The 71,827-nt window shown below is 37.2% G+C and overlaps 4 protein-coding genes across 6 annotated transcripts; all 4 read left to right on the top strand.

The window, feature by feature from the left end:
* The first annotated feature begins 1,542 nt into the window (after window positions 1-1,542).
* Window positions 1,543-2,553, top strand: LOC137957210 (adenylate isopentenyltransferase 3, chloroplastic-like). Its single transcript, XM_068804956.1, has one exon. The coding sequence runs from the start codon at window positions 1,543-1,545 to the stop codon at window positions 2,551-2,553; it is 1,011 nt and encodes a 336-aa protein (XP_068661057.1).
* Window positions 2,554-13,806: 11,253 nt separating this feature from the next.
* On the top strand, window positions 13,807-25,546 carry LOC137956479 (UPF0613 protein PB24D3.06c-like). 2 transcript variants are annotated; one of them, XM_068803999.1, is made up of 10 exons: window positions 13,807-14,085; window positions 14,184-14,663; window positions 16,037-16,113; window positions 16,717-16,822; window positions 23,533-23,625; window positions 23,721-23,786; window positions 23,942-24,087; window positions 24,225-24,333; window positions 24,824-24,888; window positions 24,977-25,546. In XM_068803999.1, the coding sequence occupies exons 2-10, from the start codon at window positions 14,463-14,465 to the stop codon at window positions 25,122-25,124; spliced, it is 1,011 nt and encodes a 336-aa protein (XP_068660100.1). In that variant the 5' UTR covers window positions 13,807-14,085; window positions 14,184-14,462; the 3' UTR covers window positions 25,125-25,546. The 2 variants fall into 2 exon arrangements, with proteins under 2 accessions (XP_068660100.1, XP_068660101.1); XM_068804000.1 differs by lacking the exon at window positions 13,807-14,085 and having other exon boundaries at window positions 14,156-14,663.
* A 3,265-nt stretch (window positions 25,547-28,811) lies between these two features.
* On the top strand, window positions 28,812-35,672 carry LOC137955281 (DUF21 domain-containing protein At4g14240-like). The gene is made up of 13 exons (XM_068802150.1): window positions 28,812-29,364; window positions 30,546-30,622; window positions 30,911-30,994; window positions 31,117-31,230; window positions 32,399-32,485; window positions 32,564-32,635; window positions 33,209-33,276; window positions 33,964-34,051; window positions 34,300-34,373; window positions 34,454-34,829; window positions 34,921-34,967; window positions 35,140-35,215; window positions 35,364-35,672. Exons 1-13 carry the CDS (start codon window positions 29,118-29,120, stop codon window positions 35,472-35,474), a joined length of 1,521 nt encoding a protein of 506 aa, XP_068658251.1. The 5' UTR covers window positions 28,812-29,117; the 3' UTR covers window positions 35,475-35,672.
* Window positions 35,673-36,483: 811 nt separating this feature from the next.
* LOC137956029 (uncharacterized) lies at window positions 36,484-43,879 on the top strand. 2 transcript variants are annotated; one of them, XM_068803324.1, is made up of 9 exons: window positions 36,484-36,587; window positions 36,996-37,057; window positions 39,530-39,695; window positions 39,767-40,470; window positions 40,557-40,655; window positions 40,831-40,947; window positions 42,851-43,030; window positions 43,147-43,193; window positions 43,266-43,879. In XM_068803324.1, exons 2-9 carry the CDS (start codon window positions 37,010-37,012, stop codon window positions 43,558-43,560), a joined length of 1,656 nt encoding a protein of 551 aa, XP_068659425.1. In that variant the 5' UTR covers window positions 36,484-36,587; window positions 36,996-37,009; the 3' UTR covers window positions 43,561-43,879. The 2 variants fall into 2 exon arrangements, with proteins under 2 accessions (XP_068659425.1, XP_068659424.1); XM_068803323.1 differs by having other exon boundaries at window positions 40,557-40,730.
* Window positions 43,880-71,827: the final 27,948 nt, after the last annotated feature.

Raw genomic sequence — 71,827 nt, 5'->3', positions numbered from 1 at the left:
TCATATGGAACCAATGAGGACAAAATTAAGGCTGTCTATTCATGCGGGACCAACATGAGATGGTCTAGTCATAGTCCCCGTTCTTTCATGTAGGAGTGATTCACTTGAATTAACGTTCTTTATTGAATCGTATTACCTTGATTCCAATCTCATTAGAGAAGCAAATCCAACGTGCATGAATTCAATCTACAGTGGTAACAAGTCTTATTTGGTACTCGTTACAGAGCCATTTTTCTTCTCTGCGTTTTTTTTCTTCTTTGATTCCTGAATTTGGACTTTGCAAATCGTTTCTTCTTCTCCGCCAGAATTGTCTCGAGGACGATGACTGCTTTATACAAAATTTTCAACTCCCGGAATAAGCATAGTCAAATGAAAGCAAGACTGGACCGAACCCATTAAAAGATACCAGCGCCGTGACTGGCTCATCGTTTTTCCCCCTGTTGAACAGGACTGGTAGGTCGGTCGTCCCCAACTCTTCCTGGTTCAGACTCGGTAGTCTTTTGAAACATTGACGTGAACCTACTGATAGCAAGTGACAGTAACAATCAGCAGGGTGGGCAAAGGTTGTCCTTGCTGAAAACTGAAAACCCTCTGTGCCTATCTTCAATCATTTCCTCTTCACTACATATGACTGCCGACCTGTCCTACCCTCTCAGAATCTTGATTCAAGGAGCCTCATCTGTTAACCGACAATAATTTCCTATATACCACATGAGTATTTTGGTATATGATCAGATTGGCTTCATCAGTAACGTCTAATTCAATCCGGGCTACTGTTCTCGATAGGGAAGAATGGGTATGCAAGAACAGTAATGATCTTCACTGTTGTGGCACTATGGTTTCTTTCCGCTAAATTCGTCTTTCTCGTCGAGCTCGTTGTAGACGGAGCTCTAATGCAGTTCGCCGCGTAAAGGTAAAAGGGGGCGGCTTCTAGGTGGGGAAATCAATCTCCGTCGTCGCCGCAGGTTCCAGGCCCCGCCCGACTCGGAGGATCCTCTACGCTTCTGTCAATTCTGACACTCACGTAGCAATCATCAGAGGGACTGTAGCAATCGGACGGTAATGATTGCACACATTTTCAACACTTACACTAGCCTAGTAGCGAGGGTGTGATGGGAGGATTAGGATGGTGGGACCTCGGAGCTGATGTACGGCTGTAGATTCATTGATGCAAACGTACGGGCTCAGAAGTGCATAATCAAAGATGAAAAAAGAGGAGAAAAAAGGTTCTTCGGAGAATCCATCCAGTCGACTTGCCAGCAGCCAGCAGGTATATAAAGGGGGCTCCCCTCCCGTGTTCCTTCAAAGTACTAAACTCAACGAGCCACTACTGGTTTCCATTTCTGGTTTCCATTTCATGCATTTCTCTGGATAATCTTCTCATCTGCTTCAGCTACTATCTGTTTCTTTCATTTTTTCTTTGTCGGTCCGTCTCCCCTTCAATTATCCCAAGCAAGCATTTGGAGTTTTGCTGAGTTGTTTGTTTTTATTTGGAGAAAAAACATAACCAGGAATCGTCCTCTTCAAAACAGAGAATTTATAATGAGACTATCGCTTGTTGGGCTGAAGCAGGCTCAACCTCTCTTCAAATTCAGGGTCAACATGGACTCTCTCGGTCAGCTGGGGTTCCTAGGTCGGAGCCACCGCCGAAGAGAAAAAGAGAAGGTGGTGTTCGTTATAGGCGCGACAGGCACCGGTAAGTCGAAGCTCTCCATCGACCTCGCCACCCGTTTCGCCGCCGAGATTGTTAACTCCGACAAAATGCAAGTCTATGAAGGCCTTGATATAGCCACCAACAAGGTCACCGAGGAGGAACGCAGTCTGGTCCGACACCACCTCCTTGGCGTCGTCGACCCGGATTCCGACTTCACCGCTGTCGACTTCCGGAGGGAAGCCACCCGCGCCCTAGACTCCGTCCTTAGCCAAGGGAAGCTCCCCATCGTCGCCGGTGGATCCAACTCCTACATTGAGGCGCTCGTCGACGACGAAAAGCACGAGTTCCGGTCCAGGTACCAGTGTTGCTTCCTCTGGGTCGACGTCTCCCTGCCTGTGCTGCACTCCTTCGTCTCCAATCGGGTGGACCAGATGGTGAAGGGCGGCCTGGTGGAAGAGGTCAGGAGAATGTTCGACCCCGAAGCCGACTACAGTCGGGGGATTAGACGCGCCATTGGGGTGCGGGAGATGGACAGGTATTTTCGGGAGGAAAACAAGCTGGACCAGGCCGCCCGCGAGAGAGTGCTAGCGGAGGCCATTGACGAGATTAAGTCCAATACCATCAAGCTTTCGTACCGTCAGCTCAACAAAATTCTCCGGCTCCAGCGACTCTCCGGGTTGAATATACAACGACTGGACGCCACGGCAGTGTTTCTAAAGCAGGGGAGGGAGGCGGAGGAAGCCTGGGAGGACCACGTCATTGGCCCCGCCGCAGCGATTGTCAACAACTTCCTGATCAACAACGCGGTGGCCCGAGCAACGTTAGGATTCGCGACCAAAGCTCCCGCAGCGGCGATGGCGGCAGCTGCCACCACCATCATGGCCGGGGCCACCCAGTAGACTCATTGGGTTCTACCTAGAGTTGACTGACACAAAAAAAGGGGGCGGGGGGAGCAGTGTACCATCCAAAACCCAAGACCGTACGTGCAATGATCGGATTCCCCCACGTGTGAATGTAGCGTAGCTGCTACTTTCCTTCTTTTTTCAAAAAAAAAAAAAAAAATCCTTACCTTTGGATGAGAGAGAAGCATATTTACACCATGCGTACAGTGTATTTTTGGCTGTTATTTAATCATATTATAATGATATAAAGTCATATTTAAATACATAATTACTTTTCTGTAAATATTAATGGGACGTCAGGATAGGCAGTTCAGGCGCAAAAAGGCTTTATTCTATTCCACCGTGTACACGAGTATGATAAGAGTTCAGCTCCCATCATTGGGAATTTGTGAGTGCCCTGGAAAGGTGTGGGCTGTGGCGTCTCCACTAGGCAGATGAAAAAACGGAAAATACTCCTAAAATGGCAAAAACAAAGTTGTTTTTGTTCTCTGCGCATCGGAGTACATGGTACAAAAAGGAGGAAAAAGGAAGACGAGGAAGATAAGAGAGAGAGAGTGAGAGAGAGAGAGTGTGAGAAAGAGAGGATGGGTTCATTATTCCCAGTTCCCTCCACCTGGAAAAGTAGGACATGATTCCAAATTCTCGCTACCGTTACGAGGCCGTCTCCATTGGACCTTAGTCGTCTTCCTGCGGGATATCGACGGTGTTAACGCCCAAGCAGCCGCTCTCTTCCTTCGCCTCCGCTGACCGACGAGTGAGGCGTGGGTTATAACTCTGATTTAACACCTCACCGCAATGTACGACTGAAATAGCTACATGCTACTGATAAGTAGGTTTAGAATCGATGGCCGCCTTACGACTACTTGATTCCTTGAACGGGACGGCTTTTTGTCCTCTTCCTCCCATGAGGACACGACGAAGATAGGAAATGAGCTCCGTTTGTTGTCGTTATTGTGAGAAAATTTTTGATTTGTTTCGTTTGAACACAACCAATATTCATGAAATTGAGATAATCTCCCTTTACTCTTGTCGACAGCAACATAAGGTGAATAAGGATTGATACAACGTCCTGGAGTCTCTTCCAACTTTTTTCCACGTCCTGGAGAACCAAGAACTTGATTCTCAGTAACTATTTTACTTTGGACCAATAATTAAGCTTGGCTCTAGCAAATAGCTGTGGACGGTGTGATTGATTTCGAGATGATGATCAGTACAGAGAAAGGGATAAAAGACAAAAAGTTGCAGTGGCCTAGTGAATTGATTTCCCCACATTGCTCCACTCAATTGGTCGCCTTCCTTACTAATCAGTAATGGCTATCTCTGGTTCTACGATCATGACAGATGGCCACAGATTGGTGGAGATTCAGATTCAGTGGGCGAGCAAGTGCAAATTTAAGACCTATACAATGTCCCCATTACCTAATGCCGTATTAGTTCCGAGAGAATAATACGTATTCATTGTTTCAAGTTCAATCAATCACAGTGACAAAAATCTAGATTCCTCCGTAGCTAGTTAAGGAAAGGAGGCCGTACCGATGGAGGATGGTCGCCGGTGGCCATTCTGAAAGCGTCTCCAGTTTCCCTGTTTCAAGCCGGGAACAAATATCGTCGTTGCCAACCCCCAATGAATTGTGGCAGTGACTGGAAGGAAGAAAAATCTCATCAAGAGAAAACACGTACGTGTGGCGAGCAGCACCCGACGGTCCAATTCAGGATGGTCGTTTTCGTTTCCTGGGAATCCAGCGGAATTCACTTGTGTGTGTTTTTCTTTTTGAGTAGGGGGGAATTATTTGCTTTTCCATTGGCGACCAGTGGGAGTAGCGGTGGAGGTGACAAAGTTGTCCGTTGCAGAGTTCGCAGCCCCTACCGAGACGAGAATCAAAGCATAAAGATGAAAGACAGAAAGGTCAGTCACTCGGCCTTTCCCCGTACAAAGGACCAGAAGAATATTGTTCGTGACGATATTTGGGTCTCTTTGCTCCTTGCCGCCAGAAAGAGACGCCGGTGAAGGCTACAGGCGATGGATGGCCGATGCCTTAGGTATCGTTATAGGTCGAGAGGTGGGGTGGGTAGGGGCCTGGACAGTGCTGGACTAGCCTGGCTTATGCAAATTGCGATGGATTGGTTATTGCATCCACATCTGTCCTCTGGTACTCTGACAAGCTGGGAGGGGAGGCAATAGGACGTCTGTCTACGAAAGCCTCCTCTTTTTTTCTTGTTTTTTCAGATGTGAGGAATTCGGCTTCGACATTGCGCTTGCGCGTGGACCCTCGAGGGCGGTGGCATACTGGCATCTTCTTCCACCCGCCTGGGATTTGAAGCTCTGTACTTGGCTCCTGTTTGCTTAGAAGACTGTAGCGACGATGCAGAGAGGCCTATCTCTGCCCATGATCCGTTCTGTTCCACTCAGTCGGGAATAGGTTCCATTCCGCACCCAAGACGAACCACAGAGACGGGCTCTGGAATGGCATTTTTCCCTCCACTGTCTCGTATCCTCTGCAATCACCTCATCTTTGAGGACAACTTCCTTCAATTCCTTCTTTCCTAACTAGCAATCTGTTTAATCAAATATAGATGAATGCATCATAGAACAATTGTAAATAGGGGAGGGAGAGGGGTGGTTAAACATTGAAGTTGAAGTTGAAGTTAGACTTCAAATTCAAGGCAATGATTTGATTTAACTTTAACTATTCCTTGGTTGTTAGTGTACATGAGTTCAAGTGCACTCAAAAACAGATTCCAATGCTAGTGCCCAAAAATGAAAAATATGAAGTAAACAAGAGAATGAGTAATTTTTTATAATATATTTAAATAGAACATATACCTACATAGATAATTAAACAAAATAAACATGGTTATTACACTAATAAGTGATTTAATGTAGTATTAAAATATATTAATATACTAATTAATAAAAATTATGTTATATTAATTAATGATTACAGTTTATTATAAAATAATATAATAATTACGTGTAACTATAATAAATTATAAAAATAAATAAATAAAGTAAAAATAAAAAAATATGGATTTTATGTAGTATTAATTAATAATATATTTTTTAAAAATTAAAAATGATTAGTTTATTTAATTAAAAAAATGGGATAATTAAACCAAAATAATTGATCAAATGCTTTCTTTAACAATATTTTAATTACCAGTCTTAAATTTCTAATTTAATATAGTAATACAATTAATGAATATAATAAATAAATAAATAAATAAATTATTTTATTAATAACCTAGGATAGATAATTAATAACATATTTATATAATTAAAACTTAAAAAACATGCTTGAAAATGAACCGAGTTACTCGTAATAGTCCACAATTTACAGTATATAAGCAAACATTTATGCCTTGGAATATAACAATGAGTTCGTGCCTTTAATATTAAAATCATCAACTTTAATAGCTAAAAAATAGGTTAATTAAGCCAAAATAATTGATCAAATGCATGATGTAATGATATTTTCCCATTATTAAATCACTAATATAATACAATAATTAAAAAATAAATATAATGAATAAATAACGTTGGTTTAATTTTTCCTAACTTACGAAAAATTAAATCAACAACATTGTCTTCTTCACGGTGTCGATAATGGCAGGGAGACAACGGCAGGCCAGCAAGCAATGGCGATTGAGGCAGCGCTCCGAGGGTACACCAAGAGGGTGAAGAGAGGGAGGCCAAGAGGCTCTGCGATGAAGCGGCAGCAGGCAACTATGGCGGAGGCTCGGCGATGGTGAAGGAGGCCGAGAGGGAGAAAACAAAATTTAGGGGAAGAAGGCCGAGAGGGAGAAGAGACGAAGGGAGAAGAAGCCAAAGGGAGTGCGAAGACAAGAGGAAGAAGAGAGCAGGAGGAAAAAATAATTCGGGAGAGGAAGGCCGAGAGGGAGAAGAAAGCGCGAGAGAGATAGAGAGAAAAATCGACGGGGGAGGAAAGACGCGTCCCAAAAATTTGGTTCAAGTGAATAATTCAAAATTTTGAGCTGAATCATGATTCCATGATTTTAGCCTAAGACGATTACCTACATGTTTTAGATGATGTTGGCGTTGGTGTACCACTAAAGGCCTAATTGAATAAACTACATAATGCACATAAACTTCATTTCAACTTCATTATTGACTAACCCCCCCTACAGAACATGTGGTATACACACCAGCTCTGGATCTTTACCTACGTCCAAAAATGAATTCCCAGTACAATTTACCATTAAGAGTTCTTTCTAGAAAAAAATGGTCATACTGATTGAATGGCCTCTCCATCTAAGGTAAGTGATAAAATATGTAAAAATGAAGAAAACATGAAGGTAGAAGATGAGGAGAAGTAAAAAGGAAGAGAGGTTTTGAGAAGCAACAAAGGATGTTGCATTAATCTGTCTAAAAAATTGATCCCTCTTTATAACATCTTAAGTGAGTTTTTTAAGTAAAAAGATAAAAATGCCCTTAAGTACAAATTACCCTATATCTCTCTCTATACAAATCTGATTCTAACACAAATTGAAACACAAACATATGAAATGAAAATTATCTTGCTAGTATAATATGACACTTATTAGTCAAGCACAAATGACTAAAATACCTCTATCTTTGTAATTAAACACTCCCCCTCAAGTTATAGTAGATATCAAATATTCCCAGTTAATCACAAAATCCCAAGTGTTCTTTCTTACCACAACCTTGGTTCTCAACTTTATTATATGATGGATGTAGGTTGAGGGTTGTTGCATCTACTGGTGGGGTATTTTTCTTACCCTTGCCTACCACTACACCTTCTGCTCATATAACATTGTTAAAGGCACGTTCAAGAGTAGTTGTGTTATCATTTGCTAGTAATTGAGCATTTATAGCATCATATCTTGATTTCGAACCATCAATGAACTGAGTAACATGCATTTGATTTTCCTTCTTGCGAATTTCTTCAACATTCATAGTGAATGGATGAAAAGTACTAATCTCCTATAGTACACCTCCCATCTCAGTGAAATAGTATGTCATTGTTTAATCACCCCTTTTAATATTGAAATATTGGGCATATAAGCTCCAACATGGGAGATAAGTTGCCCTCTTGAAATTAATCGAGGCCAGAGTGTGCTACATTTTTTTAGTGTCTTACAGCTCAAAATCTAGTCACTAAATCAAGCTTCTATGCTATTGACCAACCAAGTGATGAATTGGTTATCTTTAACTTCCCAATTATTAGTGATACCTATAGGATGATTGCCTTTGAAGTATTTCACTTTTATTTTGGCCTTCAGGTACATCAACACAGATCAAGGCCAAGTCAAAAAATTCGAACTACTCAACTTGATTGAAGCAATTTCAATAGAACACGAATCATTACCCTCAAAGACTTCAAAATGCCTAAATGAAGCAACTTAAGTGCTTAGTTCTACCATTTAGAGTCTTAAAAATACTCCAACAAGCTTACATAACTTACTAAGAGAAGCACCAAACTCAATTTGAAGACACTTCAAATTTTCCAAAATCAGAATATGTGGGTCCCACACTTCCAATTAGGCCATACCTTTCTCAAGTCTTGCATAAATATCTCAATTAATCCAAAATATAGCCAACAAATGTCTCAACATACTATATTAAACACATTCAGCATGATGATGTAGATATTGATATGATGATGTAGGCACAATAATGACTTTGCAGGCAACTAGGGGAGCAAAAGCCTCAACAACGGTCCCCTATGGACAATTGGGCATTATAATTGCTTAAATAATAATAGTAGTCATCAAGTAAAGAAAGTTATGACAGTAAAAGAGGAGAAAAATTGAGATTTGCTCTACCAAAGAGGAGCTCGCCTTGACCACTTCCTTTAGGGTTTATAAATCTGTGAGAAACCAAATCTAAAGTAGAAGCCCCCAAGAATAAAAAAATATTACTCTGATACCATTAAAAAATATGGAAAAATGAAGAAAATATTAAAGTAGAAGAGGAGGAGAAGTAAAGGAGGAAGAGAGATTTTGAGAAGCAACAAATGAGGTTGTGTTAATCAATCTAAAAAATCGAGACTAATCCCTCATTATAACATCTTAAGTGAGTTTTAAACAAAAGAATATAAATACCCTTCAGTACAAAATACTCTCCCTCCCTCTCTCTCTCTCTCTCTCTCTCTCTCTTTCACTATATTTATATACAACTCTAATCCAAACACAAATTGAAAAACAAGCAAATGAAATGAAAACTATCCTGTTGGTACAATATGACAAATCAATCAAGGATAAATTACCAAAATACCCCTATCTATGTAATTTAATAGTAAATGTGTTACAGATGCAAAACAAAGTGATTTAAATTTTTCTACGACTTTATTGTTTTTATATAAATTAACAATAAGTTTTAGCTAATGAATGTATTCACAATAGGATTAAACATGTGTAGATTTTAGATCTGGGTGTTACGCCTATTGGCAACCTCCATGCTAGTGAAAAATTCCTATTCAACATATAAGCGAGTGGAATATGTTGTATTATGTTCTAACAATGCTTTAACTCTATGTTCTATTATGTATAAAAGATAATCATCCCTTTACTTCCCAATGTTATTGGGAATTCCTTTTACTTTTATTTTTTCTCTAATTCTCGTTGGGCCACTTTAATGTTAACTAATTTAATGATAACAACTTAATTTGTGCCAACCACGTGTGGAGGAAGGGAAGGGAAGAGTGGTCATGGCACTTGTGCAAGGGGAGGGGTGAGGGGGTGAGTGTGGCTGCACGTGCAGTGGAGGGAGTGAGGGTGGTCGCTTGCACAGGGGAGGGGAGAGGGTGGCATCAAACATGAGGAGAAGGAAGGGCTAGGTGAAATGTGGGAAAGATGGGGTGGTGGCCCACGGGTGAATTTTTAAATTTATTAATATTTTAATTTTTATTAAGCTTTGTCTGAATTTAGTGTATTTTTTAATTTGTTTTGTTATCGTAGTGTTTTGATAATGCATTAATTATTTATGCATTTATCTATTGTTAGTATTTGCAAGAATGCATTAATGACTAATTAGTGAGTAAAATACTTGACTAATTAAATTACTAACCTCAATTATTAATTAAATTTGCATTAATTAAGTTATAAAAAACTTAGTTGAATAATATAATTAATAACTTATTAATGTAGTTTGCTTTCAACTAAATAGTTAATTATTAGGTGAGCATTGTGTAAGCATTAGGCAAGTTATTAATCATTAGCTAATATTTTTATTAATAAATAATGAATAATTAATCATTACTTAGTGAATAATAATTACTAAATAATGAATTATGATGAATTACGTATGAATAATTATTTAATAATTAATTTTTAATAAATGATTATTAAATTAAATTAAAACTTACCTGTGAAGAATGAATTTTTAATTATAAGTTAGTAACTAATAGTAAATACTTATAGGTTAAATACAATCAATTAATAATAGTTAATAATTAATAATTGATAATTAACTATTGAACAAGTAATGTTAATATATAATAATTAATGACTAAAGGTTAAATAATTATAATAATTTATTAATTAGTTATTAATAATTATATATTATAATTTTAAATTAATTGTTACTAATTTATTATTGATAATTATTTAATAATCAATAGTAGATAATTAATTATTGATTTATTATACACTCTTTGATAAAATAAGCATTTCCTTGGGGTGAGTGGCTGCCTCGTAATTATTACAAGGTTAAAACTCTTTTTCATGAACTGGGATTCTATTATAAGAAGATATATGCATGTCAAAATGATTTTAACTTATTTTCAAAGGAATATAAGAAAGAAGAAAAATATCCACAATGTAGTGAATTGAAGTATGTATGATTAAAAAACCAAACAAAAATAGGTGTGCCATAAACATTTATGTTATTTCTCACCCAAGTCATAACTTCAACAGCTATTTACATCAAAAGAAACGACCAAGAACATGAGGTGACATATCATGATGCAAGTGAACTAAAGAAATGTGTTGAGAGATTCAAAACTTTACCATGAATTTGACAAAGAGTATTTATAGTTCTCTTCAGACACAAGGAATTTATGTCTAAACTTTAAAAGTGATGGTTTCAACTCATTTAGCAATATGAGTACATCTTATTGTATATGACATGTGGTATTGATGTCTTACAATTTAACTTCATAAAAGTACATAAAATATCATTATTATATGAATTACTAATTCATGGGCTAAAATCTCTAAGTAACAATATTGATGTCAATTTGTGCCTATTGGTAGATGAAAGAGTTATAGGAAGAGGGCGTACATACTTTTGATTTACTTACAAAAGAGGTTTCTATAATAGCAATGCACTTTTTAAGAGCACAAAAAACATTTTGGGTTATGATTCACTTTTTTGTTAGGGTAAAGAAAAATTGGTGTGCTCGACATGTATGAGCCAAAAATATTATGCGAGGTGAAAATATAGAGGAAAATAATGTTATATAAGCATTTGGAGTTTTCTACCTATAAAAGATAAGTTGTGAAGGGATAAGAAATTTAATGATAAATGGGAAGATTGACCTCCCCTAGTTCAACTAACTGGAAGTGGCATTCAAAAATAATTTTAGGAACTTCCCTACATGCCTAATGACAAAACACAAATTAATATGAAGGAAAAACGATTTCCAATTGAAATGAATCGGAAGAAGAGGAGCTTAGTTTTTAAGTTAAGTCATTGTCAAAGTTGATATTGAGGCAAAATTTGGATGTCATGCATATTAAGAGAAATTTTTATAACCATTTTGTGGGCATTATATTGCACATAAGTTGTTAAATGAAGGACTTGATGAGAATAAGAAAGGAATTACACTTGCAAAAAGACTGTGATTCAATTTATATGCCCCTTGCTTGTAAGCAATTTTTCAATAAGAGGAAAAATTATTTAGTGGTTGGCTTTGTAACAGTAATTTTTAGATGGGTTTACTTCAAATATATCAATGTGTTCCTCCACAAATATCGTTCAAATATATCAATGTGTTCCTCCACATATATCGGGTTTAAAGAGTCATGATGGCCATGTAATGATACAACACATGCTTTTGTGTGGTTTTATGTAGTTTTCTATCCAATAACATATCTACTTTAGTTATCGAGTTGGGATTATTCTTCAACGAATTGTACTAACAAACACTGAAGGTTGATACCGCATGAGGGATTACTTTGTGAGGTAGTACAATATCAATAAATGTACATGTAAATTGTCATCTATTTTGTCCACCTTAGTATGGTATATATCAGTTTTCGTGCTAATACACGAAATATAAATAGGCATGTTTGCAAATTGAAAATATTGGTACAAAATATGGCTCATCATGAAGGTTCATCCAAGCAAGGAAACATTGAAGTTTTGCTCCATGTACTTGGATGGAGTTGAAACTAGATTCAACTAATGGATTATAATTATAATGAAGTCGTTGATTACCTCAAAGATAAAACATTGATTTTTTACACACTGCTTGTGAGATCAGCGAAAGAAACGAAATAAGTGTTTACCAATTGGTTTAAACGCAATGTTAATTGTAAAAAGAATTGAATTGAAGTGAGATTATACCGTTTCATTTACTCAGGCAAAAACAGGGGAACATTGATTCCTACGTATTTTGCGAATCATCAACTTTCGTCGCGCGTTGTTTCTCCCCCTCCGAAACGAAAAATTTGTCCTCATTTGCTGTTCTCCTCTCCCTCTCCCTCGGCCTTCGTCTCCCGACGATTTTTTGCCCCATCTTCTTCCTCTCGTCTTCGCTCTCTCTGCTACCTCTTGACCTCCGTCGCAGAGCCTCTCAGCCTCCTGACTTCTCTTCTCTCTCGGCCTCCCTTTCTTCTCCCCCGCCCGTCGGTCTTCCTCCCTTTCCTCTCCCTCTAGACCTCCGTCGCAGAGCACGGGAGGCTGACCTTCTGTCGCAAAGCCCCTGTGCCTCCCTCTTTTCTCTCTCTCGGCATACTGTCGGAGCGTCGCCACCGTGGCCATTGCCTGTTGGCCCGCCGCTGAGGAAGACGAAGACGATATTTAATTTTTCCTAAGTTAGGAAAAATTAAACCATCGTCATAATTGGTTTAATTATCCAATTAATTAAACCATTATTTTTTCATTTTTTTTTAATACATTATTAATTAAGAATATGTAAAATATATATTATGTTATTGATAAAATAATATATTTATTTATTTATTATGTATTTTTTATTTTGTATTAAAATAGTGAGTTTTAATGTTAAACTATATCTTATGTTATTACAAAATAATTTATTTATTTATTATATTCACTTATGTTATTTTTAACTTTTTTATTTATTTTAAATAGTTTATTCTAGTCACACATAATTAGTATATTAATTTATAATAAACTGTAATCATTAATTGGTTTAATTATCCAATTTCTATAATTAATTAAACCATTAGGTTTATTTATTATATTCTCTTATGTTATTTTTTAATTTTTTTATTAATTTTGTATAATTTATTCTAGTCACACGTAACTATTGTTTTAATTTATAATAAACTATAACCATTAAGTAATATAATATAGTTTTTCATTAATTAGGATATTAATATATTCTAATACTACACGTTAAATCACTTATAAGTATAATAACCACGTTTATTTTGGTTAATTATATGTTTAGGTATATGTTCTATTTAAGTATATTATAAAAGGTTACTACTCATTCTCTTCTTTATATCATATTTTTCATTTGGGGCACTAAAACTAGAATCTATTTTCCAACCACTTGAACTCGTCTACACTAACACCCAAAGATGAGTTGAAGTTGAATCAATTCATTTCACTTCAATTCAAGTTCATTGTGGACTTAGATTCTAAGTAAGTGGAGTTGTTGTATCAATAATTGGTTCCACATATTGATATTAGTGAAAAATTTGGCACAAAGTAAAAACAGGTCTAGCACAATATGTCCAATAGACAATTATGTCCAATAGACAATTAAAATGGAAAACATGCTAACCACACAAAAGATTTTGAATAGAACACTAGAGATTACAAGCAAAGCTTTGATCTCATTAACATTTGATTTTCAGAAGTTATTCAAAACAATTTACGGATTGATTTCACGAGTAATACTTTTTTCAGTACAAAAAATGTGTCGGTCAGAGATTTAACCAGAAGAGAAAAAGGAGGTGATTGGTCCCATATTCAAATGTTGTCATATGATTTGATTTCCATGAACAATTTTGATGGGTTTAATGACTAGACTTTATGTTCTTGTTCAGGAAACAATTTGATTGTTGCCAGCGACGTTTTAAACGTCTAATATGAGAATTCATGGAGGAAGAACAGGGTTATGGCAGAGCTCCTACTTGTTTCAAGATCGGTTTTAGAATTCAATAGAATCTCGAGTATTTTATGGATATGCAGAATTTTAGTAGAACCAATAATTTATGCTTTTGTTTACAGGAGAGTTAACTCCTTAACGGCTCTGTGATTAGTAATTTAGTACCGACTTCTCACGATCTTTGAACCAGTCAAGCTCAGAGACTCTGAACCACATCTTGGCATGCTCACAAGTTTACCTAGTAATGTTTCAGTAAACTTTTCAATTTTTTGTAAGACGTTGTTTCCTGTAACTTTGGAATGTTGTTTCAAGTTTCAACACTCGATCGCTGCTTTGCAGATTTCACATCCCAGTTGTCGTCGTCGTCGATCCTAGACTCCTAGGATTAGACCTCTGGCCTCTACAACTGCGGCAAAACCAAAAAAGAGGAGAACAATCGTGACCAGTTTACGGCAATTCAGCGGACGTCAGCCTTGGCAGGCCTGGGCGCCAGACAGTGAATAGCGGAAACGAAGAGAACGAATAGGCTCCCTGATTTGCATTTTGCATTAGCTTACTGCTTCCATCTTAAACCTTAACAACCCTAGTTGTGCTTATGGATGAGCTGGGATATCTACAATGACGTCCTCTCCTTCTTCATCCTCGTTATCTTCACTATCGTCCTTGTCATGGTTCTCGGGAATAGTTCGGGTACGCAACTGTGAACCCGGTACACCTAGAACTCAGGCGACTCCGATCGCTGGAGATAGAATTGGCTCCGTCAATTCAAAGGATCAGATGAATGGAGTTCTATTCAAGTATGGGCCAAAACCGGCGCAGGTAGAGTATTACTTATCTTGTGCTGTTGTTTTGATTTAAAACTATGAGTTAGCTCAAATATATGTCTCTTGTATTTATATTATCGAGTAGCCTTGTACTGTGAATGCGAATCACCTGAATAAATGTACTTGTTTGCTATTTTCTGTACCAAATAGTTGGCAAATTGTGATTTATTATCTTTTTTGATACTGCATTGTGTTTAATATCTCGTCCACGAGGAAGACTTCCTCCTAAAGGGCAATTTGAACAAAAAGAATCAGAATAGTTATGTACATGAGGAGAAAGAAACTGATCACTCTCCCTCTCTTGTCTGTGTCTGTATTTATGATGGTAATCAGAATTTTTGGTAGTGTAAAATGGTCACCAGAATTTTTGGTAGTGTAAAATGGTCACCAGAATTTTTGGTAATGTAAAATGGTCACCAATCTATAGTCTCACACCGGTTCAGGTTTAAAAAAGTAACTGTCCTTATTAGTTGCGAAAATACCTAATTTCAATTAGTTATTTGTGATAGACGTAGATCCAATTTAATATGGTATCAGGGTCAACTTAAGCCCAAATTTGTGTTTGATGTAGCCTCTAATGGTTCTCCACATCTCAGGCCAGCTGTCTGGAAGTAAGAGTTTTTGTACAAGAGAATCCCTATTAGGTCTAGATTTGAAAAGATTTTTGCTTATTAGATGGAAGAGGCCTCTGAAATTGGGCTTGTCAAGTTTTAGTTAGAGCCTGAAAAGATTGCACCTTGTTTAAGACCAATTTTACATGTATATTTCATCTTTTTTTTTTTTTTGGTTAATTTTTTCTTGTGTTTGCATCTTTCTTTCTAAAAGGAATGGAAGACTAGAGTTGCTTCAGTGATGTGGAATGTTTGTCTCTGATCTTTTCTTGTTCCTTGCTTCTCTTGCACTTCAGTTGTTTCTGATTATGCAAGAGTTTGTAATGGTATGCCTGGACGTGCTAAGAGTTGAGTGGATTTGTTCTTCCTTCACATTCTTGGATACACTTGAAGATTCTTTTCTTTTCTTCTTTGAAAAATTATTGACCCATTTGTTTAAAAAAGAATCAATAGAGAGAACGATCATTAAAGTATAACAGATGTTGATTATAACTCATCATAGTTATGTACATAATGCATTCCTCTAACTATTTTACTGTTGTACAAAGGAATAGTTAAACTTGACAAGTTAAAGAATCTGACTGACCCATTGACTAATTTTGACTGCTTATACTTTTGTACTTGACCTAGAGAGAACATATTAAGGCTTTGCTGTTGATTTTGCATGGTTTCATCATGTCATTTGTTAAAGCATTATTCAGCTATTTACAGTTGGATGTTATGTCCCTTGTCATATTCTAAATGGTTCAGATTGCAGGTTGTGTTTCGAACTGGATGCTTCCAGCAACAAGTCATATTTATTGGTGGATTAACTGATGGTTTTTTAGCAACTGAGTAAGTTAAAACATGCTGTTGTTTGGTTCTTTCTTTGTCATGATCTTTTTTTTTTTTTTTTTGTATCTTATAATTGTATCTAGTTATCTTTGACAACTCTTCAAGTCTTTGAGAAATATTAGTTCCTTTTATTGCCATCCTGTCATTTTCCTTGTACATATATATACATGCATAATACATACATACATATTTATATAGTTCCAGAATTTCTGATATCATTTTGTTGGCCTTTTCTGAGTAATATGGTTGCCTTAACTTTTCAAATATCTGGTTATATACTCTTCCAAAATTGATTAACAACCCTAGTAGGTTTGTAGCCATCTGATTCTGTTATATGCGACAGAGTAGCTTGTTAATTTTGAACCTATCTGGTTCAAATCTTGGTAGTTCAATTCTAAGATGTTGTCTTGTAGCAAACCCACACTTCTGAGGACCATATTAAGCTAGCTTTGTCCATGGTGATGATACCTTATTGGGACTGGCACTTCCCCCTCTTTACAAATAAGTCTTATGAAGGAATATTGTACTACTAATAATACATTTGGTTGTTATCATTTTATGATGGTATTGCTATCACCTTAACCATTGCCCATCCTTCCTCAGGTATTTAGAGCATCTTTCAGCTGCTTTAGAAAATGAAAAGTGGTCCCTGGTGCAACCTTTGTTATCCTCTTCTTATTCTGGATATGGGATCTCCAGTTTGCAGCAAGTAAATTTCTTTTCTCTGAAACTTGAATGATTGGTTACTGTTGCCGCTTCCTGCAAGAATCTCTTTAATAAATCTTTAACTGGAGATACCTTTTGGTTTTTTATTAACAATATGTGCATGTTACCTTTGTACTTTATAAAGGAAGACGCACAATTTCCATGGGAGAAAAAATGATTATGAGCTTAATTTACTAGTGAAGAGATCCAGTATGAGATCCATATGTAAAAACCCAGGTGTTAGTTAAACACTGTGCTTTTACTAGATGAATAATTATTACTTTGTAATGTAAATTAAGTACAATAGAAAGAGATAGCAGCATGTTAGGGGCAGCATTTGACCTGTAATTCTCTTTAACTATCACTTAAGTTACAATTAAGAGAATTCTCATAATACCCCCTTCTCAGTAATACCTTATTCCTTACTACTCCAAATACAGAAAGACCAGAATTACTCCTAACACTTTTCTAATGAACCTAAGTGAGAAGGAATCTAAATACTTAACTACTCATAATTACAAGGACCAAAATGCTTTTGAGCTACATATTATTTGACACTCTCCTTCAAGCTGGCTACAAATATCTAGCATACCCAGCTTATTACAATGAATCTCAAACTCCAGTTTACACAAAGCTTTAGTAAACAAATCTCTGAGATGGTCTGTTGATCGAACATATAGAGTGCAAATCTCCCATTCATGATTGCATCTTTGATGAATTAGCGATCAACATCAATGTGCTTAGTGCGTTCATGAAAAACAAAATTACCGCAATGAGACGCTTGATTATATCACACCCCATAGAAATAGGTTCTTTAATTTCAAATCCAAACTAAACCATTAGAGATTTCACCCATAGCCAAATAGTTGTGCTACTACTCTATATTCAACTTCAACACTTGAACAGGCCACTACATTTTGCTTTTTACTCCTCCATATTATTAGATTTTTTGAGTAGGAAAAAGTCCCACATGGAAAAATTAGAAGAAAAGTTAATGGTTTATAAGGTTGAGGAATAGGCCTCTAAGTGACTAGTCATTTTGGGATAGAACTGGGCTCAACTCAAAAACTCAACATGGTATTAGTACAGTGTGGGCTACGGCCCAATTTGTGCTCCCTAGGTAATTTGTGTGTTATGGGCTCCATAAGATAGGAGTCTGTGTGACATGGGACGAGCGTCGGGAAGGGAAAATAGAAGAAGGATGAGAAGAAGAAAGGAAGAGAGAAGGAAGAAAGAGAGAGAGAGAGAAGGAAGACAAGAGACCAGCGGGAGGAGAAAAAAACTTTAATGCATCCAATGATCTCCACTAATCCGATTACAACCCTTTAAATAAGAAACAAAACTGAAGTTCAAAATTCAAATAAGCGAGATAAATCCTATATGATGAATCTCATAAAATCAGGAAAAAGGGATAAACCACTATCTGATAAATCCCATAAAATCAGGATAAATAAAAACGAAAATAAAATTAAATAAATTACAAATTTATGGGGCGGTGGGTCTCGGTGGGGTCTGACGTCTCCGAGTATAGACTCGGGTGACTGGTGGCACACTGGTGTCCCCACCAACTCTCCCGGGGTAGCCAAATCTCAACCAATGTCGATTGTAGCTCCTGGAGGCTCTGATAATACTTGAATAAATCTGGATCCAACTGTTGTAGTATCTCGTAAGAAATCCAAGTGTTGTCTGAATCTAGATGCCCTGCCCAACATACTAAGAAATTCTAAACTGCACCATTCCTAGTAAAAACCACTTATTCATCTAAAATAGCATCAATATGATCTTTTTATGCTCACACTACGGGTAATGGAGCCAAAGCGATATCAAGTGAGGAAGAAGGGAGTGTGTCAAGGGATGGGGTGGAGTTAGAAGGTAAGGAAAAATGGTCATCCTGAATGGTGGGGTTGCCCCTATATGCCTTAAAATCTTCTATGTTAAAAGTGGAGCTAATGCCCGAATCTGATGGCAAATCTACAACATAAGCATTTTGACCAACCATTTTTCAGGATTTTAAAAGGTCATGCACTACGAGATTGCAACTTTCAAGCGGGTCCAGTAGGAAACCACTCAGGCTTAATCCGAATCATGACATAGTCACCCACGTTAAATTGTTTATGATGTTCATGTATATCGGCCTGAAGTTTGTATTGGGAATTACTTGTTTGGAGTTGTTTAGTGATTTCAAAATGCAAGTCTTGAATTCTATGTGCAAATTTTGTAGTTGTCTTTGAAACCCTAGCATGAGGTGACACAGGTATGAGATCTAAAGGTTCCCTAGGTTGATAACCGTGGGCAACCTGGAATGGGCTCATGCCGATGGACCTGTTGACTAAATGATTGTAAGCAAACTGTGCTATTGGGAGAACCAGATCCCAAGTGCGGTGGTGCTCTCCTACGATGCAATGAAGGTGATTTCCCAAGTTTCAACTAACAACTTCGGTTTGACTATCTGTTTGAGGGTAGTAGGCAGTAGAAAATTTCAATTTTGTACCCATCAGATGCCAAAGATTTTTCCTAAAATAGCTCATAAAACGGACATTCCTATCAGATAAAATGGTTTGAGGAAGACCATATAGCTTGACGATCTCGTTAAAGAAAAGTCGAGCGATTTTCAAGGCGTTATATGTTTTACTGCAAGGGATAAAATGTGCCATCTTGGAAAAACGGTTTACCATGACACAGATGGAGTCGTGCTCTTGAAAAGTACATGAGAGGCGTAAAACGAAGTCTATTCTGAGGTCTTACAAGGGACATGTAGGGATTGGTGGGGGAGTATATAGCCCAATGTTGTGTTTAGTATGTTTGGCTAATTGACATGTCCTACATTGTCCTACTAACTTGGCCACATCCCTTTTTAAACTAGGCCAGTAAAATCGACACTCGATTTCTAGGATGGTCTTATTTTGCCCAAAATGTCCCCTTAGTCCCCTACATTAGTTTCCCAAATTGAGAAGTCTAGGATAGATGTGTTGCAAACACAACTTGTTAGACCGAAATAGATAATCACCCTGGATGTGGTAATCCTCAATGGTACGATGTGGTCCCTCTCCCAGTTCAGTATAAATGCTCCCAAAGTCGAGATATGAGGGATACTCGTGTATGAACTTCTCATATCCAATAATGTGAATGCTCATGGCGGACAACAAGCTTGTTCAACGACTTAGAGCATCAACCACCTTATTTTCACCACCTGATTTATGCTTCAGAACAAAAGAGTATCCCTGTAGGTACTCGATCCATCGACGATGCCTATGATTAAGTTTTTTTTTATGAGAGTTGAGATAGTGAAGGGCCTCATGGTTAGAGTATAGTACAACTTCTTGTGGAAGTTGGTATTGATGCTAGTAATGTAAGGCTTGAACGACTGCATAGAACTCCTTATTGTAGGTGGAGTACTTTTATTTAGAGACATTAAGTTTTTCACTGAAATACGCAACGGGATGTCGCTCTTGATTAAGTACACCTCTTATGCCTATGCCCGATGCATCACAATCTACCTCAAACACCTTAAAGAAGTCAGGTAATCTCATGACAGGTGCCTCGGTCATAGGCTTCTTGATTTCTTGAAAAGCATGAGAGGCAGCTTTCGACCACGAAAATTTTCCTTCTTCATGCAATCCATGATCGGGGACATGATGGTGCTGAATCCCTTACTAAATTGTCAATAGAAAGTGGCAAGACCATGGAAACTGTGTACCTCGTGGAGAGTAGATGGCTTTGGCCACTTGACGATGGCTTTCACTTTCTGGGGGTCAGCAGTGATGCCTACAGAAGTTACTACAAAACCCAAAAAAGCCAGTTGATCAATCAGGAAGGAGCATTTATGGAGATTAGCATAAAGTTTTTCCTTCTGGAGCATGTGGCAAACTACCCGAAGGTGTTCTAGGTGTTGGTCTTTGGTCTGGCTATGAATGAAGATGTCATTAAAATAGACCACCAAAAATTTGCCATGAAATAGTTGAAGCATCTGTGTCATCATGTGCATAAAAGTGTTGGGTGCATTCGACAGTCCAAATGGCATAACCATCCATTCATACAACCCCTCTTTTGTGTTTTAAAGCCTGTTTTCCATTCATCTCCCCGGTGGACCCTAATCTAGCGGTAACCACTTTTAAGGTCGATTTTATAAAATATAGTGGCACCCATCAAGATATCTATCATATCATCAGAATAAAAAATTTATACTTTTATGGTGATTTTGTTGATGACCCTGTTGTCCACACACATGCATCAAGTGCCATCCTTCTTAGTTGTGAGTAGGGCTGGTACTGCACAAAGGCTTAAACTCTCCTTGATGAATCCCTTTTGGAGGAGTTCATTCACTTGTCGTTGTAATTCTCCATGTTCAGCAGGATTCATTTGATAATGCAATAGATTTGACAGGGAGGCTCCTGTTACAAAATCTATGGCATGCTGTGATGCGAACAAAGGTTGGTTTTACGCTGTTATATTGTGGGACCCACCATGAAGTCACAAGCTAGTGGGACCCACCATGAGGACGTGGGCTAGATTTACTCTACTACAATGTGGGACTGACCATGGTGGCACAAGCTGGTGGTTAGAAGATCTCGTGGGACACACAAGGATATCCACGAGTTGGCAACTTATCCTAGAAGGGCATGTGGTTAGAAGATCTCATGGAATCCACAAGGATATCCACGAGTTGGCAACTTATCTTAGAAGATCTCGTGGAATCCACAAGGATATCCACAAGTTGGCAACTTATCCTAGAAGATCACGTAAGAATTATATTAGGCTTCTATTTACGTCAAGTTACCTTAAGTTTCTTTAATTGAATCTAATTAGGGGAAGGAATTTATTCTACCTAGATTCTACCATGTCCTCCATTATAAATAGAGGACTTATACACGGATTTTAAAATCTTTGATTTTATTCATAATTGAGAGTTATTATTCTTGAGTTCTTGAAGGAACTTTTCGAACTTATCAGGGTTTTTCTTGTGGCGTTCAAACGACTTATCAAACGGATTTTCCATCCCTGTTTGTGGCGTCTTCACCATACCAAGGTTCTTGCTTGCTAAACAACGGGTTACGGTTTTCCATCAAACTTGAAAGGTCTTGGGGACGATTACCAAATTTGGTATCGGGTGACTAAATTAATGTTCCACAAGAATTTACTTATGAGAAATAAGTCCAAGTTGAGCAGTTTAGCTGTTGACGCAGAAAACAAGAGACAAGAAACTGACTCGGGCAGGAAAAAAAAGTGACACAGCCAGCAGATGTAAAGATGGCAGCCTTAGGTAGTAGCAACCCTCTTGCAGGTATTTAGGATCACAGGGAGGGCGGGAAGCAGGCAGGCAGTTAAACATTACCATTTAAGAATTGGTTGGCGTTCAAGCCAATACCTAAGGGTTCAAACAGTCATAACGCAACCTGGAGGTTGCCACAGGCAGGAAGAAGACCAGAAAATCCTGTGCAGTTCAGGAGGAAGAAGAAAGAGGGAAAAGGAAAAGAAAATTTGAGAGAAGAAAGGGATTAGATGGCACCTAATTCAATCGAAATCTGTTCTGATACTGTTTAGAGTGAGGAAAGTTGCAAGAAGAAGAAGTGTGTAAAGTCAGAGCCAAGAAGAAGGCTCTCGATTTATCATTAACTTCAGCAGTTGTCCCTTACACTAATATTATATTCAGAAATACTTCAGAATGACAATAATGGCCCAGATATTAGAGACTTAATCAACTCAAAAACTGACTAAATTACCCTTAAAAAACAAGACAAGTAAAAACACTGATAATTAAAGACTTGCCCCATACCTTAAAAGTACTCGAAAATCGCAATATCAAAATGGCCCTGGGCTACATATTATTTTACAATAATTTAGTTGGGTTTATAAATGCATCTGAAGATGGACTAACATGATCTTTCATCCTTTTATTGTTTCGGTCTTTGTATTTGTTCAAGGATCAGAGGACATCAGTAAATTTCATTGTTTAAATTGAAGAAGTCTTTCAACCATCACAAAGGTTTTACGCTGTTTATTGATGTATGCCCTATCTCTTGCTAAGAAAAGACACTTTTAAAGTATACCCTATCTCTTTTGGCGATTTAGGATTGTTCATATTGAAGGAATATGAGTTTGAGCAGGATGTAACATGTACAGTAAATTTTCATGGCTAAGGTGAAAATTAGCATTTAGAGTGCTCAGAAAGTTGAATACTGAATTGTACAAGACTACTATTACATTGGCCATGCCTTCTACCATCAGAATGTTTAACTGAAACATTATCTAGAAAATATGAAGATAGGAGAGATGAGACTGTTGAGATTTATGACAGAACTATATATGCAATGCCTAAAATGAATGTGTTAAAAAATGCCTAACACTGGTGGAGGGGGAAATAAGAGAGCCCTGAGCCCTTCAAGAATAGTTTGAATATGTTCTGCATGTACCGAATAGAGTGCCAATGAGAAGTTCTAGGCATGATGGTCTATAGACAATGAAATTGACAAGCACCATGAATGAATCTAATGAAAGAATTGAAGATGGTTAGCGAATGAAAGAGTTGAAGATGGTTAGCTAATGAAAGAGCAGAACTGAAGAGGATTATTGTAACCACATAACATAATCAGGTTGAGGTTTTGTTAGTTATGATGAATATAATTCTGGTCATGTACATGCTGTAGTTGCATCTATTTCTTTAGTAATTCTAACACCGTTGTATGCTGTTAATTGTTTACATTATTTGTCTCGAAGGATGCGTCAGAGCTTGATCAGCTGATTGACTATCTGATCAATAAGGAAAACTCAGAAGGTGTGGTACTCCTGGGTCATAGTACTGGTTGTCAGGTACTTCATGCTGGTCTGAAGTCCAGTTGATGAGTGGTTTTTAAGTTCTTTGGTGCTAGTTTTGTTTTTGACATATTCAGTTGGATCATTAACAGGATATTGTGCACTATATGCATACAAGTGCTGCATGCTCTAGAGCAGTTCGTGCAGCTATCTTACAGGTACTTGCAATTGAAACTTGTTCTCTTTCCTCTCTAAGGTGGAACTAAAGTAGGATATGCTTATGTATGTTTGCTTCCTGAGTAATAGAAGCAACTGGTTTCTGATTGAAAATAAATAAACTGATAAAAGCCTCTTTACTGGTCTGACTCTCTAGGCTCCAGTGAGTGATCGAGAGTACAGAGCGACCCTTCCAGAAACAGCTGCAATGATAAATTTGGCATCAACCATGGTAAATGAAGGCCGAGGGATGGAGTTAATGCCTAGGGAAGCAAATCCAGATGCTCCAATTACAGCATACAGGTTGGTGCTGCAGATAGCTCTTTATATTGAATCCACTGTAGTTGACTTTGATCATCCAGTTGCTTTGCAGTGTTGATCACCTTTCAGAATGTTGGTATTTGGTATTTCTTTTCTTACTAAATATGAATACCTAATAGGTACCACTCTCTTTGTGACTGTACGGGTGATGATGATATGTTCAGTTCAGATCTGACTGATGACCAGCTGAGATTGCGGCTTGGGCATATGTCAAACACACCTTGCCAGGTAAAGCAAGACTATATGTTTTGAGCTCGAATCAATAGAAGAGGGTCCAAATATTATTAGTCGGAAGTTAGTTTTATGCATTAAACTAGTTATCATATCACGATTAGGCCTCATCTAACATGCTGTGAAGATGTCATCTTCTTCTTTTTTCAAATCAGGACATTGAATAAAGCTGCAATTTTGGCCGAAGACTTGTACCCAACTCATATGATAGTCAGCAATGAGATAATTGGATTGCTATTGTCTTTTATAACATTCAAGTGAGAGTCAGTAAAAGTACTTTTGGTTAGTTTTGCAATTGTTTTACATGGTTGAGAACGTATGTTGCTTAAATCAACTTGTTTAGTCATGATCCAGATCTATTTACAGTTATCTTCAAACTTTATGATGGCATTTTACTTGGCTGAGATCACATTGCCTACTGCGGGAATTACCTATTGGTGTTGGTCTATTGAACTCCTGATTGCTGCATGTAATTGTGTAAAAACAGGTGATCTTTTCAATGGCGGACGAGTATGTGCCCGAGTATGTTGATAAAAAGGCATTGGTTGACAGGTAAGACTTCTTCCTCCAAGTAAATTTTGCCCCAGTTTCGCGCAAGCCTTCTGTTTCTGTAATTATGTGATTGGGATTCATTGTGCAGACTTTGCAAAGCATTGGGAGGAGCGGAGAAAGTTGAGATTGAATGGGGTAACCATTCTCTTTCTAATCGAGTCCAGGAAGCTGTCCAGGCCATTATTGATTTTGTTAAGAGAGAAGGACCCAAAGGGTGGGATGACCCCTGGAACTAGTATGACATTATAAGTCCTTTATGTTAAATTTATTCATTTCTGCTTTGTCCAATCATGTGATATTGTGATATAGATGTTCTCTCTCATTTGTTTTCTTTTTTTATTTGAAATGTGCTGCTTCTGAATTAGTTTATATTTTCCGGATCAAAGAGTTCACCCTCATTGATAGTAGCCATGAAAAATTTGAAGTGACACAGTTAAATTCAGTCTGGTTTAGATTCAACCTATCCCATTCAGTGACTGGGGGGGTCTCCGGCGGCTATCACGACAAAAGTTGAGGGCAGGTACCTGGTTTTGTCCTCTTCCTCATTTTTATTTGGGCCATGATGGTATAGTCTCTGTTACCAAGATAAAAAAATTATGTCCTATGCATGTAATTTGAAAGTTGGATTATACTCTATTACACCTCTCTTTTGAATCAATTTTATTTTGGGTTAATTACCTCTATATTCCCCAAATTTTGGCACAAAAAAAAAGTGTTCAAGTAGTTATAGACCCTAATAATATCATTGAAATTATTTATGTGCCCTTTCGATTAATAGAACGTGACATTCCCCATAAAAATTGAAGAACAATAGAGGTTCTCATCTTGTGGGACTCATTGCTGGGGTACACTCATTGTAGGGGGTCAATGAGTGTTGATCATATTTGAACAAGTGAACATTACTAATAGTTGTCTCAAGTGCATCCACAAGCACAACCTAAAGACTTCCACGTTGACAGAAAATGCATAGTGAGCAATTTTAAGAGTAAAAACACAGTCACTTTTGTTAGGCAGATAAGAGAAGGGAAAAGTGGATTAAAAGTTTCTTCCACTGTTCAATTGCCCAATGGATGGGTGGAGGCAATGACTGCAGGCGGCGTTGCTGATGATTATGACATTTTGATTACGCTCACGCTCTCATCTAAAATCGCCTACTTGTATTGAATTTCAAAAGGGGGATCTGCCTGCAGGCTTTTCTCTGAACCCACCTTGGCATTTACCATTAATTTTTACTTCCTCTGAGCAAGAGTTCAGCACTTACAACTAGGGGTGGCTTCGAGCCGAGCCGGTTCGCGAACCGGCTCGGTTCGATTCGTCATTTTTCGAACTCGAGCCGAGCTCGAACACCGAAATCGGCTCGTTTACCTTAACGAGCCGAGCTCGACCGAAGCTAGATTCGGTTCGTTGGCTCGCGAGCCGGTTCGAAATGAGTCGGATCGGCATGAATCGGTGTGGGATCGCGAGCGAGCGGGGGAGCGGGAGCGGGAGCGAGAGCGAGGGGGGGAAAAATTCCCCCCCCCCCCCCCCCCCCCCCCCTCGTCACCGCCGACCCCTCCCATCGGTTGTTGTCGCCGCCTCTACCGCCGTCGTAGCTGTTCTCCGGCGTCTATACCGCCGTCGCAGCTGCTCGCCAGCCGCCTCTGTGTCCGTCCGTTCGATTTCTTCCTCTCCTCGCCGTCGCCTCTGTTTCCGTCGCCGTCGCTTCCGTCACCGCCGATTCCGTCGCCGCCGACTCCGTCGTGGCCGTCATCTCCGACGATAAATCCTCCCCGGCGCCGTAAGCCCCTTCCCTCGGGGTCGTTTCGGCGGAAAACCAGAACAAGGGAGAAATAATCTCCCCCTTCCTCGCGAGAAGATGATCTCGCACGTGCGAGATCATAAAATTAAAAAAAAACTTTTTCCTCTGGAAAAATTAAAAATAAATTTTATAGAAATAATTTTCTATAAACTATTAGTGTCTCATGTTTTTTTAAACACTTTTCTAATTGAAATTTTTTATTAAAAATCATATAATTTTCAAAGTAAGATTTTTTGTACCAAAATGGGGTAGAAAACTGTATAGAAAATTTTTGAATAAGTATTTAACAGTTGATGCTGTAATACTTTTAGCATGAAATAATTTTCATTACAATTTTATGTTTGATATTTTATTTAATTAAAAATTTATCGATAAGTATAATAATATATTAGATTGATTATTAATTTTTATTTATTTCCCTAGAAGAGACAATAAAAGGTCCATTTAACTTTCCTAAGAAAATTTTAAAATATTTCCTATAATTTTCTAATAAGTCACTAATAGTAATAAGATTTTATTTAAAGGTTTTTTTGGGAATATGTATCATAGGAAAAATATTTTTAGTTTTTCCTAGAATATAAATTTTTATCTAGGGGCACTAAGGAGGCCATAATAAATTATGACCAAATTCAAAAATTACAAAACAAGCTAGACAACAATTGGAGTAAAAAATATTAATATTGGTGCATTTTAATCCATTATTGAAATTCAATCCTGAACCTCCCCTATCATTATATTTCTTAAAAATGTATGCATAATTTTATATATAATTTATTCAAAGCCACCCCTACGTGCGAGATCATAAACAAGGAAAAAAAAAAACTCTTTGTCCCTTCCTCATGGCTCTTAAATAAATTGAAAAGATATTTTAGTAGAAATACGTTTCCAGAGACTAGTTTTTTCAATAAATGTTGAAAAAACATTTTTAATAGAAATATAGGGACCATTAGTGCCTCGTATTTTTTCAAAATATTTTTCTAATTATAAATTCTTTTTAAAAAATCCTATAATTTTTCAAGTAAGATTTTCTTGCCAAGATGGTTAAGAAAACCATATAGAAAAAATTTGAATAAGTATTTGACAGTTGATGATATAATACTTTGAGCATGAGGCAATTTTCATAGTAATTTTGTGTTTGACATTTTATGTGATTAAAATTTTATCGATAAGTATAATAATATATTAGATTAATTATTAATTTTTATTTATTTCCTTAGAAAAGGCAATAAGAGGTCCATTTAATTTTCCTAAGAAAAATTTAAAATATTTCTTGTAATTTTCTAGTAAGTATGTAATAGTAATATGATTTTATTTAAAGAATTTATAGTTTTTATTTGGGTGATTGTAAATTGATAGTGATATTTTATTTTATTTTGTTGTGTTTGATTATTGTATGGAGTTTATTTATAATGTTATGCAATGTATGGAGTGTTTAGATTATTTTATGGAGTGTATAAACAATTTCATGAAGTGTTTATGGAATGTATAAACAATTTTATGGAGTGTTTATGCAGGTATTATGTATATTGATTATGCCCAATTTTAAGTAAAGGTCATGCCGAATTTTATACAAGTATTATATATATAGATTATGCTCAATTTTAAGTAGAGGTTATGCCCAATCTTATACACATATTATATATATAGGTTATGCCCAATTTTATGTAGAGGTCATGCCCAATTTTATATAAAATGTATGCATAATTTTATATACATTTTATTCGATATATATTTTTTGAAAAGTTTGAAATGTATGTTGAGGCTCGAGCTCGGTTCGAAGCTCGGCTCGAACTCGTTGGGCTCGAGCTCGATAACAATTTTAGGCTCGAGACGAGGCTCAGCTCGAAGCTCGGCTCGAAATATTTAAATCAAGCTCGACTCGAACATAGGCAGGTTCGGGCTCGGCTCAGCTCGATGCCACCCCTCTTACAACTGTCTCCAGGGACCGCTTTCCGTTTTTTGCGTGTCAATCTGGACCGTCCTGTTTCTCCTCCCTGGCAGATCTTGCTCTGTCGTCCAATTTGATTGCCCGATCCGCACACCTGGCGCGCTTATCACGAAAATGTTTTCTTTTTTTATATATATTTTTTCTCTGAAAAAGTGAGTTGAATAGTGTTGTTGGAATATGGGAGAATCAAATCAAAGCGACCTAAATTTCAGACAAATGTACGCTCCAAGATTTTGGTTTGCAGAGCAAATAATAAAGCGATAAACGCCAAAGGAGTTATGAGTCGAGGGATCTGATGTCGATCGAGGCGGGCGATGAGAAATGCTGATTCTACCCTCTCAAAAATGATAAAAACGATGATCTCTCCATCCAGCTTCTTTTTTCCTTTTTTCCTATCTTCCGCTCTGACAAACCTTTTCTGAATCTCACTCTCCGCAATTGTGAGCGCGCCCTTGTCTGGCTTTGTGTTTCGTTTTGGTATAGATGGGCTGGATAATGCCGATCACCGCCCTAACGATTTCAAAGATGTTAGCCACAACAGATTTTGCACTCCGGTCGGAGGACATCGCCTTTGGATCCTTCTGGTGGCTCACTTACGCAGGGATCTCTTGCTTTCTGGTGCTTTTTGCTGGAATTATGTCCGGGTTGACTTTGGGTTTGATGTCGCTCGGTCTCGTTGAGCTGGAGATTCTACAGCGTAGCGGTACCGCTGTTGAAAAGAAGCAGGCAGGTTCGTCATCTTTCTTGTTTTTTCACTCTCGCTTCTCATGAATTCTTCTATCGTGTCTATGGTTGCGAATATGGACTTCTGTCTTTGCTGTGGCCTCTGGTAATTACATAAGGGGTTGTCCCTTGGAAAGTTTATTCTTTTTTTTTTCTTTGGAGATTGTTGTGTTGACGAAGCTAGTTCAGCATTACATTTCAGGAATTTCGCTTGCTGAATACTCGCTGTCCTCTCTACGCGTGACTGGACGTTCGTTTTCTTATTGCTCGTTAATCAAGGATATGTAAACTAGTGATTCAGTAAATTGACAATTGCAGAGGTTTATTAGAATAAATAGGCAGGTCGTGATGATTCGTATTTCGGAGAAGATGTAGCTTTGTATTCGTGTGGATGGAGATGTTTGAAGCTGAATTTGGATGCATTGCCAGTTGGTAGTCTTGTAATTGTTATTTTCTAGACGGAAGGGTGGCAAGCGTAGATTATCTGCACGGGCTTTTAGTTTATCATCTTCTTTGAATTTTGGTTCTCTATTCTTTTTATGTTATCTGCAGTACAAATTGTTTTGACTTAAGAGCTTGCTCTTGTGTCTTTCTCCTGCTCCTCTTCTATGTTTTGTGCTGATAGGAAACAAGGGGAGAATCTTAATGTGTTTTTTGCTCAAATATCCTTAAGCACATTTTAGAAACGTAGCTTGATTGATGTAATATGTTTACTTGTGCTGGTTTTCTTGACCAGTACTATACTTTTGCATGCTAGACCCTGGTGGATGAGAATTTCCTGTTGGTATTTTCATAACTTTTATTGACACACCATATTGGAGCTCCTTCCCTTGTTCTGGCTTACTTTTACTACATGATCAAGCTCGTTACAACTTGTATTGAATATATTATCAACTTTACTTGACTGGATTGGGTTGGAAACATTAGTCAAATCTGGCCAGAGTCCCAAATAGAATTTGACTAAAATAAAAAATACAGAATTAAAATTTAAAATAGTCTGATTCTTCTCTGGGGTGATCGAACCTTTGAATTCTTAACTGATGCTTGATTGCAACTATACTGGTTGCTTATGAATTTAACAATATAAATTCTCGAAAGTGTGATAACATGATTCTCATAATTTACTTGTTGACTGTTTCTCTGCCTCAAAGTTCATTCAAGAATTTATTTTTTTTGTACCCTCTGCAGCGGCCATCTTTCCAGTTGTACAAAAACAGCACCGACTCCTTGTCACTTTGCTTCTGGGTAATGCTTGTGCCATGGAGGTACGTTTCAGTTTCATCCTGCCATCCATTAATAGTAGTTTTATCTTCAGTCTTAATTGAAATTGTGTGATGTTTTTCTGCCAAATTTCTATCTTACATAAAATGTTTTATCACTTAAACTTTACCGTCAAAAGAGAACAAATACTCTACAAATTAAAATATTACTTTTATATTAGTTCATTAATTGCATTCTATTTAACCTGAATCCTTAATGATTAAATAGCAGCATTATTTTTGTCCTCAGCTTTCTTAAGGAGCTAGTTTGACTTGATTTATTCCTGTTTGCAGGCCCTTCCCATATGTCTGGACAAGATATTCCATCCTTTTGTTGCTGTTATTTTGTCTGTAACATTTGTCCTAGCTTTTGGAGAGGTACCTGTCTTATAAGAGTAATTATTAGTCAACATTATATGCCTGAAGTTGGGTGTCTGTCACTAATCTTTTAAGACTGTACAAATAAACCATTTATTTATTTATTTATTTTCTTTCCTTAGGTTATTCCACAAGCCATTTGTACAAGATATGGACTTGCAGTCGGTGCAAATTTTGTATGGCTTGTGCGCATTTTGATGATAGTTTGCTATCCAGTTGCATATCCCATCGGAAAGGTAATCTTGTCATGAGAATTGTGTGTTTTAATATGACTATTATGGTTTTACTTGAGGCTGTTTGTGCATCTATCTCATGGATACTTGACATTATTCTTTTTCCTTTGGTATACTTGTCGCTATGTATTTTAACATGTCAAAATTCGTGCTATAGAAGTTTCTTTTGTTCCACTTGAAAGTTTTTATAGAGTGTTAGGTAACCTTAGATATGTTGCTTTTAAGTATCAAATAACATTTAGACAGCAATCACTGCTAAGCTTTCAATCTGGGACTTAATTTCCATTTTTAATTGTATTTGGTCTTATCTTGAACCGCAACTTGTCCATTACACTTAGCAAGGCGATGGGAAAGCAAAGACCAAACACTGAAATTGAAGAAATCAAATGACTATATGTTTGCATTTTAACTTGTTTATCCACCTAATTTATTGACTACATTCTTTTTGGGAGCTGAATCTCAATCCTGTGTGCATTTATTTGGAATATTACTTTAGCATTGTACAATGCTTTGATTTTCATTGGTAAAAGCTTTGCAGTAAAAAGATTAGATTGATTTCGCATTTCATGGTACCATGGTATTATTTTTTAAAAAGTTTAATTGTAAGTTGGCAGGTTATAATTGGACATTGATGAAAATTTTCTTGTTCTGTATCATGTCATTATATAGTGTATCATTTCTGTTGCAGAATTAATTTAAGAATATGTAATTTAGCTTTAACTTTAATTACATCATGTCTTCGTGAATATTTTAGCAGAAGGGCCTGAGTGCAGAAGCTCACTGGAATTTGGTACACAGTCCATTATTAGCATGATACTGGACACCTCTTGATTCCAGGGTGTGCCAGTTAAAAGATTCCCATCTTCTGAGAGCTTCCAAAACTTTCGGGGCTCTGATATGCATTGTCTTTCTCCCTGAAATCTTGTACAACTGCAAATAATTAAGTTATTGAACTCTGTTTAACTCTATTTTTCGTGTGTTTCTGTGAGCACTTTGACTTTCTGTGGGAGGTTAAAATTTAGAGATTACCATGTACAGTTGGTATTAGATGCTTACTTGCAAGTAGACATTTATCAATGACACGTGACTGTATGTTTGCAAAAGCTTTGTCTTGCTTCTGGTTATAGATAACTACTATGTTTTTACTCTTAACTGGCTGATGTGTTTGCAGCTTCTGGACTGTGTACTAGGACACAACGAATCTGCTTTATTTAGGCGAGCTCAACTAAAAGCACTCGTCTCCATCCACGGCAAAGATGTAGACCATTGTTCTATGTAGTTGGACTATCTTAACCATCTTCACTTTATTGATTCCTATCTGGTTTGTTGATTGTAGGCTGGTAAGGGTGGTGAGCTTACCCATGATGAAACAACAATAATAAGTGGGGCTCTTGATTTGACTGAAAAGGTGATACTTATAACTTTTTTTTTAAGATTATCATTAGAAAGTTGCTGGTGTTAGTGGAAATGAAATCTCTCTGTCTCTTCATTCCTGCAATGCGTTGTTATATGGGGAGCACACTCCCACTTAATTAGCTCCTGCCTCTTATTGTTTGTTTTTTTTTATTTTTTTATTTTTATCGTATCATCTGGTAGATGTTTGCCAAATCTATGTATCTTACTCATCCAGGCTTCTTTCTTATGCAATCATCATTCTCATTTTCATTTTCTTTTTCTTTTGCTTCAAAAAAATAAAAAAAGATGTGCTATTTGCTTGATATCTTCTTCTCCTTTCCTTTTAAAAAGAATGTTGCCTTTAATTTGCTTTATTTCTTATTGTGTCTGCAATGCTCTTTGAAAAGCACTTTGACAGGTTAAATTCTGGGTGTAAATATAAATAGTTTGTTTTTTTTTTTTTTTTTTGAAGAATTTAAATATAACTAGTTGATTTGTATGTTGCAGCTAATTACATTCTTTATTTACAGTAATTTTTTGAGTGTCAGAATGAATATAGTTTTCTGATATCTTTTTCAATTAATAGACTGCTGAAGAAGCTATGACGCCAATTGAATCAACATTTTCATTAGATGTCAATTCAAAACTGGACTGGTGAGTTTTGCAACATACTGGTTTGTGGTTTTTGTAGTGTTTTGGTTTCTTCTTGAGCCTTCTTACTGAGACTTGGTTATGGTTGAATATTCTAGAAACTTTCAGAACTATCTGCATATTGTAGTGCAGACATCATCAGAGCTACCTTGTTTATTGTCTGAACTTTTTACCACGGGGGGGGGGGGGGCATGCCAAACTCTGGAAATTTCATAATCTTAATTCTTAACCTATTCAATCTTTCTCATTGGAAAAAAGCATGTTTATAAGTATAAGAGATATGTATAAGAGATATGTAGTTCCCTGGTTTATTCTGGGTGGGGGGATGTGGGTGCACCAGGAAAGTAGGTTACCTAGGGAACATAAAGTGATCCATGGAGAATTCCAAGATCTATGGCTTGCACCCAAGGTAGGGCTCCATCCTGCATGTAATTGATGTGCAGTAGGGCCCACTTTGTCTACCATAACATTAAACATAACACATTTTCACAGGAATCTTTGGTCAGTTATTTTTTCCTCAAGAATTCAACTCATTAGGCTGTCTGCAAGATGCCATAGACCGGTTGTTTCAATGCCTCTCTGAAAAGATGAAGAAAAGATGGGCATTACTGTTGATATTTATTTTATTGGAAATAAAATGTTTCTTCAATGTCTTGAACAAATGCCTGTTCTATGTTTTGTTGTAAACAGGGAAGCAATTGGAAAAATTCTTGCCCGGGGCCACAGTCGGGTGCCTGTATATTCTGGAAATCCAAAAAACGTTATTGGATTACTACTTGTGAGTGTGAAAGTTTCCCTCATTTAGTTATATACATTTTTTATATTCTACACAGTATCTGGGGTAATTTTGCATGGCTCCCCCACAACATATTCCCCCTGAACTTTGTTGTGCATGATCTGGTTTTAGAGGATTTTTTCATATCATAGATTTAAGTGGGGGTCCATGCGGAACCCCCTTCCACTGCCTCAGTTTCCAGTTTTAGATATCAGTAGCAAGTCTTGATGTATGGAACAATTTCCGATTAGGTGAAAAGTCTTCTCACTGTACGTGCTGAGACAGAGACCCCAGTAAGTGCTGTTTCGATCAGGAGAATTCCTAGGTGAGATCACTGACCGTATTCAATTTTATTTTTCACAACTTCTTAGGTATAGTGTTCCTTACTTTTGTTAATCTCATCAGGGTCCCGGCAGATATGCCACTTTATGATATACTGAATGAATTTCAGAAAGGAAGCAGCCATATGGCAGCTGTGGTTAAAGGCAAGGGAAAAGGCAAGTATTGTCCATCTGCTGGTGATGGACAAAAATCTGAAGAAAACAAAGTTAAGATAAGGGACTCAACCTTGACAACTCCTTTACTTCTGGAGGAAAAACCTGATAATGTTGATCCAGATATTGAGAAGGGAGTGATAAGGCAGGCCAATGGAAACAGGCCGAACTCCGTGCCACAAAATGATTCTGCAACTAACTTGGTGTCACGTCTGACGGAGGATGTTGAAGATGGTGAAGTCATTGGTATTATCACCTTGGAGGATGTCTTTGAAGAACTCCTGCAAGTAAGGGGGTGGGGAAAGGTGTACTTGCCTGATTTTATTACCAGCTTTTCTATTTGATAACTTACTTGGTGGAGATATGCTTCATGTGCAGGAGGAAATCGTAGATGAGACAGATGAATATGTTGACGTTCACAAGAGGTAAGTGATAAGCAAGTTATTTTGATATTCGTGTGTATTAGCAAGTGCTCAGTTCAAGCGGCAGTTGTACCATCTTGGTGGGGAATGGAGTATATCACTCACCGAAGATAATTGCCCCCAAATGATTATTATGAAAGTAAAGGTTGATGATAGCATGTGGTCATTGTTGTAGGATACGAGTGGCTGCTGCGGCTGCTGCTTCTTCTATGGCAAGGGCTCCATCAATAAGGAGGTTAACTGGTCAGAAGGTAAGAGTTTGCCCGTGGTTGTGTGCTTCAGTAAACTAACAAATCAAGAAACATCTAGTCTATTAAAACGCAGTCATCTTTCTGAAGTCCTACTCAATATGAACATTGTTTTGGGAGTGTCTTAATATTCTTTTATATTTGTATTTAGGGAGCTCAGAATCGATCTGCCAATACTCCTAAGAAATCTTATGAGGAGGATAGTTTTTCAATCAAGAATCAAGTGAACCCAGGAGAACCTCTTATTGGTATCAAGAGATGATAAGGTTGAAAAGAGTACAGCAAATTATCTTCTACATCTCGATGACCCCAAGAATTTGTCTCTCCTGTTTATTATAAATGTTCATTAAAATGGTGAATGTAGCAATTGGTGGGTCTAGGCTGTAAGAGATATGACTCACCGAATTGAATTTGTTGCATATATATGTATATGTGCATATTGTCAACGGCATTCGCGACACTTGATTGGAGCAAGGAGTACCACTAAATGTGCGTGAAAAGAGGCAGCGGAGATCAGACTAATATAGAATGCAGACATTTTGGTTTTTTTCCAATTAAAATAGGGTTTTCCACTGCACAACCAAAAACGCAGGCCATCTTTAGATTGTTAGAACGAGGGCCGAAAAGGGCTGTTTCTGTATGCGAGTCATCAAATTTATTAATGACTAGACCGGTGAACTGACGCTTGTTGGATAGAAGCCATTGACTTGTCGATTATGAATATTTTAAAGAAGTTGGCATTAGCGGGTAATTGAAAGAAAAAGAAAGAAATGAAATGCCCGTTCAAGTTCAACAGTCAAGTCCGCTAATTTGTTTTGAGAGATGCCGACAGAAACAAGACCCGCTCAAACCGATTGTGGCGCAACCCTGGATGTGGAATGTGGAAGGAAGCTTCCTCCGGAGCTTCTTGATCGCGATCGGGAGCTGTGTGTTTTTTTGTTTTGTACTGTTTACACAACAAATGAAAAGTGAAACTAATAAGTATCTTTAATGTATTTTATTTTTAATGAATTATTAGCCATTAAAGAGAGCCCAAAGCAACGTAACTGTGTGGCCCAGGTCCACATGCACACAACAACAGGCTCTTGTCTCACACGCTCACTCGAAAGCCCAGAAATCGACGGCTCCAATCTCGGGTGACCGGTCTTGATGAGCACAAGAACATGAACGTATTCATTTCCGAGTTTGGCCCTACGTGAAAAGTTAAATTCCCATTGAAATCGACCTCCGCCTCCTTCCATTTACTTCGTCCTGACGCTTCCTCTGCACATATTACACCCTTCATTAAATTTTCCACTCCGCCTACGAAATCTTTTCCTCTTCCCATCAGAAAGAAAACGAAAATTTTTCGGTGATTGCGCTGCTCTCCGAGAAGGCAGAGTCCTATTCCCTATACCAAATTCAGTTTTTGGTTCTGAAACTACGTTTCCGTTGTCAATTCTCTTTGTCTCGTCGTTCCTTTTTGTGTTTTTACCTAGCTATTTTTGGAATTTGGAATTAGAACGAATTATCTTCCATGATTGTAGAGTTTGTTCATTTTTAAGTCGTTAGAATTTCGATATTGATTATAAGCCCATATTATTATACATGAAGAAGCATGTTTTCTTGAATGCATAAAACAATTTATCGCGTCGAGGTTGAACTAGATATTTGTTATCATTTCCTTTTCCTTTGAAAGGTTTCTGGCGGTTTTTGTTTTAGTTGCCGCTATAAATAGTGTATGGTGCTGTCAAGGCTTCTCTTCTTTGTCCATTCTAATGTATTATTTCCCTTTTGATGGCAGGCTTGTCAGTTCCAATGGGTTTCAATTTCGTATATCGATCCCTGCAGGAGGTGTTTCCTCAGGTATTATGTTTTTTATGCTATTGTACAATTTACTTTTGCAGTTCTTTTTAGATGATATGTTTAGAGGTTGTTATTGTTCTTTAGTTGTGAATTTCCCATAGTTCTTTTGACCTTTCTTCTGTTACGCTTCCTGTATTTGTGTTTGAGTGAGAAAGTGCGAATCGTCAGTTCAAACTATTGTCTTTGGGCAGTGGCCTTCCTTGTATAAGAAGAACAAACCTCACCCGGCAAACTTTCACTGCTTGACATGTTCTTAGCTTGTGATGATCTCTAAAGAATGACTGAAAGTAACATTTTAAACTTCTTTGATAGTTCATATTATTTCTCAAAACTCGTATTCACTTTGTCAACCATTTTCTTCACTTGGACCTTCTGAACCTGCAGTGTCTCTCCTGCAAAGCTCAATGGACTATTAGTGTTTTAAACTTCAAAATGCCTTGTCCTTGTGTCTCTGAAACATATTCAATTTCTCATCCCTGACTATGAACTGAAACATATCACAGAAATTGTAAGATTTTTTTGTGAGGTTCTGATTTTGAAGCACCAACTGTTTTGTTGTGGCAAACCATAATTTGGTTGACTTTCATATTAATATGATCCTATTATCTTATTTCTTGGTTAGCTAACTCAATATTTAGCTGAAAAATGGCAAAACTACCTTAGATTCCTTAAAAAAGATTTCTTTTTTTCCCCACATGGTATGTGGAAAGGCCCATCACACATACAGGTTACTGGCGAGAGACTCTAATGTGTGTCTTAGTGAAGAAGCTCTTATTACTTGTCTCACATACAGCTTAATGGATGTACTCCATCACTTCTTGATCAATAATAGACTACTTTTCTTCTCTTTCTCCTGTGATGTATGGTTGGTTCTGTGGCCATATTAGTAGCTTCTTAGTTGAGGTCCTGTTTAAGTCTCACAGGTGTTTGGAGTGTCTGCAGGGTTTTTTATTTAACCAATATTTAGAACAATGAAAGTGTAACTTCCCTTGCTGCTTTTGATATGTCCTTGCTCTTTTGATATGTCCTTGCTCAATTAATATTGTTCTGAAGTTGTCAAATTAAGGAATATTTGTAGGCCGCTGCCAGGGCTTTGAGGTTGAAGCAAGTCATGTCCATTTTCTCAATGAAATAAAGGAGAACAAAAACTTATCCAAAGTTGCCGTTTCTGGATTTTTTTCCTCAATGGCATTTGTTAATTGCCAGCTTTGACTCATTTCTATCTTTGTTATTTTCGTCTTTGGTACTAGTTGGGGAATATAACAAATTTTTAATATATCAAGGCACACATTTATATCCCTTGTGTTCATGTTGTAGTTAGCTAACTACTTTAACTTGGTATTCATGAATGGTTATGTCGGCATTATAGTTTGCTGAATATTTTCACTTGGTATTCTTAAATGGGTATGCCCATGTTGTAGTCTGCTGACTATTTTAACTTGGTGTTCTCGAATGTTTATATTCATGTTATAGTTTGTTGACAATTTTAACTTGGTATTTGTAAATGGGATTTACCTCATTCTTTTCCTGGAATTCTGAATAAGAAGACTCGAGTTTTTCTTTCTTTAATTTTAGACCTGAGTTTCAACCAACCACTTTTGTAGAATTTCGTTTGAGATACTTGAGTTGAGCATGTATATCTAGCTCCCATTCATTGAAAAGAAATAGGAAAAAATCTATAGAGAATGCATATGACATGCACTAGACCTATACGAGGACTTATGACTTACTTGAGGAGTATGCATATGCAATGTACTAGACCTATATGAGGACTTATGAGTTGTTCTTATATCTTTAAGAAATCTTAGTGGAGCTAGCCCTCCGGGAGTCAATTTTGTTCACTTACCTATTTACCTGATTACTTATTTACTGTTTACTAAATGGAACAGAAATGGGTATGTGCTATTCCACACCTGATTAACCGATTACCCAGTTATATATAAGGGTAATTCAGTAATATTTTGTTTGAGTAAATGTATGTTGTTGATATTAAATGATTCCACTAAGCATTTTCTAATACTATTTTAATAGTTTTTTTATCCATTTGAATGATATTATTTTTAGACTTTTGTGTACATTACTTATGTATTTCTTATAATTTCTATGATTTTATAGATTCTTAAGTAATATATGCTATTATTCCATTTATTTAGCTGGTTGTCTGTTCTATCATTCGATGAACTAGTAACTAAATGGTATATGGAATAAGGTATTAAATAATCAGGTAAGATGATTTATTTGCCTTATTCTGTTCCATTTAGATATCGTTTATATCCCTAGCTGGCCTTACAAGATCTTAAATGAAACCAATACCTGGCATGATAAAAAATTGCCTTCCATCTTTCTATTCAAAGAAAAAAATTGAAAGCTTTCAAACCTATGTCTTTGGATCTCATGAATAGCATCATGAGAATGTTCTTTTGATCTATTTTCTACTCCTTTCAACTTAAGTTTCTTTCTTAACTCCTGCAGGTTGATCTTCGTATACTGAAGGTGGTAGCAATTGAACATAGTAATAATGTTGATGGAGCAGTGGAGTTTATTCTCTCTGAGGTACTCCCGGGTTTGGAGAAACCACAAGATGAAGCAGCTTGCAGTCCTGGTGGTCAAGAAGTTGGTCACATCTCTTCAGAAGCTGGTAATGACTGTTAACTTTGCTCTAGTGAAGAGTACCTTTTCTTGATCTTATTTTCTGTAATGCTTTTTCAGCTGATGGGAGAATGCCCGGATGTCATGTTGAATCAGAGAAGTTAGACCTATCACTGGATCATTCTGCTCTACATACGCGAGCACATGAGGATCCACCTTTGGGATTGAGGTGCCCAAGTGGAGAAACTAGTTCACATTCAAATGCCCATGCTGGAAGTCATGAGGATTCTGCAATTAGTTCAGTTTCATGTGCTCGTGGAGGTTTTTATGAGGACCAATTATATATAAAAACTGGGAACGGAGAAGTTGTTTCTCTAGAAGAGCATCAAGATCCTGGATCCTACAAGGATGCAGCTGCAGGCTCTGTAACAGATGAACATTTAGTTGCTGCAGATGGCCACAACTTACATGGACAAACAGTAGATGATGGCAAAGATCCTGACACTTCATTTCCTCAAATTGAGCCTTTGGAATCATCAATTGAGGAAAGTCTGTCACCTGCAGTTCGACAAATTCCATTACCAGTTGAGGAAGCAATGACTATTCCTATGGTGTGTCATCCAGTGGAAGAAATTCATGCCAGTGCTGTTTCCGATAATTGTAAAGAGTCAGGGTCCAAAGCTTGGAAAAATGATATGGAGGAGTCAATATTTGATGCAGAAATGGTTCAAGTTGGCAATGAAAGTCTCAGTACCAGTCATTCTGGTCAAATGATCAGTATTGACTTGCTTGAAGAGTTCATCACTGAGGCTAAAGAGTACAAAGTAATGTCTCTTGATATTCAATGGGAGTTTTTCAGTGTGATTGTGTTGAGCTGTCTAATTTTTGTTATACTTGATTCTGGATACAGAAAATCTTATCTTCTGAAATGGAGGTAATGATGAACATGATGAGGGAAGTAGAGCTTCAAGAGAAAGCTGCTAATGAAGCCAAAGTTGAAGCTTCTGAGGTTGGTCTTGACATTTTTGCTAAGGTGGATGAACTTAAAAATTTGCTGCAACACGCTAAACAAGCAAATGACATGGTTTGTGTTTCTGTTGGTCTTTTATAATTCATGTCTTTTATAATTCATGTCTGAATATGTGGCAAAGAAAGATAATTTGATGTTGCACTTGTTTTGGCAGCATGCTGGTGAAGTGTATGGAGAGAAATCCATCTTAGCTACAGAGACAAGAGAACTTAGGTCTCGTTTGCTCATTTTGTCAGATAAACGGGATAGATCTCTCTCGATTATCAATGAGGTGCGAAATTCTGCATTTCAGCTCTCCCTTCTTAGATTGGCAAATTTGTTTCTAGAATGTTGAATCTGGTCTGAAAATAAAATGAGGAAGTGGATGGTTTTTCTTCTCGTTTTGTGGTCCTTGAATATTATAAAATCTGAAATAATGGGTCCCTTTCTTCAATGGCTTGCAACTTCTCAGCATAGATAAATGATATTTGGTATTTTCATGGAACCATTGTTCATTAGAACTATGTATTTCTCATTTTTTGGACAAAGACTTGGTTGGTCTATATCGAAATTGTGAAAAGAGGAATTAATCTTTGTGGTAGGTTCCAATTGTTCTGCCACACAAATGTTGTGCAATTTACTTTTATTTTTGAGAGGTTAGGTTGTGGCAAACTTCTTATGGTGGTTAGAGTAAAATTTTTGGTAGAGTTTGTAAAAACGAGTTGCTCATGAGAAAGATTTGAGTGTAAACTGCATCATCTAGGAAACCCATTATTTTTATATGGAAATAAGTCATAGTAATGTACTTGTTGGGTGGGAAAAAGTCCCATATCGAGAAGTGTTAAGAAAATTTGAGGGTTTGTAAGAAGTGTTGCTCAAGAGAAAGATTTGAGTGTAAACTACATCATCTAGGAAACTGACTGTTTTTATATGGAAACAAGTCATAGTAATGTACTTGTTGAGTGGGAAAAAGTCCCATATTGAGAAGTGTTGAACAATAGGCCTCCTAAATGACTAGTCATGTTGGTGCAGAACGGGTTCAATCCAACAGTGGTATCAGAGTAAGTGGTGTGCATGGACCGAGGCTTAGTGTGTACTCCTGGGGTTATTTGTGTTTTGTGGGTTCCATGAGGTGTGAGCTATGTTGTTTTTGTGTTGTGGACATGTTGCAGGCCCACTTTGTGTAAGCTTGGACATGAGGGGGGATGTTGAGTGGAAAAATATTCCACATTGAGAAGTGTTAAGAAAAATGATTAGGCTATAAGGTTGAACAATAGGCCTCCTAAGTAGCTAGTCATTTTGGGATGGAATTAGGTTCAACCCAATAGACTAACCAAAATGAGCCCGGTTTCATTCCAAAATTACTAGCTACTTAAGAGGTCTATTGCTCAAAATTATAATTAAAATATTTTTTCTTAACAATTCTCATTGTGAGATTTTGTCCACTCAACGTTCTCCCTCACGTCCAGGCCAATGTATAACGGGCTTGTGACGTGTCCTAAATACATAATCAATTTGGTTCTAACCTCATGGATTCCACACAATACAAAAACCTAGGGAGCACACACCGAGTCTTGGTCCACCACAACCTACTATGATACCACTATTGTGTTGAGTCCGGTTCTATCCCAAAATTACTAGCGACATAGGCAGCATATTGTTCAACCTTATAGCCCAATTGTTTCTCTTAACACTTTTCAATGTGTATCTTAACCCAATAGTACTTTTTATTAAGGTTCCATCCTAAAATTACTAGCGACTTAGGCAGCATATTGTTCAACCTTATAGCCCAATTGTTTCTCTTAACACTTTTCAATGTGGATCTTAACCCAATAGTACTTTTTATTAAGGTTCTGCGACTCCAACAAGTCACATGGTGTGCTCTTAATTGGTAGATCAGTATGTTTTGTTTTCAAATTTTTGAAGAAGGTGAACAGAATTAATTAGCAACATATTTTGTATAATGCATGTAAAAAATAATTAACCCAGTATATTTTTTACATACTTTGGAACTTGGATGTCATACTTTCAGTCGGCAGTTCATTTTTTATTTAATTATGTGCACAATTGGAATGGAACTCCATTGTTTCTACGTTGAGTTTTCTCAGCATCTCTTTGGCTTCCCATTTCCTCTGCAAATTTGACATCTGGTACACATGATTAATACGAGTCCTAGTTTTATTTATAAATTTCAGATTCGTGAAAATCTGAACACAAGATTAGCAGAGGCTGAAGCATTAAAAGCGACAGCAGAACAAGAGAAGTTACAGAAAGAAGAATCTGCTCGCAAGGCTCTTATTGAGCAAGAACTTTTAATGGATATAGTGGTTCAAGAATCAAAGAAGATACAGGAAGAAGCTGAGGAAAATGCTAAGGTACTGACTTTATATTTGCCAATTTTAAAATTAAAGTACTTAAACTATTCCTTTGAGGAATGTCTTTTGTATCAAGCTCCAGTAAAACCTCTGATTAACTTGGTTGAATGCTGCAGTTGCGAGATTTTTTGGTTGATCGTGGTCGAGTTGTTGATATGTTGCAGTAAGTTTTCTCTTCACTTTTTTTCTCAACGAATATAGTGAGGTAATGATTTTTCTTATTTTGGCTTTGCAGGGGAGAAATAGCTGTCATCTGTGAGGATGTCAAAATGCTGGAAAAAAAGGTTGATAGTCGTTTGCCTATCGGCGAAGGATTATCATCGAGGCAGATGAGTAGAGCATTATTAAAACATCACATCACACCTGAGCTGTCCAAGTCATCTGAAACCTTAGGAAAAACAAGCATAGAGCTTTCTAATAGCGAACACGCGGTAAACTCGGTGGAATTGAATGGCAGCAAAAAAGAAAGGGACACAGGAATCAGAAGAACTTCCACAGATGAAGAGTGGTATTTGTTTGAGGAAATATGAGTTCAGTTAGAGGGATGTTGTTTCTGGTGAAGGGATTTCAGCCTGAGGACCTTACGTTTCATGTACAGCTGCCTTCAATCGCTTTTTTGTTTATTTGTTTTTTATGTGACCAATTATGGGTTCTTCAGCTACTTCTTCGACATTGAGGCCTGCTTAAGCTATTTTTGTGTAATTTGCAATTCAATGAACTGTACTTTTCAATACTTGCTTGAGGCCGCATGGCATCATCTCGGGCTGATGAAGTTTCTTTGTTAGAAAAATGTTATTAGGGGAATTCATGTCATTTTATTTATGTAAAATCGTGTGCTCGATTGTTCTAGGAGCGTGTCATGCAAAAAAACAGCACATTTTGCCATGCCTACCAATTTTTGCCTAAAGGAGGCTCTCCTAGCACTAATAGTTGGTAGTATTCAGTCTATCCCCTCGTCTTTTGGAAATGAATCAATACATGTGTGAACGAGTTCAATAAGTTCTACTCCTAGTCACTAATTATTGAGTTCAATTATTTATATCTATATTGAGTTCTCAAGTAAGGTCATTATTTTTCATATAGTAGTTATTCTTCTCATACTTATAAACTCTTATTGGTCTCCAACAAAGTCCTTGTTTTCTCATGTAGTAGTTGTTCTACTCACACATGGTTTCCAAATAAGGTCTTTATTCCTCATGTAGTAATTGTTCTACTCACACACACATACCCTTATTAGTTTCCCAATAAGGTCCTTATTCCTCGTGTACTAGTTGTTCTACCCATATACACAATGAGGTCATTATTCCTCGTGTAGTAGTTGTTGTACTGACATATACATACCCTTATTGATTTCCCAACAAGATTCTTATTCCTGGTCCCAATTCATCATTGTAGATGGGGCAAAGTATTTTCCAAAGCTGGACTAAATAAGTCCATTAACATAATATTGGTTAGTCTATATCCCTCAATCAATGTCCCAAAATAGGTCTTGATTCACCACTTGACATCCCAAAAATTTGCATCATGTTGTTAGTATCCTAACAAGGTTCATATAATCTCCAACTAGGAGAGGCCCAAACTCCTCACTACTGATGAGAGACAAATATTTTTCCTCTCCTAGTCATCCAATTGAGGTCCAAAGTCCTCTACGCAGATGGGTACAATATTTTTCCTCTTCTGGTCATTCAAGCTGATGCCCAGATTCCCCATTGCAATTGATGCACAATTATTTTATGAGCATATGAAAAATCCCATATGCCAAGGGCCCAAATCTTGTGATTAGTTTTTAAAAGAAGTTCTTTGTTCCACACTCTTAAAACTAAGGTCATCTATGGCCGTCCACTTGAGTCTATCATAAGACTCTTAGTCCAAGCCCCGAATGTTTTATCCACTATTATTGCTTAAAAATTCACTAATTGACTCATAATTGTATTTCAATATGACTAAATGTTTCTAGTTATTTAAGAAGACATATAGACTAATTCATTAGGACTCCAATCCTAATCTCCTAGAACTTGCATTCCTTGTTGTGACTTTTGCTAAGATTTTTCAATCAGGGAAAAACCTTTGGAATACCGTCAACGCATTTGTATAAGGTTGCAAGGAAACTACGAAGCAAAACTCAATTAGGATATAAGTTGACTTCTTAGGCTCCACCACATTAATACAACACAAATTGGCAAAAAATTGTACCTGCATACCCTTAACATTTGGAACATAATCATATATAGTGATGTCACGAGTTATTGGCTCACCATGCCCATTCTCATTTCTCTCCTTTAAAATAAATTTGTAGTCATTAATAATAATAAACTAGATACCTAAATTTAAAAATTGTGCACAAATAATAATTTTACACAATTGAAAAACCAAGTCTCAAGTATGCTTATATATGAATGAAGAAAGTAGCTAACAGAAAGGGAAGAACATAATGTAAAAGTAAATTAAAACAAGAACTTGTAATTACTCATTGTAGGGTTGTTCGCTCAATCCCACAATCTTATACTTGGTACTTATAAAAAAAAAATCTCCACCCTAATATTCTTTAGCATTCGATTTGCCTTGAAGTCCATAGATGGTTCGTTTTTGGTTGTCAATAAGAAAGTCCACAACAGAACTTGATTGACTATCATTATGGCTGAGACATCAATTTTTAAGTGATAAACACCCTTCAAAGATTTTGAAACTAAAAGGAACTCTTGCACCGTAACACCCACTACCTATGTCAACAAAATTTCTAGTCTCATTCTAAAAAGGTTGTTATCTAAAAAGTTTTGCTTTGCAGCTTACTGCTTTAATGTTTTTGATGAATTCTCCGACTCATTACCTTGTAAGACTTTCAAAACCCTACCATTACACTACTACTCATACTTACCTAGAACGAAGCACAGATTCATAGAGTTCAACCATTATAAGTTTAAATCAGAACTATCAATTTCAGTAATCAAATCTGATATACTTATAATCCTACTCGAAACAAATGAAGTATGAGTTTTAGAACCTAACTAACCCTAATCTAAAATCAGACCATTGACTTTAGAGGTTCAATTTCGACATACACCTACATATGCCTAAAATGAACAAACATGATTTATTTATTTTTGAAACTTAAACAATCCTAAACCAATTTCGAACTCTTGATTTCAGCAATCCTAACTCGATATCCAACTAACCATACATAAATCGAATTGAAATATGAAGCTTGAGGAACTTAAACAATCTTTAATCTAACTTAGATCCTCAATTTCAGCAGCACATCCTCCATATCCAAGTAACCGTGTCTAAATTAAATTGACATTAAAGTTTAGAACTTAACTAACTTCAATCTATTTCAAACCCTCAATTTTAATAACTTTTCCTCTATACCCAACTAATCATGCATAAATCAAATAAGAACATGAAATCCCATAAACTTGAACGACATTTAATCTACTCAACCTTCAATTTTAGTCACGTTTCCTCCATATCCATCTATTCATGCATAATTAAACAGAAACATGAAATTCTATAAACTTAAGCAACATTTATTCTACTCAAACCCTCAAGAAACCCTGTAGCCAGATCATCTCCTTTGCAGCTTCTGATACTGCAATGTACTCGGCTTCTATAGTAGACAATGAAACTGTTTTCTGTAGATTAAAACCCCATGAAACTGTAGTACCGCCCAAAGTGTAAACAAACCCTGTGGTACTTTTTCTGCTATCAATATCTCCAGCTAAACCAGCATCAACATAACCCCTCACCTCTAAGCTCTCTCCTGATAAACACAAGCACGTTTCTGAGGAGCCTTTTAGATACCTCAGAATCCACTTCACTGCTTCCCAATGTTGTTTTCCTGGGTTACTCATGTTTCTACTCACAACTCCCACTGCATGGGCAATATCCGGTCTAGTGCAAACCATGCAACCCATAACATACATAAGTGACCCAATGGCTGAGGCATAAGGAACCTTACTCATGTAATCTTGTTCCTCCTCTGACTTGGGTGACTGATCCTTGCTGAGTCTGAAGTGACTGACCAAGGGTGGGCCAACTGGTTTGGCCTTGTCCATATTGAACTTGCTGAGTACCTTTTTCACATACTCAGCCTGCGAGAGTCTCAACGTGCCTCTAACTCTGTCTCTGACAATTCTCATACCAAGGATTTGCATCGCAACTCCCAAATCCTTCATTGCAAAGTGCTCTGACATCTGTTTCTTTAGATTATTGATCTCATCAATACTAGCCCCTGCAACAAGCATGTCATCCATATACAACAACAAAATAATGTAAGAATTTTCAAAATGCCTGACATAGCAACAATGATCTGCCTAACATCTGGTGTACCTTGCACTGCACATAAAGCTGTCAAATTTCATGTACGACTATCTAGGAGCTTGCTTAGGCCATACAAGCTCTTCTTCTGTCTGCAAACTGAATCTTACTTTCCCTGTACTACAAACCCCACAGGTTGGTGCATGTAGATGTCTTCTTCAAGGTCTCCATGAAGAAAGGTTGTCTTCACTTCTAACTAAGCAAGAAATAAATCTTCAGTAGCAACCATGAACAGTACTAACCTGATGGTTGTGATCTTCACCACAAAAGAGAAAATCTCAGAGTAATCAATACCCTGCTTCTACTAGAAGCCTTTTACAACAAGTCTAGCATTGTACCTCTTACTGCCATCTTGCTCAGTTTTCACTCGGTACACTCACTTGTTGTGCAATGCCTTCTTCCCTAGCGGAAGTTCTATCAACTCCCATGTCTGATTCCCTAACAGGGAATCTATCTCATCTTTCATGGCCAGCTCCCACTTGCTAGAATTTTCATCTCGCAAGGTTTCTTCATAACTCTACGGTTCTCTACCATCTGTCAACAGAATATAATTCAAAGTAGGTGAAAAACGCTATGGAGGCCGAATAGTCCTAATTGACCTGCGAACTGCAGCTGCAGTAGTGGACGACTCTGGATCTGACTGCAGAATAATAGGAATGGGTGCACTAGACCAACTCTCCCTGTCACTCACATCTCTGCACTCCACTGTGGCCTCTGGTAGGTCATCCAATCTCACAAACTCGGACTCTTGAGGAGCTACTTCAGCAACTGTATTGGACTTGTCCTTGTACACAATATTCTCATTGAAAATTACATTCCTGCTTCTTATAATCTTCTGACCATGATTATCCCAGAAATGATAGCCAAATGTCTCGTCTCCATAGGCAATGAAATAACATTTCTTTGACTTAGCTGCAAGTTTACTACAAGCATCAGAATCAACAAGAACATAAGAAAGACAACCAAAAGTTTTAGGTGAGAAAATTTGACCTCTTTCCCGCTCTAGGCCTCCTCAGGCAATCCAAAATCCAACGGAACTTATGGCCCTTTGTTTATCAAGTAGACTACAATACTGACTACATCTGCCAGAAAGTAGGTGGTAATCCAGCGTGCAGCCTCATGCTTCTAGCACGCTCATATATGGTTCTGTTCATACGTTCAACTACTCCATTTTGTTGTGGTGTCCCAGGAATGGTCTTCTCCATTCTGATACCCAGAGTTGCACAATACTCCTTGAACCTGCCATCAATATACTCATCACCATTATCAGACCTCAAACATTTCAGTTTCAAGCCTGTCTCTATCTCAACTATGGCCTTCCAAATTTTGAACACATTAAACACTTCAGATTTATGCTTCAAAAAATAAACACATACCGTCCTGCTATGATCATCAATAAACGTGATATATTAACAATAACCTCCAAGGGATGCCACTGGGGAAGGTCCCCACACATCTGTGTGCACAAGGTGCATTTTTTCTATCTTCAGTGTTCTGCCACTTTTCAAGAAACTGACCTTCTTTTGTTTACCCATAATGCAACACTCACACATACTGAGATCAACTGATTTCAGTTCTGGTAGCTTGTCTCTGGACAAAAGTTCTTTAATGACCTTCTGACTCATATGGCCAAGCCTGAAATGCCACAAATTTGTTGTGCTTTCTGCAATGGTAGTAGCAATAGTATTATTCAAACCAGTAGTCAAATAGAGTGTACCAGTTTTCTTACCCCGAGCAAGTACGGAAGCCCCTTTGGTGACTTTCCAGGTGCTATTTGAGAACACCACTGAATGGCCACAATCATCAAGCTGCCCATCAGAAATGAGGTTCTTCTTCAACTCAAGAATGTGTCTGACCTTTTGCAAGGTCCATTTGTTCTTGTTAGGGAGTGCAATGTCAATATCTCCCGTCCCTACCATGTTCAAAGCCTCTCCATCAGCCAGGTACACCTTTCCAAAATCACTTGTAATCGAATTTCTCGATCCCCGATATCGTCACTTCGTCTCCAGCCATCATTTTCCCTCAGACCCGAACCTCAGCTCCGATACTAATTTGTTAAGCACCTAGCCAATACTACCCAAAAGACTGGCCTGTTAGGAGCGAAAGACATAGGTACTTAACCCCAGGACCATAACATCACACCCCACCTTCACGAGCCGAAGACCACGGCAACGCAACGACACTGGCCCAACCGCAGCATCACAACAGCGGCGCGACCTACCAGTATTTTAATCCAGCCTTTGCGCGCAACGCAGCGACACTGGCCCAACCGCAGCATCGCAACAGCGGCGCGACCTACCAGTATTTAAATCCAGCTTCTGCGTCGTTGCCGGGATTCGAACTCACGACCGAGCGCTAGCTCTGATACCAAGATGTTAGGTTCTTACCTTGTCATGGATCGGGTCACCCTTCTTTCCTCTCTTCCCTCCATGGATGATCTTGACGTTGGAAGAGAACCCTTGTTTCTTGAACGAGTAATGGTGGAACTCAATTTAGAATGAAGAAGCTTTGGAGGAAGCTCAACCTTGGACCTCAAAGGGAGGATCTGACCTTGACCTCTAAGGGAGAATCAGACCTGTAAAATATAATTTTCTCAATACTTGCCTCTTTTTTCCTTCACGTTCCCCTAAATAGGGTTGAGGACGAAAATACAAAGATGACCCATTAGGTCAAGTGGTTCACGCCACATTACACTGAACCAACCCAAAGTAAACCAAACCAAATAAAGTAAACCAAACCGAATTGAAATTACATGAAAAGTAAATTGACATAATTTAATTCCTATGCCTATGGATAACTCGTGATGCTATGGAGTCCATAACAAAAACACCCTCCATGTCCTGCTCGAGCGGTGTGGACTAGACTCCACAGTACTCAACAAACAATATAACATTTGCTTCCATTCCTGGAGTGGATGAAAAGTCTCGTTTCAAACAAGGGTGTAGTGTAGGCTAGGCTAGGACCAAAAGAGCTAGCTATTGTAGATGAAGAAGTGTGTGCTTATATATCAAGATAAGGTTGTTTGAGTTCTAGGTTGGACCTATCTTATCTAACCAAGCGATAGGGCACTGTCAAGTTTCTCATTATGAATGTGACGATGAATTCAATTGGGAGGTTCAATGCATTTGGAAACCCAACAAGAAAACGACAGTGCAAAACCCATAGCGCATTTGACATTTTTTTTTGACATATGCAGATTGCATCACGAGCAAAGCTCATTTAGCACTTGTAAATTTCTTTGGGCAAAGTTTTTTAGAACAAAGCACTTTGGCCGAAAACGTTACTTATTAACCAACTTTTAAAAAAAATAACTCACCATTAAAAAGGCATTGGAATTTCTCCAAAGACATTATCAACCAATAATAGCTGAATTTTAATATCACAAAGCAACTCAAATTTCTGGTAGAATACTTGGGCGTGGATGATCCTCTTAAAATGTTTATCCCTGCAAGCTAATGAATGGACAAATATGGTAGATAAAAAAAAAAGAGTAATCATAAAGAAAATGGAAAAAAATAGGTTACTTCAAGCATGATCGATCAGTTAAAACCTTGCCAGTAAGGGACTTTAAGCATGATCGATCAAATAAAAATACACTGATCGATCATATTTGTAATGCACAGCCAGAGGAATCTCGATTGATCAATCAAATAAAAATACACTGATCGATCATATTTGTAATGCACAGCCAGAGGAATCTCGATTGATCAATCAACCACTGGTAGTGATCGATCATACTTGTAATGTACAACCAGAAGGAATCTCGGTTGATCGATCAACCGCTAGCAACGATCGATCAACTTAACTTTTTTGGATGAACGGTAACATTTTGATCGATCAATCCATCGATCAGTAAGTCATTGTATGACAAAAAAGTTGTCGTTGTGATCAATTGATCGATCAGTCATTTACTAGTGATCAATCAATCTACGGTTTGATTTTTACAAACAAGCAAATAATGGCTAGTTTGAGTTGGAGAAACTATAAATGCCCCGCCAAACCGTGAGTAAAGAAGCAAGTAAGCATTAATTGGCATATCCTGAAGCCACAAATCTTTATCTTGCAAATTCCCTTCCAAAAGTACTTTAAAGAGAAAGAGAGAAAACATTACCTTGAAAAATATTTTATCTCTTTCAAACCTCTGGGAAAATATTTTTGTGCTTTAAATTTTGATTTTACCTTTTTAAAGAGAACTCCAAATTTGCTCAAATCTTCCAATCTTTCTTCACATTCCATACATTCAAAGTTCCATTAAGTTCTTCTACTTTCGGTTCACATGCTTAAATATTTAGAGGCTTGGATCTCAATAAGAGAAGGGATCTCTCCAGCAGAAAGTCGTAAGTTCGATTTTACATTCTTGCATTGTAACTTCCTTTGTTAGAGGTTTTCTAGTACCTTAAAGCTAGAACTGTTTGGCATTCTAGAGCTTAAAATCTAGAAAATAAGTGCCAACAAGAGCTGGAATCTAGTTTGTATTGAATTTTTAAAGGAGAGATCAATTTGTGTCATTGAGGATTACACTTGGCTTAAAGAGAGCATGAAATATCTTTTTAGTTTTTAACTACTATAGCATATTAGTCGAATTTTTCAGAGCAAGGGTTCTTGGGCGGTGACTACCTTTAGGGAAACATCAAGCACAAAAACTCATTGTCTTCTTGAGGTGTGTGGTTATTAATTATTTATCATATTTTATTTTATCACTCCATGTGCATTAAATTTTAATTTAGAATCTTAATTTACCACTTTTTGAGAAGCCACTTAAGCCAACAAAAGAAAGGTGAGGATACATGGTCATTTGACTCTTTTCTTGCCCAACTACATATACCATATTTACTATATCACGTGTATCAGGACCTTCTGACTTTGTAAAGTAACCCAGATATGAGTTGCATCTCAACATGATGTAGAACAGGAATAGTTTATTCACTTAAATATTATATTATGTTTTATAGTATTGAAAAGCAGATCAAAGAAATTTGAAATGAACAATAAATGTTAAATATGGACAACTTTGCATCTTTGGCAACAGGGACAATCAAACTTTGTTGTTGTCCAGGAAGAACCAAGTCCAATCTATCATGTCCTTCTGCTTCTTCTATCTAATCCAATCCTACAATGAGAACTAGATCTATATATATACTTTAAGCATGTATTGAACCAATAAACATGAAATCTATAGTAAGAGAAATTTTAAATAGAATAAGAAGAGAAAGCAAAAATGAAGACTCAACTAGAAAATGAAGAGAGTTCAGAATCACCAGAGAGGAAATGGGATGAGAGGAGTGGGTATTTACCTCATAGAAAATAGTTGGCATGAGAAACCCAAAAATAGTTCATGAAGAGAAGGGGAAATAGGGAAGAGCCCAAATCTCCAACTTCATTCACCAATATCAAAGATTTCTAAAGGTTTGACTACCCTATTATCCACCCAAAAAAAATATCTAGAAAGTTTAAGAAAATAACTAAAACATAATTAAACCAACTTAGAGATTTAACATTTACCTTGGAGTTCATTTTTAGTACATTTCTTTGTAACACAATAAGGGCATTTTTTTGGCTTTCTACAACATCTTGTACAAAGATCAATTTGTAACATAGAAAATTTACCATGAACTTTCTAGCATTTGCAACAGTTCCTTCCCAAATATTTTCTATTTGTAGGGCTTTATATTTCATAACTACATCTGAATAACCATGGTTTTCTCAAAATGGGTAACAAAGTGGTATGATTGACTCTCAATCGTTACAAATACAACAACATATCCAAACCCTTCTTAAATGGCTTAGGAGAATTGAGTGTTCAAGCACCCACTATGGTACCTGATTTTGTATGTCAAACTATTCTTTTGGGTGTTATATCAAATTGTCATTCAAACAAATCTTACTGCAGCCAATCAACACTACACTAAATGCACTCCTAACTCAAGCAGTTATGGCATCTGGTTATAGAGAGGTGTCAAAGAAGGTTGGACTCAACTTCTATTTCAAGCAGGTCGATCCACACTAATTAAGACCACCTTAGATGGAATTCCAAATTACATCTTGACCTCATTGGCATGTCCAAGAAATAAAGTAACAAAATTGGAAGCCCTTAAGCACAACGGAGAATGGATTCTCACTTTGGTAGAATTGAATAACATAATTATTATAAGAAAGATATAATGTGTTAGTAGGAGACTAGATCCTCCAAGAACAAATAGAATGTGGTAGAACAAAAAAAGAGAAATAAGAAATGATTCAGAATTATTAAGAGTATAAAGACATATCATGTAATGAGTTACTATTTGAAGGATTTTGTATTGTCTTAGAATAAGATTTTTATTATTTTTAATATATTTAATTATGCCTTATGCTCCCTAATTTATATTTGGCATTATAGAGGTTGGATTTTAGGGCTAAGCATCAATGACCAACAACTTAAGGTACCAATTTTATGATAAAATACTATTCACTATCGACTTTTTTTGTGATGGAGAGTTGTTCATTGGAAAAGAAAATAATCGGTTTAAAGAAGACCAAAATGGTGAAGTCCATTAAAGGCAGAATTTTGAATTAAAATAAACCATTTATTTTAACACATTAAGATATAGCATGTGTGATCAAGCTTCCAATTTTATTCTGATTTTATTTACTACACTTTCCACTTGTCACTATATATCAATCATTGAGATATTTTTATCTTAACCTTTGAACTCTATCTCAAAATAAGAGATAGGCAATAGAGAAGACCAGAAAATAGAGTAATGACCCAAAAGCAAAGTTACTGGGTCTGTTTGGAACCCCATGGAAAAGGAAAGAAAATAAAAATTTGACCATTTTTATTCCCAAAATAGTTAGTGAAGAAGAGAATTTGATCATTATCTCATTTTCACTAACTATTTTTTGAAATAATAATGGTCAAATTCTCATTTTCTTCTCTTTTCTTCTCTTGTCTAGGGGTTCCAAACAAACCCTAAAGTCTAACATCGTTACTCAATCAATCAAAAAAGGAGAATGGAGCTACTCAGTTGAGAACAAAGTTTGGAAGGAAAAGAAGAAGAAAGAGAGTGAGATGAGAACTGGCAAATCAGTGAAGGTATCCACTACTGACATGCCCCGACACCCTCTCCCCACCGCATTCGGAGATTCTTGGGCAACTCTGGCAGTTAAGGGTGGCTTCAAACTGAGCCGGCTCGCGAGCCGCTCGAGTTCGGCTCTGTTTCGGGTCAGTTCGATTCGTTATATTTTGAGCTCGAGCCGAGCTCGAACTCAGAAATGGTCTCGTTTAAATTAATGAGTCGAGCTCAAGCAGAGCCAGGTTCGGCTCTCGGCTCGCGAGCTGACTCGTTAATCTAACGAGCGATTCGGGGATCAGGGGATTTGGCATTTTTTTGGGAAATTGTCTATTCGTTTCGTCTTGCCACCTGCGAAACCCATACTTCACTCTGCTGTTTCAGCATGATTTCTTGCGGAAATCGTTGTCCGTCGGCAGGTATTCAGGGGAAATGGGGGATTTGGTCTTCAAATCCCTCGTTCTCCCTCTCCCTCTTCGATTCCTCAATTTCTTCCTCTGCGATTTCTATCTCTTCTTCCTCTGCGATTTCTTTCTCTTCTTCCTCTTCGATTTCTTCATCCAAAGTTTTTCCTCGCCAACGAGAAGAAATCAACAGTCCAACGGAAGGAGGTAAGATTTTTATTTAATCTTCTATTTTTTTTTCGTCGCCGACCTAACCCTACAAAATCTCTAACTCTCGCTTCGTTTCAGCAGTGCTCCTTCATTCTTGGAAAGTCTTTTTGGATATTCGAACGGCAAACACTCTGTTTCTGTAAGTGAAATGTTCTGTATTAGAATGCAATTATGCCTAAGCAAAGAAAAGGATTTGTTTTTTTTTTTTTTTTTTTTTTTGGCAGATATGTGCAGCTGACAGTTTTCTTGAACTTACAAAGTACACTCGGGAAGAAATCCTTGGAAGAAAACTGTCGGTATGAATTTTATTTCATGATTTTGAGTGTTGATACTGTTAGATTTTTTGAAACGGTGAGTTTTTTATTCAAGGGTAGAAGGAAATGCACTGTCACAACGTACTGGGAAGATCATTTTATACAGATTGTATAAGGATGTTTCCTTTTTCTCTATAACTTAAAGAAAACGAGCTTTGGGGGATGGATTTTCCAACAGAGATGGTCATAATTATTCTCTTTGTTCTCATATGTTATTTCAAGTCTCATCTGCACAACCTTCACTGTTTCAAGGAAATCTCCTTTACAATTCTAATCCTAATGTTAATGTTAAAGTTAGTTTTAAGTGATTTTGGTGGGTGAGGGGCGAATTATGGCTTATTTAAAATTTTTATATCAACAAATAAAAACAGCTATACCCCTCTATTAAAGCTTGGTTATATATTTAGGATTTGAAAATAATGACAAGTAAAATTAAGTATCATTTTTGTTTAATAATGGGGTATAGGCCTCTCTTCCTTTCACCCCTTCTCAGCTGAGGTGTAGAACTTCTTCTTCTTGAAGGCAAGCAGCAAAGACATCCAGTAAAATTGTTCGAGCTATATTATTTTTGTTGTTTTACAGAAGATATTGTTCGCGTGGGTTAGCAGAACAATATTTATTGCCAAAAGCTCTACCAGCAAACACTCCAACGGGGTTCTGTTCTGAGCTTCTTGCCAATTCAAGTTACTGCCTTCTTTCTAAAATTCTACTTTTTAAACACATATTTTCCAGATTCTGTTGATTTCATTAGTATGTTATCCCATCATCTTTCTTCATTCCCTCTAACTGACTCAAAAGTGCTTAATGGTTATATCCACTCAAAGATAGTTCCTTGGAACTCTTAATAAGGGATACCGATTGATGGAAAGAATATTACAAAGGGTGTCCATTTCTAATGCAAAAAGTCACAAAATTCACTGTGGACTTTATCTGAGGCAGTAGTTTCCTGTGGGGATGACTGTAAAACAAGAGGTAATGTTTGTGAAGGCATACATATATGCATGTTGTAGTGAGTCCAAACAAGGTTACAAGTCAAGGTGAAAATGGTTGTCAATGTTCAGGTGACTTTTAGTTTGGAAGTAAATATTATGAGACTTGATGAAGGAATTAGCTTGGTGAATTGGTAAACTGGACAAGCAAACAATCAATTGAAAGACACTTAAAAAAGAATATTGATAAATTTAATTGGGAAAATATCTATATGGGGCTTTCAAATTCTGGCAGTTGGTATTGTAATATAGGTTCCTCCACTAGATGAGTTTTTGGTATACTCTCTTTTTCTTGCAATTGTTTGCATCTCAAATAGTTCAATGGTGCTTCAGTGATACCTGTTCTTACTAGAGGTTGACCTATTTTATTCTTTTTTTTTCATTTTTTTTTATTTTTTGCTTGAGTGTGCCATCAATTGCATTCTAGCTGGCTAAGAGCCTAGAAACTTCATACTGAGTTACGACATTCAAGAAGGAAAAGAAGGGTGGGGAGAAAAATCCCCCACCTTGTCATTTGTTATGTTTTTGTATATCTCAAAATGACTTACTAAGCTCAAGTGCTATAATGTTTGGAAAATAGTTGGTTATCAATGATTTGTTTGCTCAAATTCCAATGTTCTTCATAAATGAAGTTATTATTCTAGACTTTCAAATATTTTTATGTTTTGGGATCTTGTTTCTTTTTTGCCTTCTTATTTTTAGGTGTCTGACCTCTTATAAAGTTTTGTACGTTTATCATACATTTCAGAAATAAACAACAATGGTATTCAAATTGTTACTTGATATATTTTAGCAATGGAATTTTATTTCATGATTTTGAGTGTTGATAACATATTCTGTTCAATAATACTCTATTATAGTTAATGGAATCAGAAGCTTTCTTAATTGCATCCAACTTCTCTTTATTGTCAAAGTAAATAAAAAATGTTAGTGTTGATAACATATTATGTTCAATAATACTCTATTATAGTTAATGGAATCAGGAGCTTTCTTAATTGCATCCAACTTCTCTTTATTGAAAAAAAATAAAAAATGTTAGTGTTGATAACATATTCTATTCAATAATACTCTATTATAGTTAATGGAATCAGGAGCTTTCTTAATTGCATCCAACTTCTCTTTATTATAAAAAATGTTAGTTTTTGTCCTTCTTTCTTAATTCTCATTGAACTTATATCTGTTGTTGTTCTAAAATGTTATATGGCTTGATGTATTAGCAAAAGTGATTTGATAGTACCTTTTCTATCTTTTGGAAATTGAGATCTTGTGTGTGAACCTTGATGTCTTAAATTCACTCATTGGATGATATATGATGCCTAAACCTTGTCAAATATTCATATTTTGTTGAATTGATACGTTAGATATAGACGGATGTAAATTATCTCTCTTTTTTACAATCGATTTTTATCCTTCCTCTTTGATTTCTTCGTCTGAAGTTCTTCCTCGCTGACGAGACGAAAGCGACGGTCCGACGGGAGGTAAGATTTTTATTTAATGTTCTGTTTTTTTTTTCGTCGCCGACCTAACCCTACAAAATTTCTAACTCTCGCTTCGTTTTAGCAGTGCTCCTTCATTCTTGGAAAGACTTTTGGAGATATCCCTGAACGGTGAACACACTTTCAGGTTCTGTAAGTGTTAATTTTTTTTTTTCATTTTTATCGTTAATTTCTAGGTATTGTGGTTGAATTTCATCAGAATATTAGAAGAGAATGTTGGTGTGCTTATTTCATTCTCTTAGAAGTTTCTAAATTTATATTTAAAAAAAGGATCGGTATATTGGACTGGAAACTATTGGGTGCAGGGCTACAGGCTCAAAGAGACCCCACTGCATTGAAAGACAAGGGTCGTTCACGATTGTCACAATGTCACGTACCTTCCTATAAGAATAGACAAGTATCTTAAATTATGTGTAAGATCTTTGTTGTTTGGATAGCTTTCTTTTCTTTATGTTTTTAATTTGTAATTTTGTTTTTTTGTCGAAGTAAGAATGTCAACACTTCCTCAATTGACATCAATAATTAACACTAGTTCTAGTGTGGCCATAAATAGTTACTCAACTCCACCAGAGTCACTACCCTCTGTCATAGAAGTGGGCCCAGATGAAATTACCATAAATGAGGATGAAGGTGATTCTACCCATACTTCAAAAAGACAAAAAAATCTCATGTGTGGTTGGAATTCAAAGAAGTATCACTTTATGGTACAAAAAAGGCTCGGTGTGTTCATTGTAAAATCAATTTGAGTGTTATTAGTAGTGGAGTGACCACACATATGAGTCAACATTTGAAACGTTGCACTAGTAGAAAAGTGGCAATGAGAAAACAAAAAACCTTAAACTTTCAACTAGTGGGAGCGGGGTCTAATGTTGATCAGAGTCCATCTGGACTTCCTTTTATGGATTTTGGAGGAAAATATGATCAAGCTAAAATGAGAGTACTCATTGCTCATTGGATTCTTATGCATGAGCATCCATTCATGATAGTAGAAGAGGAGAGATTTAATTTTGTAATGAAGATGGCAAATATGAATTATGAGAAAATATCCCGTAAGACCATTAAGAAGGAGTGTATGGAGGTGTATGAGGCAGAGAAAAAGAAATTGAAAATTTTGTTAAAAGAGATTAACAAGATTAATTTTACCACGGATATTTGGAAGTCCCAAAATCAAAAAATCGAATACATGGTTATTACTGGGCATTTTATTGACAGTAATTGGAAGCTACAAAAACGAGTCTGAGTTTTGTGCATGTTCCTCCTCCTCGTCGTGGCGTTGATATAGCATATGCTATTTACAAGTGTTTGAAAGAGTGGGAGATCAAAAATAAAATTTTTAGTATTTCAGTTGATAATGCTGCATATAATGATGTTTGTATCAGAGTTTTGAAACAAGATTTTTCAAGGAAAAAAAATTTGGTGTGTGGTGGAAAGTTGTTTCATGTACGTTGTTGTGCTCATATTTTAAACTTATTAGTCCAAGATGGTCTTGTTCAGATTAAGGATATCATTGATAATGTGCGTGAAAGTGTCAAATTCATAAATCTGTCTGAGGCTAGACTTCATACTTTTTCTGAAATTGTACAACAATTAGAACTTGGTGAAAAGAAGTTGGTTATTGATTGTCCAACTTGTTGGAACTCCACTTATGACATGTTGTCTTCTGCATTAAAATTCAAAGATGCATTCTCTAGATTTAAAGTTAGAGAACCAACTTATGATTGTTTGCCAAGTTTTGATGAATGGGAAAAGGTTGACATGGTGTGTGAGATTCTAGAAGTTTTTAATGCAGTTACTAATGTAATTTTTGGAAGTGACTACCCTACTTCTAATTTGTACCTTAGTGAGGTATATAGGGTAAAAGAAGTTCTGGATTTTCATTCTACAAATGAAAATGTTTTCATTAGGACAATGGTTAGTAGAATGAAAGAGAAATTTGAGAGGTATTGGGGTGAATGCAATTTATTGATGGTTGTTGTTTTAGTTTTGGATCCAAGGGTCAAATTAAAGTTGATCGAAATGTGTTTTCCAGTGATATATTCTAAGGAGGAAGCTACAATGAATATAAATTTAGTTCGACGCACCTTATATGAGATCTACGATGAATATGTATCCTTATATAATGTGGATATTAGAAATGAAGAGATTCTTTCAAGTACTAGCTCTATGGGTGTTTCTACAAGTCGTAGGCCTTCATCAAGTTCAGGTTGGTCAAAGTCAATGAGTTATATGAAACAAAAGGATGTAGTTAATTCACCAAGGTCAGAATTGGAAATTTATCTTGAAGAAGGTGTATATAGTTGTGAGGAAACTTCACAATATAATTTTGATGTTTTAGAATGGTGGAAAGTGAATCATATGAAATTTTGGGTATTATCTAAGATGGCAGCAGACATCCTTGTAATTCCCATATCCACAGTAGCTTCAGAGTCTACATTTAGTGTTGGTGGTAGAGTAATAGACTCATATCGTTCTTCCTTGGCACCAAATACAGTTCAAGCTTTGATTTGTGACAGTGATTGGGTTTGGGTTCTTCACGGTGTAAAGAAAAATCAAAAGGTGAATTTCTTTGATTAATTCTTTATTATGATATTTTTTAGTATATTTTTTAGTTTTATTTATTAAAATTTTGTTTTATGATTACAGCCTAAGAAGAAGAGTGTAGAGATAATGCTACCAGCTACATGATTTTTCATGTTTCTCTCATCATGGTAATTTTAATATTTTTAACGACATTAATTTAACTAGTAGTGGAAGAGTATTTTTTTATCTGATAATAACTATTTTTTTTTTTTTTTGTCATAGGTGGAGATTTGGTTCATGCAGGGACATATATTATTTTCTAGCATTAAGAGAAACAGCTATAGTTTATAATTTTATAATGGATTTATAGTTTTTATTTGGGTGATTGTAAATTGATAGTGATATTTTATTTAATTTTTTTGTGTTTGATTATTGTATGGAGTTTATTTATAATGTTATGCAGTGTATGGAGTGTTTAGACTATTGTATGGAGTGTATAAACAATTTCATGGAGTGTTTATGGAATGTATAGATAATTTTATGAAGTGTTTATGCAGGTATTATGTATATTGATTATGCCCTATTTTAAGTAGAAGTTATGCCAAATTTTATACAGGTATTATATACATAGATTATGCTCAATTTTAAGAAGAGGTTATGCCCAATCTTATACATGTATTATATATATAGGTTATGCCTAATTTTATGTAGAGTCCATGCCCAATTTTATGTAAAATGTGTGTATAATTTTATATAAAATTTATTTTATATATATTTTTTGAAAAATTTTAAATGTATGTTGAGGCTCGAGTTCGGCTCGAAGCTCCGCTCGAGCTCGGTTAAAATTTTTGGGCTCGGGCTCGATAACAATTTTAGGCTCGAGACGAGACTCGACTTGAAGCTTGTCTCAAAATATTTTAATTAAGCTCGGTTCGAACATAGGCATGTTCAGGCTCGGCTCGGCTCGGCTCAATGCCACCCCTACTGGCAATGTTGTAGAGGAAGTCCCCATCTTCAACTCCTCTCCCCATCTTTCGAGTCCAATTTTATCTCTTGAGCCTTGTCTCCCAATTTTCCCTCGACATATGTTTGCTTAAGAGGCTGAGGGGCGAGAGGAGTTGCTACTTGGGCAAACTATTGAGTTCCACTCTTGCTTTACTATAAGATGGATATTTTAATGGTTTCCACTAGATCATTTTATGGTGACCTATCAAATATTTAGAAATACACAGAAAATCTAATGAATTATTATATAGGATTGCCCTTCCCACTCTAGAGAGATAATTAAATTGAACAAAGCTATAGTGCACTTGATTTTCTTGAACGCATTGCAACCCTAGAAATCGATGGCAAACGGGTACAGGCATTAGGCAGCGAAAATGAACAAGAACGATAAATTATGCACTTTTCAGTACACAAGAAACATTGCGAATTGAAACGTACAGGTTCAAATGGATTTTTTTTGGATTGAATGATCACAACGAACGGCTTTCGTCAAAAAAAATCAATATAATATTACGCAGGTCTGCTTCCCTCGTCCTCTTGAACCCCCTCCCACTACTGATTGAAGTGCAGAAAAGACCGATGAGATCTTCTGCGAAAGAAATCTTCCTTCCAGGTACCTTCCGTACAGACATGGATCCGCCTACCTAACGAGGAATTTTCTAAACCCAGTAAAGGGTTTTGTTTAAAAATAGAAACCGAGGAAAGTTCCAAGAAAGCCGGCAGACTACATTGCAGACACGACGCCCCGACACTAAACTTTTATCCGCCCTGTCCATTCCTTTGTGGCGGTTACCATTTGCGCCTTTTATATGATCTCATAGATGAAAATGGTCAACTGTTGCAGGCAGAATGGATTGTTTCTTTTGATCCTTTCCGGTCACAAAGTAGTAATGTTTGTGGCTGTAACTGAACATCACATCCTAGCTGTTTAGATCAACATCGAATGTCAAAAAAGTTTACAGAGAGCAGACTTTAGCAGTCCAATCGTTATCCGTAATGTAGTACTACTTCCGAACACAAGTTTAGCGACTCCGCCCGGGACGTTTGTTTGGCCGGAAAAAGCACCTTCGTCTTCTCGGCATTCTGGGAGAGTAAAAAGTGTATTTCACTATTCAAGCCTCGGGGGCATGAATTAAAGAGAGCGAATTCTAAATCCTTCCTCGTCGTGGGCATGTCATAGGTTCTTGAGTATTCCATGCTCGAGATCCGCCTCGCCGTCTTCAACCTTCAGTCATGCCAACACAGCAGGAGTACAGTACACCGCCATATAATGTACAGCCTCGCCTTCTGTTGCCTCATGTGTCTGGAGCACCTTTGCCACGAACGAAACCTACTGCTTCTGTTCGAGAAAGACTGTGCAGCACCCATCTCAACACAGAAGACAGAGGAACGAGCGGGTTTCAGAAAGGAACTGAGATGGAGGAGAATTAAAGAGAGAAAAACGAAACGAAGAGAGAGATCAGTAGGTTCAGTTGAAGCTCGGCGAGCGTTTCTACTGCGATCTAAAAGAGTACATAATTAGCTATTTATAGAGAAGGAAAAGGAGAAGAAGGAGAGAAAGATACGGCTACAAATGGTTCATAACAAAGAGATGTAATTAAAATCGGCAATAATAGCCTCACCTGATGGGGTTCCATCGTCGTGTAAAGATGAAGATGCTGACCTACTAACTGGCTTGTATGCGGCATGCCAACCCAGTTGAAAAGGAAGCTTATCGACTTCATCCTCTTTGTGGGTCTCACTGGTTTCCCTCCCTCCGTGCAATCATACTCTTCGCCATATATTATATGCATATCTACATAGTTACTGTAGGGTCGATAGGAAGCCTAGGATTGACAGAAGGGGAGCTTCACTGAGCTGCCATCCACTTCATCTTCCGCCACACAGGGCGCTTGCTGAAGCTCAGGCAATCATCTACTTTGTCGGTTGGACTATTGCTGCAGCAGAATCGCTGGAGATTGAAGTATCGGTTTTCTGCCTGCTCTTCAGATTCGTTAAATAAATACGCGTTGGGGTTAGATTAGATTTCTCCCTGCTTTGAAATTTTATTCTGCTTGTGGAAAAATTCATTTCTGTGAGAGTCGCCAAACCAGCAACTAATCACCAAGATTTGCAGATTTTTTTTTGTCACCCACGTCCATCAAACACTTTTTTATTCTATTTTTTTCTATTGCCACAGATTAAAAAATTAAGGTAATGCTAACTCAAAATCAAGCACGAGGGAAGCTGAAAACCCACGAATCTTCAGTTACTCAAAAACAGAAAGAAACAAATAAACATTTATGGAGAAGCCTGCTTTCAGGCAATCCAGATCTCACTGCAGTTCTTCACTCTTGTCAGTCATTCCAATACCAGGTTTGACAGAATAGATGGTAATTCCCAGTTTCATATCCCGAACTCCAAACACAACCCAATTATGAGATGATCACGTAATTAACAACTAATTAACAAGTGCTAACTATAGAATAGATGAAGGAAATTAAGAAGAGTACATGAACAAAGCCACTACAATTAGAGAATCGATTACATTTTGACAGTTAATTCACACCCATAAACCTACATCTTAAAATTACTTAGCCAAACTTAGTAATTCTCTTTTCCGACTAATAAACTCAAGATCTGTATACTCATTAATCCACGTGGAGTTCTCTTTGAAGACTTATGCAGGCCATTACAAAATTACACACGTGAGAAGAGAGTAGGACGTGACAAAAGTTCCTACAGAGTAGAGTAATAATAAATGCATAAAGAAGAGAACAAATTAAATAGAGTGATCAAACTGGGGTAGTGGCCCGGTCCCTTCTCTTCTATTCCTCCTCTCGCCAACAAACGAGCATGGAAACGCAGAGCTTGATAATGTAGAGCTTCCCTCTCTGTTGCCGCACCATCCGCTTCCACTTTCCGAATCTTTGCGCCATTAACGAGTGACTAACCACGCCGGATTTTATTGAAACACTCCGGGCAGAGGGTTGTGGTGACAGTTCAGCCACTGTCCGGGCCCGCCTGGTCGTGATCAAGATATCGCACGGGTCCGGATAACGCCTATCGAATTGGGGACATGACCGTAGAGATCCGATTACCCAAATCCGAATCCCAGACCGTGCCGGCCACTGATCATAGTCCCAGGCCCCCGGGAAAGAAAGCCGAAAGCGAGCGAGACATGACTGACACGCCGAACCTTATCTTCTACGTGGTGGGGCCGACGGGAGCGACGTTCTCCGCCGGACGACAAGGACTTGAAGAGACAAGCGGGGCTGGGCTCCAGTCAAGAGGCGCCAAGTGTGGGAGTCCCTTGGGGACATTCTCTCTACATCTCACGGTGTTCATCGAGCGACACTTGGACTGGACTGGGACGAGGGGTTGGGACGGGGGACCCTGTCACGTTGGAATCACGGGAGGGTGTCTTGGAGGGGAGCGGCAACCAGTAAGAGGCGTCCACTTTATCTTAACAGAGGAATAAACAATCATGAAGGGAGTTTCAACGGGGATCCGACGTAGGAGATTCGTTAGCTTCTGGGTGACCTTGAATCGGGGGCCTTGAATCACCAGACACATGGAGATATAGGAAAGAAATGGTGGGGTTCGGGGATTTGATAGATAAGCGAGAAAGAGGAAAAAGGGTTGTCGGCAACATGGGGACAGCAGATATCGACCATGGAAAACTGATCTGTTTGACGCGTTTGTGCTTTTTCTCTCGGGAACTAAAATCCAAGGGGACGGGAGAAGGGTGGAGAAATCGAAATGGGAAGACAAGATCGATGAAACAGATGGGTTCACGTGATCCCATGCAAGGCAGGAGGGCGAAGTTATTGTCCCCACGTTAGGTTCGAGTTTGTAATTAAGTGGTTTTTCTTCTTTGGATTGAATCCTGCCGTTCAATCGAATCCCCGCACTTCTTCCATCGATAAAATCTGAAATGTATAAAAATCCAATCGTTTCATCAGTTTAACAAATCAATCAGCCAACCTGACTTAGTCTTGTCAGGTTACCATTGACAAGAAGAGAGTGGGACACCTGCTTCTACCGACGGAAAAAAAGGATCGCCGCCCGCCTTCACCGCCCCAGAACGGAGTACTCGCTTGAATGTCTATCAGCAAAAAAAAGGCTTCTCCAGGGGAGTACAGGGAGGATATTTTTAGGTTGGGCTGTCAAATTTTTTATTTTATTTTTTTGGTTCTTGACTATTCTGTCTGGTGTTGATCAGCGAAATTTGTTTGAATATTCGATAAATCTAAATTGAATCAAAACCCATTTGCCTGTTCAACTAGTCATTGGCCAACCTCACTTAGTCTTGTCAGATCATCTTTGACAACAATTGAGTTGGGCACTTGCTTATCCATCTATCTTCTACCGACGCAATAAGGGCCCTCGCTTTCATCTCGACTATAGGGAATGCCCACTTGTCTGTATATCGGTGGAAGAAAGCTTCCATGATGAAGTGACAAACACTATGTTATCCTTCTCCTCTTCCCCATAGTAATCCAGCCAATAGTACCCTAACTTGAGAAGTTCTCTTAGCTGGTGCATGTCCATTAATGTGACCACCCCATGCTCTAACATGAGTTTAATGAATGGTTTTTTGAACCGTGTCGTCACATCTAAGGTTGGTTCTGTAGAAGGATCTACTGGATATAGATTTTAAATTTTTTTATTATTTATTTATTTATTTATTTAACCATTTAACCAGTTGAGATTTTAAATAAATGAAAGAAAAATAATCGTATTTCTAAGGCAACGCCAAACACCCTATATGACCATAACTACTTGTTGGGTTGAGTCCTCTTTCACAAACATTTCTTAACACTACTCCATAAGCTTAAGATTGTGGGGGGAAAAACTCCTAAAGAAACACATGATGCACAAATTACTTAGGGAGAATAAATTGGGACATTACTTGTACACTTATTCTGCTTTGATACCACTGTTTAGATGAGTACGATTCTCCCAAAATGACTAGTCATTTGGGAGGCTTATGGCTCAATGTCATAACCCAATTTATTTCTTAACACTTCTTAACATGAAACCATTTTTTTACTTAGCTCTACCATTTATTAGTTTGTAAAAAATTAGAGATTTACCTAAATTAAAAAAATGGCAAGCATTTTAAACTTCATCATTGATTTAGTTCCATTAGGGTCGATGTATCTAAGAGCAATCATGGGGTTTGATTTGGGAGGCATGCTATTTGCTTCTTTTTTCTTTTCTTTTTTTAATCTCGACCCCCACCTTGATTTTTTTTGAGGACACAAGCCAATAGTTAGATCTATCATTGATGATGAAACTTGACATGCATCTTCTTTACTATTTTTTCCCTGAGGGTATGCTTGAAAACCTTCCAGTGTTTGGTAGATCAGATTTTCGAAGAGAAAAGAAAGGAAAGAGAAATTAGAGAGAAAATTTTAGCAGAGGTAATTTGAGATATCAAACATGGCCCCAACATCTTCCTCGGTTGATAAGCCAAAAAGCTTCATTCCCTTCCCAATTGACGAGCCAAAAAACTTTGTTCCCTCTCTTTGTTGTGCCAAATACACTAATCTATCTGCAGGTACCTACCTCTCCTTCTCTCCCTCTCTCTGGCTTCTCTTCCTCCTCCCTCTTTCTCTCTCTTTGTCTCTCACTCTCATCTGCAAATGCCATCATTGATTTGGTTTTCTCCATTTGTATTGGTTCTCTCCCTTGGCATAGACTCATGTAAAAGCAAAACCAACAACTAGTCTTTGTATTTAGCCTCTCTTAACCCCTATCATCAAAATACAATATTCTACCTCACCCATATTTTGGTCTCCTCCCCAATTTTGGTCCTAAATCGAGTATCTCTATGTTGGAATCCTCCATTTCCAGCCTAGATATACTGCCAAACATTGGTTGTTCTCCACCAAGATCTCTCAGTCTTTTCTAAATTGGACGTCGTTCATTGATTTTCTAACATCTTTCTTACTAAATTTGTGTCAGCCATGTTGTATTTGCTTTGTCATTGTTGGATTTGCTTCATTGGAGTTGATGAAGGGGTTGTTCTTCCTCTGTCTCAAATTTGAAATCAACAAAGGTTTCTAACATAGACCTTATAGCAGATTCAATATTTTGTCTATTTGTGGTTAATGGTGTAAATAACTTATGAAAGACTTACAATTTTTAAATTACTTATTTAATGTTATTTTTAGCTACTTCATGACAGACCATTTGTTGGGTTAATGGTAGGAAATAGTTCTAGTGCCAAAAGTAATAATCTAGTGCAAAAATGATTGATAGTCCAAAATACACAAGTATGACTTTTATCCTTGACTTCTTATAATTGAACTCAAATTATGACCTATCAAAAAACATATTTGCTTGTTTACTCACCAGTGTGTGAAGCTCAATTTTTCCAATGTTATGGCCTATTGTCTACCCCAAGTGTTCCTTCTTACTTTGACTGGTCCATTGAGTTTCCTTCCAATTATGCTTGTTTAGTGCCCTCTGTAAGTGAATGTATTTCACTTACGCTGGGTAAAATGAGCTAAAACCCATTAGTGCCCTCTGTAAGTTGGGAGGGAAAGTAAATAACAAATGTAATATACTTTCTCCCTTTTTAGGCATAATGTGAGGGAAAGTGAATTCAAAGGGGTCGAGCTCTGAATTTACTTTCCCTCCATCAATTACATTGGGCTTGGGCTGTCGGGAGGGCTGTCAAATGAAGGGGTTTTGGAGAAAAAAACTTTCTCAGCTCCTCTCTCGCTTGCGACCTTCGGTGATTTCAATCGCCCCCTCTGCGACCTCTCCCCGGTACTCAACTCTCTTCCTCTTGTTGACCCCAGCACCGATGACCTTCGACGACTTCTCTCCCCTCTCTGCAATCTCTCTAGATCCACTCTCGCTCTCGATATTCGGAAATTTCAATCACCGCCTCCGCGACCTCTCCCTGGCGCTTGACTCTCTTCCTCTCGTCGTCCCCAGCATCGACGACCTTCGATTTGGGACATTCACTCTTGCAAGGTATTGTCCCTTCTAAATCCTTTTTTTGTCGTTGAGGTACGTGTCTGTTAATCCCCTCTTTTCTTTTTACCACAAATTTGTTTTCTTGTGTTCAATCTTTACTAGTCGCTGAGTGCTAGTGATGATTGAAGATCATGAACTAAAAAGTAGTTCATAATTTCAATTGAATGGTTTTCGTCGAGAAGAAATGAATAGAGGTATTGGATTACAGAGCTTTCTATGTGCAAGTAACCATCTTTCTCTGTAGGGATATTATTCTTTTGAATTTTTGACTTACCAGGTTTTCTTCCTCTGTTCTCGTTTGGAAGTACTAATATTTGATTGTTTTTCCTTTTCGGTTCTTTGACTGTTGTTCCGGTAGGTGTTATTTGATCTCACCCCGGACGAATCTATCTGACAGTTAATTCAATAACCCTGCCACTAAATTATGATGTATTATCGCCAAGAAATTCTGAATTTCCCATGTTATATGTTGTTAGCCATCACATTATGAATTTTCTTATGTTCTATGTTGTAGTGTTAGCTTAATTTTTAAGAAATCACCAGTGATGAAAAAGACAACGTAGTCTTACAATGCAATAAGTGAAACTTCTAAACCGTATGTTGCTTGTTGCAGCAGCGTAGTCTTACAATGGAGGACACATCATGGTGCACGAGTTGGTGGGACCCACCATGAGGACATGGGATACCATGAAGAGTTCTCACCCAAGCTAGCACAAGTTAAAAAGATAAGAAGCACAAGCTTGAATGAGTTAGAAGACTTAAAGATCATGTAGGACCCACAAAGATACCACGAGTTAGAATCTTATCAATATGAGTTGGCCTCCTCCCTTATCTCCACGTTCTTGAAGAAGAGTTATAGTTCAACTTATATTAGAACTCTATTAGATTGTGTTATCCTTTCATGATAGACTTATCTTAGAGAGTTAGAGTTGGAATGTAATTAGGAGATTTAAAGGTTAATTGTATAAGGACTTTATCACTTCCTCTACTGTAAATAGAGGTGTTTTAATTCAGAATTAATCAAGTTCTACAATTCTCTCTTGAGTAAATCTCTCTCTCTTTGCTTGGCACACACCTTGTTCCTCTTCTCTTATTCTCTCTACCCGAGAGCCTTCTTCCCCTTTTCTCCTTTTTTTTCCTCTCTTCCCTTGCTTGGAATATTGGTAAAGGGATCCTAAATTCAACATGGTATCAGAGCATTAAATTTAGGATCCTTACATCAAAAGGAATGCTCTAAGAAGATATGATCAACACCACTAATAGAAGGCTCCTTGTGAAGGAAGATCAAAAAGCGTGAGATAAGTGCCTTGATTTTTTTTTATTACTTCGTGTTAATGGTTTCCAGATTTAGAAGATGATTTAAAGATGAGTATGTGAATGTTTTTCATCTTATGAGCTTGTGGATATGAATGCTTCTCGATCTAGAAGAAGTTATCAAAGCAGTATTTTCGGTTTGGAATATCTGTTAACTGAGACCAGTCCATGATCAGGTTGTTGGAAGAAGAAAAATTTGTGGGAACAAGATTCCCCTGATATACAGGATCGATATTGAGTATATTATGAGTGGTTATTTACTCATAAAAAAATCAAAATAATGATTGTTTATCGTCAATGCTAAATTCTCCATGTGTCAAGTTGTTTGAAGAATACTACTTGGATATTTTGATTAGAATTTTTTGGAGAACTATTTTCGTTGAAGTGCCTATTATGGCTAAAGAAAATGTGAGTAGCAAAGGTGGTTTACTCAAAATTACCACAATACCCTTATGAAGGGTATCAAATTTTATGAGTTGGTCCACATCGGTTTGGAGGTTTCTCATAACAAATGACCTACTTGGTCATCTCACCAACCGTGGACCACCTATTGATCAAGAAAATATTTTTTATAACAAATAGTTAAAAAATGATACCATTGTGATTAGTTGGCTAATCAAAAGCAATGGAAAAAAATCGTGGAAAGAATGCACTCATTGTGGGAGATATGACCACACTATCGATACATGTTATTACAAGGAAAGGAGTTACTGTGAAAAAAATGGACACTATGGAGAATATGTTATAATGCCAACGACAACTCAGACTTGACAAAGGTTAATCAAACCTTGGTAGGTGATACAAAGGAGGATCGGTTCACAAAATCAACTGAAAAGAAAAATTTACTAATGAAGAATATGAATTGTTTCAGAAAATGATGGGTTCTTCTCTAAGTTCCTCATTAAATATCGCAGCCACCATTGCTTCAGGTTTGCTATTTGCCTCATCTTCATCCTGGATAATTAACTCAAGAGCCTCCGAGCATCTTACAGGTAACAGACATTTATTACATTTTGTATCTCCGTGTCTTTCACATAAATTTGTTACCATAGCTAACGGTTCTCAAACCAAGGTTCAAGGGAAAGGATCCACTTCCGTTACACCATCGCTTTTGTTCACTGATATTCGATTTGTTCCTACTTCCCTTTGAATGTGTTATCTGTTAGTCAGCTGACAAAGTATTTTAATTGCTCTATCATCTTCTCACCCACTTCGTGTGTATTTCAGGATCTTATAACGAAGCAAATGATGGTAGAGGTCGTGAACAAGGGGGACTATACTACCTGGATGTGCCAAAAATAAGTATTGTTTCCACTAGTGAAAATGAGACAAGGCTATGGCACAACCGGTTAGGAAATCAATCTTTACAATCTCTTCATTATAAGTTTCCAACTCTTAAAGTCATATCCGAGTTTAATTGTGAAGTTTGTCAACTGAGTAAACATCAAAGGAGTACATACTCACCTCGTCAAGAAGTCAAAAGTATTACACTGTTTTCATTAATTCATACCAATGTATAGGGACCCTTGAGTGTCTCAAATATTTCTCAAGTCAGGTATTTTATTACATTTATTGATGACTTCACTCGTACCACTTGGTTGTTTCTATTTATGGAGCGTTCTAAGAAACCATTGATTTTTTAAGTCTTTTCATGCTATGGTCCTCACTCAGTTTGGTCATAATATAAAAATACTTTGGTATGATAATGCCAAAGAATACATTTCCAAAGAACTTGACTCTTTTTGTCAAGAAAATGGCATTATCCATCAAACATCATGTGCATACACTCCTCAAAAAAATGGTGTAGCCAAACGAAAAAATCGCCATATTTTTTAGGTAGTTCGAGGTTTATTATATGTCATGAAAGTTCCATACTTTTATTGGCCTCATGCAGTCCTTACCGCATGTTTTCTTATAAATCGTCTACCATCTTCTGCTCTTGGTAATAAATCTCCTTACTCTATATTGTGACCAAATGATGATCCATTTTCATTGCCCTTGAAAATCTTCGGGTGTCATTGTTTTGTCCATATTTCCTCCCCAAAACACAATATACTTGATCCTAAATCTATCAAGTGTATCTTTCTAGGATACTCTCATACACAAAAGGGTTATGTTTGTTATAATCCCACTCTTCAGCGTTTACTTGTGTCCAGGTATGTAACATTTTTTGAAGACTCCATACTATTTTGACAATGTTCCTC

The sequence above is a fragment of the Aristolochia californica genome, unplaced genomic scaffold (genome assembly GCF_029961685.1).
Source record: "Aristolochia californica isolate CCGP_79_NKW_82.1479 unplaced genomic scaffold, dmAriCali1.0.hap1 SCAF_2, whole genome shotgun sequence".
NCBI lineage: Eukaryota > Viridiplantae > Streptophyta > Magnoliopsida > Piperales > Aristolochiaceae > Aristolochia > Aristolochia californica.
The sequence above is the reverse complement of the archived record's forward strand: the minus strand, read 5'-3'. Positions and strand labels throughout refer to the sequence as shown.

What these genes read in the sequence shown, in the direction of transcription:
- LOC137957210 (XM_068804956.1), top strand. Translation starts at nt 1,543, where the DNA reads ATGAGACTATCGCTTGTTGGGCTGAAGCAGGCTCAACCTCTCTTCAAA.
- LOC137956479 (XM_068803999.1), top strand. Translation starts at nt 14,463, where the DNA reads ATGACGTCCTCTCCTTCTTCATCCTCGTTATCTTCACTATCGTCCTTG. An exon ending in TGTCAAACACACCTTGCCAG is followed by an intron (nt 24,334 to 24,823) that starts GTAAAGCAAGAC and finishes GTGTAAAAACAG; the next exon opens with GTGATCTTTTCAATGGCGGA. An exon ending in AAAAAGGCATTGGTTGACAG is followed by an intron (nt 24,889 to 24,976) that starts GTAAGACTTCTT and finishes TTCATTGTGCAG; the next exon opens with ACTTTGCAAAGCATTGGGAG.
- LOC137955281 (XM_068802150.1), top strand. Translation starts at nt 29,118, where the DNA reads ATGGGCTGGATAATGCCGATCACCGCCCTAACGATTTCAAAGATGTTA. An exon ending in GTAATGCTTGTGCCATGGAG is followed by an intron (nt 30,623 to 30,910) that starts GTACGTTTCAGT and finishes TCCTGTTTGCAG; the next exon opens with GCCCTTCCCATATGTCTGGA. An exon ending in TTGCATATCCCATCGGAAAG is followed by an intron (nt 31,231 to 32,398) that starts GTAATCTTGTCA and finishes ATGTGTTTGCAG; the next exon opens with CTTCTGGACTGTGTACTAGG.
- LOC137956029 (XM_068803323.1), top strand. Translation starts at nt 37,010, where the DNA reads ATGGGTTTCAATTTCGTATATCGATCCCTGCAGGAGGTGTTTCCTCAG. An exon ending in TCACATCTCTTCAGAAGCTG is followed by an intron (nt 39,696 to 39,766) that starts GTAATGACTGTT and finishes ATGCTTTTTCAG; the next exon opens with CTGATGGGAGAATGCCCGGA. An exon ending in CTGAGGCTAAAGAGTACAAA is followed by an intron (nt 40,471 to 40,556) that starts GTAATGTCTCTT and finishes TTCTGGATACAG; the next exon opens with AAAATCTTATCTTCTGAAAT.